The 60,948-nt window shown below is 41.6% G+C and overlaps 1 protein-coding gene and 1 pseudogene across 1 annotated transcript; one reads left to right on the forward strand and one right to left on the reverse strand.

The window, feature by feature from the left end:
- LOC133420882 (coronin-2A-like) overlaps positions 1–10,520 on the reverse strand; it is a 17,302-nt pseudogene extending 6,782 nt beyond the window's left edge.
- A 16,175-nt stretch (positions 10,521–26,695) lies between these two features.
- LOC133420883 (alpha-tectorin-like) lies at positions 26,696–58,108 on the forward strand. The gene is made up of 19 exons (XM_061710763.1): positions 26,696–26,779; positions 26,978–27,011; positions 27,274–27,349; positions 28,248–28,333; positions 29,857–30,072; positions 30,219–30,299; positions 30,547–30,649; positions 30,775–30,898; positions 31,242–31,479; positions 31,634–31,793; positions 31,890–31,968; positions 32,094–32,156; positions 32,298–32,497; positions 32,598–32,726; positions 32,816–33,000; positions 33,580–33,734; positions 33,826–34,071; positions 34,173–34,335; positions 57,752–58,108. The coding sequence occupies exons 3-19, from the start codon at positions 27,304–27,306 to the stop codon at positions 58,106–58,108; spliced, it is 2,631 nt and encodes an 876-aa protein (XP_061566747.1). The 5' UTR covers positions 26,696–26,779; positions 26,978–27,011; positions 27,274–27,303.
- Positions 58,109–60,948: the final 2,840 nt, after the last annotated feature.

The following is a 60,948-nucleotide window of genomic DNA, read 5'->3' on the forward strand; positions in this document are numbered from 1 at the left end:
TAAAAGAAACGCTGCAAATATAAAGAAACCCCACTGCAAATAAAATAAAAAAACGACGCAAATAAAAAAGCCACAACGGAAGTGAATTACCGGGGACTATTTTTGCAGATGCACCGGTGTTGCACATTAAAAATTACACGTAGCGACGTTGAACACTAACCTTTTCACTTATATTCTCGTTCGTTGTTCTTATTATTCCTCGCTCTTCTTATTTCTTCCTTTTCACTTACGTCCTCTTCTGGCTTTTTTATTTGCGTTGTTTTTGTTTTTTTTGCAGCAGCGTTTCTTTATATTTGCAGCAGCGTTTGTTTTAATTCGCAGCGTTTATTTTATTTGCAAAGCATTTATTTTATTTGCAGCTGCGTTTATTTTTATTTGCAGCGTTTCTTTAATTCTCAGCAATGGCGGGTCTCGGCCACCGTATATAACACCTTATTAACCAATTCCTGAATGGGTTATTAGCTATAACATGTGTGATTATAGACACATATACACACATATATAATATGTGTATATAATATATATAATATGTATATATATGTGTTTACGGTTGATGAAACTTTGTCCTCGTCAGACGTGGAAGGAGTAACGTTAGGCCAAGCTGTAACGTTACAATCTCCAGCTTTAGGCTTCGTTATTGTCACTAATTTATCCATCAGGTCCAACTAGCGTTAAATATGAAATAGACAAGTCAATTTTGCAACAAATTTTCTTTTCTTAAACAGCTAGCTAGCTAAATTTGACATTAGTCACATGACTCACGTCAGGGGAATCATTTATATAGAGTTGTAGACTAAATAGTTATTGTCAAAAGTAGATTATTATCGCCTGTTTTTTTTTTTTTTGTTTTTAACTCTCACAAATTATTTTGGTTAAAATTGCCTTTATTTCTTTTTAAAGGGGGGCTATGATAATGAGGCTCTGTGCTGATTGGCTGCCTGAATGACGTGTAGCAGGGGAGGGAACAAAGCCTCTCCGGCCAGAAGAGCAGCGGCTGCGTACACTATTAAACCGTGTCCTAACTGCATGCGATGCGGGCGAGCGTCAGCGACAAATTAATTCCATTGCTTTATTTTCTATTGGACTGTCCTAACTGGCCGCAAGTTTAATGGTTTCAGTGAGGACAGAGAGCGTCTGATGTCACGCAGTGCGACGCGATAGTCGGACGCTTGCATGCATTTATGACACGGTGTAAACGGCTCCCTGGGATCTTTAGTTCCCTGAAGAGGGGACCGGGTCACCTCGTCTTCGCACTAAAGGCGCTTTCACCTCTGTCCTGTTTGGAGCAGTTGTTCCGGAACAGGGAGCATTTCCCCCTAAAGATCGGAACGTTTGGTACATGTGAACACAGCAATCGCGCTCGGAAACGGCACAAAACAAGCGAGCCAAGATCCTAGGAGAGGTTAGGGTTAGGTTCTCCTAGCAGAGGTTAGGGTTAGGTTCTCCTAGGAGAGGTTAGGGTTAGGATCTCCTAGGAGAGGTTAGGGTTAGGATCTCCTAGGAGAGGTTTGGGTTAGGTTCTCCTAGGAGAGGTTAGGGTTAGGTTCTCCTAGGAGAGGTTAGGGTTAGGTTCTCCTAGGAGAGGTTAGGGTTAGGATCTCCTAGGAGAGGTTAGGGTTAGGTTCTCCTAGGAGAGGTTAGGGTTAAGTTCTCCTAGGAGAGGTTAGGGTTAGGATCTCCTAGGAGAGGTTAGGGTTAGGATCTCCTAGGAGAGGTTAGGGTTAGGATCTCCTAGGAGAGGTTAGGGTTAGGATCTCCTAGGAGAGGTTAGGTTCTCCTAGGAGAGGTTAGGGTTAGGTTCTCCTAGGAGAGGTTAGGTTCTCCTAGGAGAGGTTAGGGTTAGGATCTCCTAGGAGAGGTTAGGGTTAGGTTCTCCTAGGAGAGGTTAGGGTTAGGATCTCCTAGGAGAGGTTAGGGTTAGGTTCTCCTAGGAGAGGTTAGGTTCTCCTAGGAGAGGTTTGGGTTAGGTTCTCCTAGGAGAGGTTAGGGTTAGGTTCTCCTAGGAGAGGTTAGGGTTAGGTTCTCCTAGGAGAGGTTTGGGTTAGGTTCTCCTAGGAGAGGTTTGGGTTAGGTTCTCCTAGGAGAGGTTTGGGTTAGGTTCTCGGCTCGCTTCCATTCCAGACGTGAAGCGGTTCATTTTTTTTATTTGTAGTGAGAACATAATCCACACAGCAACCGACACAACTCCATTCATGTGTATGTGTGACCCGCGGTTCAAGGAGAAGAGTCGGTGCAGCCTCCACCAGCTTCTCTCCTATTGGATGTGCTGAGATGTCGTCTCAGCGTGGCATGGTGAAATTAAACAATGTTAAATTCAGACTGGGTTTGCGCAGCGCAAACGCCGCGGCGGCGCCCTCTCGCCCGCAGAGCGGTCCACTCTTGTGCCGGTAGCACATAAATGAATGGGAAAGCCGGCGGCGGTCTGCGCTTTGCACTCTCTTTGCACTCTGTATGTCAGGGCTCGGCAACAAGCGGCTCTAGAGCCTCTATAGCGCCGCCCTAGTGGCTCCTGGAGCTTTTTCAAACATGTTTGACCTTTTTTTTTCCTTTTTTTTCTCTTTTTTTCTTCTCTTTTCTTTTTTTTCTTCTTTTTTTCTTCTTTTTTTCCTTTTTTTCTGTTTTTCTTCCTTTTTCCTTTCTTTTTTAATCTCGACATTTCGACTTTTTTCTCAAAATTTTGACTTTTTTCGCGAAATTTCGACTTTTTTCTCGAGATTGTACTTCAACTTTAATCTCAACATTTCGACCTTTTTCTCTAAATTTTGACTTTTTTCGTGACATTTCGACTTTTTTCGTGACATTTCGACTTTTTTCTCAATATTTCAACTTTTTTCTTGACATTTTGCCTTTCACCATTTGCCTTTATTCTAATGCCTATACAAGACTTTTAATTTTTTGCGGCTTCAGACATATTTGTTTTTTGTGCTTTTGGTCCAATATGGCTCTAAAACATTCTGGCTTGCCGCCCCCTGCTCTCTGTGAAAGGGGCTTGTTGTTTATCTCGGGGTACGAAGAGGAAACTCCTCCCACGTTCATTTCTGACCAATGAGAGTACAGTTGGTTCATGGCATTTGTTAACGCCTTGTTTGCCTTGTGAACACAAACCCCACAAACGAGAAACGAGACAACTGTATCGATTTAGCCCGTGAATCAGAACAAAACAAAGGGGCCACAGGTTTGAAAGCAGCCTAATTCACACAATCTTTAATTGAATTCTAAACAGGTGCACCACAGTTCTTTACTCCGATTCCTCATCATTTCATTTCTTAGGTTACAAGACGAATGAATCAGGTTCTAAGTATGTTTTGCATCGAATGTATAAGTTGATTTCCCCAACACTTATATTTCCAAAATGTAATTTGAGTATATTGTAATAAATGTATATACCACGTGCTTGTGCTGTGTTAATACATTATATGTAAAAGGCAATCACAGCACACAGTCTTGTATTGACAAAGCTCAGGCTTATTGAATCAGCAGCTTAATCAAAGGAAATTAAGGGATGACTGCAAAGCCTGCAGGAATTTGGAGTTTATTGCCCTTCAGGGCAACCGACAACCTCCAGGGCATCTCCAAGTAAGAGGCTTGTTTCTGGGCAGAGTTAGTTTACAGCTGTTAGCGTGGATTGTGTTTGCTGTTGTTTTGTTTTTTCTTATTACTGTAGAATGCATACTGCAGTTAGACTGTTTAATGACACTATTTAGATGCCAAAGACACAGCATGACTGCTAATGAACATTGCATGATTGCCCTTAAATGAAATATTTTTAACTTTGAAATTGTATGTTTTAAAATTGTATGTAATTGTATGTTTTTTATTGGTTGCTGTAAAATTCTGCTTTTTTCAGTGGAGCCCTGGCTTTCACTGCAAGCTGGATTGAATAGAATCAAATCAAAAATCAAATCCAAAACCTATCGTAAGACAATTATTAATAACTCTAATAACTGAACCAGCGCTCCCTTTGTGGTACAAACCTAACAGTACATCTTAATAACAGAAGTTAGTTGAAATAACTTACTTCACTCATTGCCGTTAGTTAAAGGCGACATATTATGAAAAACACCTTTTTTCTTGTTTTAACATATATAAAGTGGTCTCCCCTCACCCTGCCAGCACAGGGGAGACAAAATACCATGAATTTCTGCAAGCTCTCTGACCCCCGCCTTACAGTATCCCCCAGTGTCACGTGATTTTTTTTGAGCCGATTAGAATCTGCGCCTAGGGTGACGTCACCCGAGGCGCAGATTCGTGCGGGGTCCGTCCCAGGTCGGATCAGCTTCACCCTCCGAGATTTTGAGCCAAATCTGTCGGTTTGATCCCCGGTAACCGACGATGCGCGCTGCTCCAGCCTACTTCCTGGTTCCCAAAGCGGGGTCCGTCCGACTAAATTGTCCAGGTTCCCGGCCGCTTTGGGAGCAGGGATTTCTGGGGTACGTCCCAGGCTGGACCAGCTTCACCCTCCGAGATATTCAGCGAAATCTGTTGGTTTGATCCCCGATAACGAGCGATGCGCCCCGGAGCCATGCGCCAGGCGCCCACCGTGGGGTTGCGGGGCCAGCGCGCAGTGACTAAAGGCTGATTTATGGTTCCGCGTTACACCAACGCAGAGCCTACGGCGTAGGGTACGCGGCGATTTAACGCAGAACCGTAAATCAGGCTCCGATCCGTTTACAGGGTGTAACTGAATGAGAGCATTCGACTATCGAGCTGCGTGACATCGGACGCTCTCTGTCCACACTGAAACTGTTAAACTCTCTCTGTCCACACTGAAACTGTTAAACTCTCTCTGTCCACACTGAAACTGTTAAACTCTCTCTGTCCACACTGAAACCATTAAACTCTCTCTGTCCACACTGAAACTGTTAAACTCTCTCTGTCCACACTGAAACTGTTAAACTCTCTCTGTCCACACTGAAACTGTTAAACTCTCTCTGTCCACACTGAAACTGTTAAACTCTCTCTGTCCACACTGAAACTGTTAAACTCTCTCTGTCCACACTGAAACTGTTAAACTCTCTCTGTCCACACTGAAACTGTTAAACTCGCGGCCAGTTAGGACAGTCCAATACAAAAAAAATAAAGCAATGGATTTTATTTTGTCGCAGAAGCTTCTCACATGGGACACAGTTTGTGTATGACGCAGCCGGCTGCTCTGGCCGGAGCGAGGTTTATTCTCCTCCCCTGCTACACGTCATTCAGGGAGCCAATCAGCACAGAGCCTCATTATCATAGCCCCCCCTTCCCTTAGAATGAAGCACAGAAAAAGAGGTTAGAAGCGGTAAAACTAGAGACAGGGCCCACAGGCTGGATTTCTGATTTATGTAGAAAAAACAAGCTTTAGATTGTTTTTAAGACATTCAAGGCCTGTTTAAAATATACATTAAATGCCATAATATGTCCCCTTTAAGATAACTCAAAAATGAATTAAATACATGTTTGAAGCTGGTATAAGATGTCTGTGTTTGTATTGTGTTAAAGCAACTTAAAGTTGAGTTATTTAAGTTATGACAACTAAAATGGTTTAAGGCAATCGGTTTCCTAAAATGAATTGAGGAGCTAGAAGTTGTGACCACTGGAATGTGATCATTTAATTTACAGGAATAAAACTGAGTAACTTGAACTTAAGTGCTAACATTTATGTAAAGAAGATTTAATTAAGTTAGTCTGGCATGATGGAAATTAATACAATCAACACTTTTTAAATAATATGAGTGTATATAATACGTATTAGTTATTAAGTTATTATTAAGTTCAGTTTACTGAATGAAATGGTACTATCACATTTATTTAACCTTAACACTTAACAATAAATATTTGACTTACTTGAACCTCAATGGAATATTTTTTTACACTTGTATTGTTTGAGTTCGACTAACTTCTCCGGTTTTACAGTGTATGAAAGCGGCGTGGCAGAGCTACTGACCGGTGAGGCTCCTGACCTTGTAGTCGTACGCGGCGCTAAGCAGCAGGTTCTTAGCGGTCGGATGCCACTCGATAACGGCCACCCTCCTGGAGTGAGCGAGCAGAGTCTTACTGGCCTTGACCAGGTTCTGTCGGACGCCAAAGACCGGAACATCCCACACCTTCACCTGGACACACACAGACACCTGAACGCATCGCCGTCTTCACCTGGACACACACAGACACCTGAACGCATCGCCGTCTTCACCTGGACACACACAGACACCTGAACGCATCGCCGTCTCACCTGGACACACACAGACACCTGAACGCATCGCCGTCAAACTTTAGTCCTGATTTAAAAAACAAACCTCCGCCTGACCAGAGGTGGTACGAACGACTTACATTTACTCCGTTAATGTTGGGAAATGTTGTACTTTTAGGAGTAGTTTTGAATCACTATACTTTTTACTTTTACTTGAGTAGATTTGTGAAGGAGAAACTGTTCCTCTTACTCCGCTACATTAGGCTACGTTGAGCTGTTACTTTTCTTTTATCCCTTTTATCCGCGTACGCGTCAATCTCATGACATCACTGGGTGATTCTTTGGGAAAAATTTTTGTTTTTGCATGTTTTGTCACATTTACACAGACTCAAACACACACAGAGTTTCTATGAGTTCATGTTTGTTCTAGTTCTGCTGGTTAAAAAAGAAAAGTACAAAGGCTTGACATTTGGTGCTACTTGTGCTTAATTTATTTTTTTATTCTGTTATTTTATTTATATTATTATTTATTAAAGTACTTGAATTTACTTTAAGATTATTCTAATTTAAGCTATTTTTTTATGAATTTTAATTAATTTTATTATTTTATTGATTTAATTTGCCTGAAGATGATTATTTTGTACTTTTGTCTGTTTGAATGGTTGTGTTAAAAATAAATCAGACGTTACTCAACAGTTACTCAGTACTTGAGTAGTTTTTTTTCACCAAGTACTTTTTTACTTTTACTCAAGTAATTATTTGGAGGACTACTTTTTACTTTTTACTTCTACTTGAGTCGTATTATTCTGAAGTAACAGTACTTTTACTTGAGTACAGTTTTTGGCTCCTCTACCCAGCTCTGCGCCTGACTTTAGCTCTAACCTTAAATCCATGTAACGTATTTTCCACACTATAAGGCGCACCTTCAATGAATGACGTATCTTAAAACGTTTCCATATATAAGGCGCACTAAATATCTGGTAAAATACCGTACTGTAGTGGCTAGGGTTGAGTTACGTATCTGCCTGATGGAGCTGCTACAGGAAATGCTACAAAATCCTACAGCAAATGCAAATAAAAAACAAGAAGAAAAGTACCGTATGTCGAACTTTATTAACAAAATAAAAACCAGCTTTGCTCCGTCTCGTCAAAGTCTCCATTATGCGAGTCAGCGTCGCTGCTGTTGTCCTGAACGTCTGTGACGATTCCTGACGTTTTTAGCGCCGTTACTTCGGCGACACCAACTACATTACCCACAATCCCCCTGACTACATTACCCACAATCCCCCTGACTACATTACCCACAATCCCCCTGACTACAGTAACAGACATTACCGTAATGATCATATATAAGGCATACTGCCGGTTTTTGCTTTTTCCTTCCTTCCTTCCTTCCTTCCTTCCTTCCTTCCTTCCTTCCTTCCTTCCTTCCTTCCTTCCTTCCTTCCTTCCTTCCTTCCTTCCTTCCTTCCTTCCTTCCTTCCTTCCTTTTTCCCTCCTTCCTTCTTTCCTCCTGCTCTCTCCTTCTTTCTTCCCTTCCTCTTTTCTCCCTTCCTTCCTTCCTTCCTCCCTTCTTTCCTCCTGCTCTCTCCTTCCTTCCTTCATTCCTTCCTTCCTTCCTTCCTTCCTTCCTTCCTTCCTTCCTTCCTTCCTTCCTTCCTTCCCTTTTCTCCCTTCCTTCCTTCCTTCCTTCCCTTTTCTCCCTTCCTTCCTTCCTTCCTTCCTTCCTTCCTTCCTTCCTTCCTTCCTTCCTTCCTTCCTTCCTTCCTTCCTTCCTTCCTTCCTTCCTTCCTTCCCTCCCTTTCTCTTTTCTCCCTTCCTTCCTTCCTTCCTTCCTTCCTTCCTTCCTTCCTTCCTTCCTTCCTTCCTTCCTTTTCCCCTCCTTCCTTCTTTCCTCCTGCTCTCTCCTTCTTTCTTCCCTTCCTCTTTTCTCCCTTCCTTCCTTCCTTCCTTCCTTCCTTCCTTCCTTCCTTTTCCCTTCCTCCCTTCTTTCCTCCTGCTCTCTCCTTCCTTCCTTCCTTCCTTCCTTCCTTCCTTCCTTCCTTCCTTCCTTCCTTCCTTCCTTCCTTCCTTCCTTCCTTCCTTCCTTCCTTCCTTCCTTCCTTCCTTCCCTTTCTCTTTTCTCCCTTCCTTCCTTCCTTCCTTCCCTCCCTTTCTCTTTTCTCCCTTCCTTCCTTCCTTCCTTCCTTCTTTCCTTCCTTCCTTCCTTCCTTCCTTCCTTCCTTCCTTCCTTCCTTCCTTCCTTCCTTCCTTCCTTCCTTCCTCCCTTCTTTCCTCCTGCTCTCTCCTTCCTTCCTTCCTTCCTTCCTTCCTTCCTTCCTTCCTTCCTTCCTTCCTTCCCTCCCTTTCTCTTTTCTCCCTTCCTTCCTTCCTTCCTTCCTTCCTTCCTTCCTTCCTTCCTTCCTTCCTTCCTTCCTTCCTTCCTTCCCTCCCTTTCTCTTTTCTCCCTTCCTTCCTTCCTTCCTTCCTTCCTTCCTTCCTTCCTTCCTTCCTTCCTTCCTTCCTTCCTTCCTTCCTTCCTTCCTTCCTTCCTTCCTTCGGACTCGTCAAAGTCTCCATTATGCGAGTCAGCGTCGCTGATGTTGTCTTGAACGTCTGTGACAATTCCTGACGTTTTTAGCGCCGTTACTTCAGCGACACCAACTACATTACCCACAATCCCCCTGACTACATTACCCACAATCCCCCTGACTACATTACCCACAATCCCCCTGACTACAGTAACATAAATTACCGTAATGATCATATATAAGGCGCACTGACAGTTTTTGAGAAAATTAAAGGCTTTTAGGTGCGACTTATAGTGCGGAAAATACGGTACAAGAAGTTGTACATGTGAGAGACACGGGGAGCGTACGGTGCAGTCCTCCGAGCAGGAGGCGATGCAGTAGTCGTCAAACGGGTTCCACTTCACGTCCAGGACTCTGCCGCTGTGGCCGCACACCCGCGGGTGCAGAGGGTCCACCCTGCCCGTCTGAGAGGAAGCAAAAATTATTACCCCTCAGATTGTTATTGGTTTTAACAAAAATGACGCTAAAAAGAAGAAAAACTATTCCCAAGACATTTTTCTTTGAATCCTAGAGGAGCAGTAAGGTGCTCGTTTAGAGGAAGAGTATCAGGGCCAGGCAGGAGAAAAATAAAACTAACATTTTAGAGGAGGAAGATGTTTTTTTCATTATGCACTTCGAGAAAAAAGTTGAAATGTCGAGATTAATGTTGAAGTACAATTTAAAGAAAAAAGTCGACATGTTGGCAAAAAAGTCGAAATGTTGACAAAAAAGTCAAAATGATGAGAAAAAAGTCGAAATGTCGAGATTAACGTTGATGTACCATTTTGAGAAAAAAGTTGAAATGTCGAGAAAAAAGTCAAAATGATGAAAAAAAAGTTGAAATGTTGAAATTAATGTTGAAGTACAATTTAAAGAAAAAAGTCGACATGTTGGCAAAAAAGTCGAAATGTTGACAAAAAAGTCGAAATGTCGACAAAAAAGTCAAAATGATGAGAAAAAAGTCGAAATGTCGAGATTAACGTTGATGTACCATTTTGAGAAAAAAGTTGAAATGTCGAGAAAAAATCTAAATGATGAGAAAAAAGTTGAAATGTCGAGATTAATGTTGAAGTACAATTTCGGGAAAAAAGTCGAAATGTCGAGAAAAAAGTCGAAATGTCGACAAAAAATCTAAATGATGAGAAAAAAGTCGAAATGTCGAGAAAAAAGTCGAAATGTCGACAAAAAATCAAAATGATGAGAAAAAAGTTGAAATGTTGAGATTAATGAAGTACAGTTTCGAGAAAAAAGTCGAAATGTCGAGGAAAAAATCAAAATTTTGTGAATAAAGGTGAAATGTTGAGAAAAAAGGTGAAATTTCGACTTTATTCACAAAATTTCAACTTTATTCTGGAAATTGTATTTCAACATTAATCTCGACATTTCAACTTTTTTCTCGACATTTCGACTTTTTTCTCAAAGTGCATAATAAAAAAAAATCTTCCCCTCTCAAATATTTTTTCTCCTGCCTGGCCCTCATACTCTTCTCGTTAGTATTGTCAACATGTTAACATTCATGGAGGAAATAGTGAAGTGAATTATATGTTGTTTTATTTCAGTAAAAGGACAATAGTAAAGCATTGAAATAACCAAGGCCTACGTACATGATAGATTGGCAGGACTACAAACGAGCCGCCCCCAGCGCACTCCGTCACCACGGCGATGAAGCAGGGATTGGCCGAGCAGTAGTGGTTGTCATGGACGCTCCACGTGATCGGGACTCCGTCGTAACTGTGCTCTTTGGTGGCCGGTTTCCCAAACACATTACGAAACTTTGAGAAGGATAACGATGGACGCCACGACATCTGGAGGACGGGAAACATCAAGCACAGGAAGCCGGGGCACGGGTTAGGTTTATGCTTTAGCAGCTAAGCAGGTAAGAAAGTTTAAATAAAAACTGATGCAACTAATGGCGCTTTTACACTAGTACTTACTCAGCACAACTCGTCTCATTTTTGTTTTTTAATTGCATTACAGTAAATAAAGAACTTTATCACAATATTCTAATTTTATGAGACAGTCCTGTAGGTCGCCAAGCTTTTTAAATAATCATAACTTTTATTTTTACGTTCCAACTTGTTCCAAAGTATTTTATAAATTATTATGACATCCAAACGCAAACAAAAAAGTATTTCATGGCAACAAAAACTTAAATAACATGGTCAAAAAAACTGTAGACAACCACCATCCTTGTAACCAAACTTTTAGGTTTTCCACGCCGCGCCGCACAATCACCTGACCCATCGATCCTCCTGACGCACACAACACGCCCTCCGGAGACATAAAAAACAAAAAACAATTAAAGTGATGAACGGTCCTCCACCCTTGTGCAGGTTCAGGCTGCAGTGGAAGCTTGTATGACTTGATGTAGATTCTTCAGAACTGGACATTTAGTGGATGACGACTCTCTATATCAAACCATTCAAAAGTTATGGCAGAAAGTAGGAACTATCACATATCGACCAATCAGAAGAAGGTGGGGGTGTTTTTTGGCGTCTATTGTCGCCACAGTAATGCTTTTGACTGAGAAAAGTAATGCGCGTTGTTGCAGGATGGAGACGAACATTTTGATGTATAACACACCTGGGTGCACGTTACGGTTCGGGCCGTAAAAAAATGAAAAAATGAAACGATTAATTCAAAATGGCCGACTTCCTGTTGGGTTTCGGCCATGGTGCCAAGAGACTTTTCTTTAAGTTGCGACATGATACAGGTGTGTATATTTTTCCTGCATGTACGTCCGACCGTATTGTGGGGCTTGAAGCACAAAGTTTTCTAGGGGGCGCTGTTGAGCCGTTAGGCCACGCCCATTAATGCAAACCATTAAATATCACATTTCTCGCCAGGCCTGGCTTCAGAAGAAAGAAAGAAAGAAAGAAAGAAAGAAAGAAAGAGAAAGAAAGAAAGAAAGAAAGAAAGAAAGAAAGAAAGAAAGAAAGAAAGAAAGAAAGAAAGAAAGAAAGAAAGAAAGAAAGAAAGAAAATTCCTACACATACAATAGGGCCTTCGTACTGTAAGTGCTCGGGCCCTAAAAATATTAAACATTCTTAACAAAATCATAAGCAGAATAAACACTACAAAACTAAGACTAAAACTAAGTTAACAAATATACAAAAGTAATAACTTCATCTTAACGGCTGCAACATACCGGCCCCTAATTTTAATACTCAATTACCAATTATCCAACAATTACCAGAAGCCGTTTTTACACAGTAACGAAACATTTCCTGTTTTTTTTTTTTTTTATTAAACATTTCATAGACATTCTCAGTCTAGTATAGACTTAATAGCAAAATTCTGTAAGGCTCAAAAAACTAGCAAGCCCAAAAGCTTACTAGCATAAAACATTTAAAAAAGAAACCAAACAAACAAAAACAAACATGTATATTCTAGCACCAGCATGGCAGCACCCGAGTCCAACTGGACTCTCAGCAGTCTGACCAGCACTGATGCAGCTGGACCTCCTCTGGGATTTATTGCTTGTGTTGTTCTCATATGTAAGTCGCTTTGGATAAAAGCGTCTACTAAATGACAGTAGTAGTAGTAGTAGAAGTAATTGCAAAAAGGATATGAGACAAAGCAAGAAAACACTATGTGGACAGACTCCTCTCTGTGCGACTCCACTCTTTAAATGATGAAGAACTTGTGAGTCAACTCGTCATATCAGTCTACGCACAAACATGTAACTGTGGTGAAGTCCGGTTCTGTGGATGCAGGGCGGCTGTGGTTCAGGAGGTGCAAATATCATCTTCCAACAAGAAAGTCTTGTCGTTTGATCCTTGGCTTTGACAGTCACATGTCACAGTCTATTTGGACTGTGACATGTGACGTAGAGAGGTGTCAAGTAACAAGTAACTTCGTTACCTTACTTAAGTAGAAATTTTGGTTATCTATACTTCACTGGAGTAATTATTTTTCAGACGACTTTTTACTTTTACTCCTTACATTTTCACACAATTATCTGTACTTTTTACTCTTTACATTTTAAAAACAGCCTCGTTACTCTATTTCATTTCGGCCTTTAAATAAAAACTTTCCAGTTAAATTGCTCCATCCGGATAGAGTGAATTTGGTTGTGGTTGTTTCAGATGTTCTTGTCCAGTTTTGTTCTTACATCCGTTCCCTCAGATTCCTGCAACTAAACTTGGATGTACATTCCAATAAAGGTTAGGATAAATGATAACATGCCTCTGAAGTTTGACTTTTTGCACCATTACAATACTTATAGGCAACTAGTCATCATATCTGCTGCTCTCTGAAACACATGTTAATGCTCAATAGTACACATATATGCTTCTTTAATATATTTGCATTATACTAAGATACATTCATTTTCAATGGCTTTTGTCCTTAATGGCTTTTTTCCCCCTTACATTAATTTACTTTTATACTTTAAGTAGTTTTGAAACCAGTACTTTTATACTTTTACTTGAGTAAAAAACTTGAGTTGATACTTCAACTTCTACAGGAGTATTTTTAAACTCTAGTATTTATACTTCTACCTGAGTAATGAATGTGAATACTGAAGACACCTCTGATGACGTAAGACGCTGAACCGGACGCTACCCTAGGGTTGTCACCTTTCAGAAATAGAAATAAGGGACGCCCTGATTTCAGCAGCGCAGGAGCCAAAAAAAAAGCCCCAAAACTTCTAAACTGAATAAAAATGTGTTTATTTTATATGAAAAAACTAAATGCTTTGATTTAAAGTTTAAAGTGCTTTAATAGCATTGAACTTGCATGACTGTACAGACAGACAACCATACTAGCAACTGAAATATCCTCCTATGCTACGTACGTCCACATCAGCCCAGATGTAGAATATAGATATAGGTGAAGAATATGGTGTAAAAGTGAATTTATTTCAATAATTCAACTAGAATATGGTGTAAAAGTTAATTTATTTCAATAATTCAACTAGAATACGGTGTAAAAGTGAATTTATTTCAATAATTCAACTAGAATATGGTGTAAAAGTTAATTTATTTCAATAATTCAACTAGAATATGGTGTAAAAGTTAACTTATTTCAATAATTCAACTAGAATATGGTGTAAAAGTTAATTTATTTCAATAATTCAACTAGAATATGGTGTAAAAGTTAATTTATTTCAATAATTCAACTAGACTATGGTGTAAAAGTTAATTTATTTCAATAATTCAACTAGAATATGGTGTAAAAGTTAATGAAAATACGGTACAAATCGCGTCCCGTATTAGTTCAATACGGGACGCAACATTTTTTTCTCAAATAAAGGACAATTCCGTATTTTACGGGACGGGTGGCAACCCTACGCTACCCCCAAATATGATCATGGCTGTGTATATGACGGTTCCTGCTCTACATAGAAATACATCTGTGGAGATCTCTAGGCTAAGACTTTGATAAAACCTTGTGGAAGGCCCAAATAGATGATCCACACCCTCCTTAACATCTCCTCTTTAATAACATTAGGAATTCTCTTATCCAAAAACATCTCGCAGGAAAATGGTTTAAAATATTCAAATATTCAATTCAATTCAATTCAATTTTATTTGTATAGCGTCTAATACAACAAAAGTTGTCTCTAGACGCTTTACAGAGATCCAGAACATGAACATAAACCCCCGGGCATTTATTACATAAACAATGGCAGGTAAAAACTCCCCTAGTGGGAGAAAAACCTTAAGCCAAACAGTGGCAAGAAAAACTCCCCTTTAGGAGGGAAGAAACCTGGACCAGGACCAGGATCATAAGGGGGGGCCCTCCTGCCGAAGGCCAGACTGGGGAGTCGGGGACGTCAGCAGCACAGCAGGCATGTGGAAGCAGCAGCGGGATGACCAGAGGTGGGGGGGGACAGCAGGCATGTGGAAGCAGCAGCGGGATGACCAGAGGTGGGGGGGGACAGCAGGCATGTGGAAGCAGCAGCGGGATGACCAGAGGTGGGGGGGGACAGCAGGCATGTGGAAGCAGCAGCGGGATGACCAGAGGTGGGGGGGGACAGCAGGCAGGTGGAAGCAGCAGCGGGATGACCAGAGGTGGGGGGGGGACAGCAGGCATGTGGAAGCAGCAGCGGGATGACCAGAGGTGGGGGGGGGGGGGCAGCAGGCATGTGGAAGCAGCAGCGGGATGACCAGAGGTGGGGGGGGGACAGCAGGCATGTGGAAGCAGCAGCGGGATGACCAGAGGTGGGGGGGGACAGCAGGCATGTGGAAGCAGCAGCGGGATGACCAGAGGTGGGGGGGGACAGCAGGCATGTGGAAGCAGCAGCGGGATGACCAGAGGTGGGGGGGGGACAGCAGGCATGTGGAAGCAGCAGCGGGATGACCAGAGGGGTGGGGTCATCATTCCAAATATTGCACCCTTCGGTAATGTACCTCTATCATTAAAATCTGTCCAACATTTACACCCAATCAAGACCATTATTGCGATGTCTAAACATGGGACAAACACAAGGATTTCAGCAAAAGCTGATCTAATACAAAACATTTGCAAACTACATTGACAGGGAGATAGATTACATCGCTTCCAGTGATGTATGGAGAATTCAATGTTGGGTGTCATTTCCAGCAATGCGCCTCCCGAAACAGTGGACTACTGAAAGCTTGTATTTGCTCTAACATAAGATGGTCTTACCTTGGGTTCATTCATGTGAGAGTCAGCGACACTTCTTCTCTTGAACTGACTTAAAGCTGATACAAGAATCCAGCTCTCCTGACTCTGCATCTGCTGACCTCTGATCACCTCCACCTCCTGGCTGCTCTCCGCTTTGTTCACGCATGTGATCCGTGACGTCTGGCTTCTGCTTCCACATTATGTGAGCCATTTATGCACGGCTGCTCGCACACAAACGCAATCTGATAGCAGGCGTGTACACACAAAAACAGCTCAGAGACAAACCCACTCGTGAGATGAGGCTGACCTACAAAGAGAAAAGTACGACGGAGTATTAGGGCCAAACTAAGACAAAAACCTTTTGGAAATTACGAGACTAAAGTCGTAATATTACGAGAATAAAGTGGTAATTTATGAGAACTCTAACAGGAACAGCTTCTTCTCCTTGTGTTAAAATGAGGAATATTGAGCATCTTGTGAAATTGTACTCTGGTATCGGTTTCACAAATAAGGAAATACTTAATCTTTTGGCACATCAACATCGAATTATTATCAGTACAAGGACTTTAAAACGATTGTGCAAACGACCACAGAGACTTGGAAGAAAATGCGTCTTTTGTGGAAGAGGAAAATCTTTCTGATCATCCTCATTGTTTCCTGAGAAACAACAAAACCTCTTTGAATGATTGATGGAACCAACGCTACTATACTATAGTATACTATACTATACTATACTATACCATACTATACTATACTATATTATAGTATAGTATAGTATGGTATGGTATAGAATACTATAGTATGGTATGGTATACTATACTATACTATATTATAGTATAGTATAGTATGGTATAGTATAGAATACTATAGTATGGTATAGTATAGTATTGTTTATTGTTTTATTGTTTTATTGTTTATTCGGATCCCCATTAGCTCTTGCCTTGGCAAGAGCTAGTCTTCCTGGGGTCCAGCAAGGACAAACATTCCAAAACATATTACTCTACAATCGTCCTTTAACCAAAAAACAATAATTAGAAATTAAGAAGCTAAAATAAATATAAAATAATATAAAATAAACAGCAGTAGAACTCAATACAATTACTTTGTAAAACTAAACCAAAATCACAACATCACATCACAACACTTTGCCTCTGAACAGTTTTGTTCAGCATGTTTTAGTACAGTAGTTCAGTTGCATTAGACTCAAAACCTTGCAAAATAGTACACTACATCAGATGTTCCTTTAGCTTTCTTTTAAAGGTGATTTTTGTTTGTATACTAGTTATGCTGTTAGGCAATGCGTTCCATCCCATTATCGCTCTATAACTAATAGAATTTTTAAAAATATTTGTTCTTGGTTTGAGGGAATACCTCCACTGGCTTGTCTAGTCCTATGGCTATGCACATCTCTTACATATCCTACCTGGTCAAAGAAATACTGGGTTTTTTTGTCAATTAAAACATTTCTGAAAAAAGAGAGAATACGAGAGTGTAATCTATTCTCAACAGTAAGCCATGATAAATTGCTGTGCATATCGTCAACATGTGTCCGATTAGAGCACTGGAGAGCTAACCTGGCAGCTTTGTTCTGTGCTGTTTGCAATTTCTGTATGTCCTTCTTGGTAGCTGATGACCAAATGACTGGGCAGTACTCAAGGTGTGCTAAGACTAGAGTTTGGGTTACTAACTTCAGAGTATTTAATGTTATATATTTGGAACATTTCCTAGTTATTGCAATGCTCCTCCCCATTCTAGTCACTATAGCATCAATTTGCTTCGTCCGATTTAGTTTAGGTTCTAGTATAACTCCAAGTAGTTTGACCTCTTTTACCTGTTCCACTGGCATCCCGGCCAGTGATAGGTTTAATTGAGGATCACCATCCAACATATGTCTAGATCCAAACACCATGCATTTAGTTTTTCCAATGTTCAGTACTAATTTGTTCATAGCTACCCAATCAGTTACTTCTTTAATTTCAGCATTTAAAATATCATTTAACTCGGCTACTGTAGATGCCGTGCTGTACATTGTCGAGTCATCTGCATACATAACTACACTAGATCTATTTAGCATATATGGTAAATCATTAGTGAATATTGAGAAAAGGAGGGGACCCAAGGAGCTTCCTTGAGGAACCCCACACTTCAGCTCCTTACTATCAGACAAGCTTCCATTGAAATACACCCTCTGTTTTCTTTTTGACACTACTATACTATATTATAGTATAGTATACTATATAGTTTAGTATATAGTATATATTATAGTATAGTATACTATACTATAGTATAGAATACAGGGCTCCAGACTGCGACCAAATGCTCGCATTTTGCGACCAAAATTTGAGTATGTGCGACTGAATTTCATGTCCACTCGCACACGTGCGACCATTAAATTTGCCAGTGTTTTTTTTTTTTTTTTTTTTTTTACACGTTAAACGTGGAAGGGGTGCGTCAATGAACCCGCATATTTGCAGGCTAATGAGTGTGAAAGGGAATGAGTCGGGGGATCTATTTATTTATTTATTTTTTTTTCGTTTAATTTCACCAGCTCAAAGCAGGTATTACGCCCGGACCACATTTAATGCGACACCGCCGCCGCGGCGCGCACATAGTTAGAAGAAAGAGGTGGCGGGTATGTTTGGTTTTAGTAACATCATGCTCAGGCAATGAGTCTGCAATGGCCCAGACGGGAGACACATGTAGCTCAGTGCTTAACTTTTATTTTTAATCCACTCTATATTCTTCTGGTTGTTCTCCGATACGTTCCCCGCCTGAATTATGGTTCCGCCTTAAATCGACGCGTAGGCTCTGCGTTGTTGTAACGCGGAACCATAAATCAGCCTTCACCCGGTAAAGAAAAAAAAAAAAAAAGAAAATGTGCTCCAATACAGCAGGTCTCATCATTTTATTTTGAACACTGCCAAAACTCTAACTTAAAACGTAACTAGAACTTAAAATTTGCTTGACACAAATGAAAGTTAAATTTTAACACGTGGGAAAAACACCTAACCTTTTAAGTGATGTGTGTTATCAGGTGTAATGGCATTTTTAGGTTAGAAATAAGAACATTTCTTGGTAAGATCCTTAGTTATTTGAGTGAAGGCAGTGAATTTGGTCAACTGGTGTAAGTTCAGGGTTTTAGTAAAGACACAAGTAGGGAAATGTTATTGGCCAGTACCCCCAATATTTGTACATTTGTTAAGTACTGTGTTTAACAGTTAAATTCATGGCTGAAAGGTTACTAAGCACTTTGTTACCAAGCACTTTTTTATCATGTGAATGTATGTTTTTTTTTTATATATAATGACAGCAATGGTGCTGTCAGTTTACTTTATGTTGCGGCATCTTTAAAAGTGCACAATAAAATGTAACACTGCATGTGAAACAGCACATTGTGGTAATTCATGAATCTATTATGAAATACGTATTACTAATACACTGAAATGTAGTAGAAATAAAAAAATGTGGTTAGCGTGTCGATAAACGATGTGCGCTCCTAAAATTTCTGATTGTGCCCCTAAAAATTTTCAGTTAGGGGCTACTGTGCTCCTAGTGAAAAAAGTTAGTCTGGAGCCCTGGAATACTATAGTATAGTATAGTATAGTATATACTATAGTATATTATAGTATAGTATAGTATACTATACTATATTATAGTATAGTATAGTATATAGTTTAGTATATAGTATATATTATAGTATAGTATACTATACTATAGTATAGAATACTATAGTATAGTATAGTATAAAATAGTATAGTATAGTATAGTATACTATACTATACTATAGTATAGTATACTATACTATACTATACTATAGTATACTATACTATACTATAGTATAGAATACTATAGTATAGTATAGTATAGAATACTATAGTATACTATATTATAGTATAGTATACTATACTATAGTATTCTATACTATAGTATAGTATACTATACTATAATATAGTATACTATACTATACTATAGTATAGTATACTATACTATACTATAGTATAGTATAGTATATAGTTTAGTATATAGTATATATTATAGTATAGTATACTATACTATAGTATAGAATACTATAGTATAGTATAGTATAGAATACTATAGTATAGTATAGTATACTATATTATAGTATAGTATACTATACTATAGTATAGAATACTATAGTATAGTATACTATAGTATAGTATAGTATAGTATACTATACTATAGTATAGTATAGTATACTATACTATAGTATAATATACTATACTATATTATAGTATATACTAAACTATATTCTACACTATACTATAGTATAGTATAGTATACTATACTATAATATATTCCACTATATAGTATAGTATACTATACTATAGTATTCTATACTATAGTATAGTATACTATACTATACTAAACTATACTATAGTATACTATACTATACTATACTATACTGTACTGTACTATACTATACTATACTATACTATACTATACTATACTGTACTGTACTGTACTGTACTGTACTATACTGTACTATACTATACTATACTATACTGTACTGTACTGTACTATACTATACTATACTGTACTATACTATACTATACTGTACTATACTATACTATACTATACTATACTGTACTATACTATACTATACTGTACTATACTATACTATACTATACTATACTATACTGTACTATACTATACTATACTATACTATACTATACTATACTATACTACAGGGGTTCTTAACCTTCCTGACCTTGGGGCCCAATTTTTTCAGTACAGAGTGGCCCGGGGCCCAATAAATATTAACACTGTATAGCAGGGGTATTCAACTAAAACTTTAAGAGGTCCATATAGAGAAAATGTACTATAATATATATATATATATATATATATATATATATATATATATATATATATATATATATATATATATATATATATATATATATATATATAAATATAATTTTAATGGGGGCGGTGCCCTGGCGCCCCCTATTGACAAGCCGCCACTGGGTTCAAGTAACTGAAATATCTATTGTTAAAGGAGCATGAGGCTCCTTTTAAAGGTTGAAATATGCTTCTGCGTCAAAATGGCGCCGTGCCTACGCCGCAGCCGTGATGCCGTCGTGAACCCTTCGGACTTCTCCGTCACTCCATTTCGTCGCGGTGCAGTACCCCCCGCGACCACTAGTTAGCGATCTTTTTCTGAATGGTTTATCCGACTTTTTCCGGTCACAGTAAATCAAAGAGATAAGGACAACTATTGTCTATTGACTATTGAAAGTTCACGACTGCTTCAAACCGGAAACCGGAAATGCTTTGCTTCCAAGCGAACCAATCACAGCGCTCTCCGTCTGCGTTTGGTCTGCGTCTCCTCGACGCGTAGTTACAATTTTCGGGAGGTGCACATCAGTGACGCCGCAGGTGACGGCGTGTGTTCTGCGTCGACCCAAACCACACGCCGTAGGCACGGCGCCATTTTGACGCAGAAGCATGATTCAGCCTTAAAAAATGAGACTCTCTAGCGCCACCCTTCGCCACGACGGCCGTCGGGGGTACTGCAGCCAACAGTGAAGCCGGCACGGGAGAACGGGGAGAACGTGCATGCAGCGTCATGTGACGTCACATCCGCAGGGCAGCGCGGGAAAAGTGGCCCCAGCCTTGCAGCACGTTTTGCAGCACACAGCCTGTTCAAGGCAAAGGAGAGATACACTAGAGGGCTCACTCTTTTTGGTTTGGAACGCTTCATCTGACATTATTACTAGAAAAATTAAAACGTATACAATTTTTTTTCATAAATCCAGCCTCAAGCTCCTTTAAGGTAACTTGGTTAAATAAATTAGATAGTACCATTTCATTCAGTAACCTGAACTTAAAACTAATACATATTATACACTCATATGTAGTATTTCCTTCAGACTTATTTAAAAAGTGTTGATTGTATTAATTTTCATCATGCCAGACTAACTTAATTGAATCTTCTTTACATAAATGTTAGCACTTAAGTTCAAGTTACTCAGTTTTATTCCTGTAAATTAAATGATCAAATTCCAGTGGTCACAACTTCTAGCTCCTCAATTCATTTTAGGAAACCGATTGCCTTAAACCATTTTAGTCGTCATAACTTAAATAACTCAACTTTAAGTTGCTTTAACACAATACAAACACAGACATCTTATACCAGCTTCAAACATTTATTTAATTCATTTTTGAGTTATTTTAACTGATGGCAATGAGTGACCACAACTTTTTTATATTAAGTTATTTCAACAAAATTCACACCGAGCATGGTTTTGGTCACGTTTAAATTTTCTCCGCTCTCGATATAGCTCACAGAGTTCTGACCCGACGTGCTCAAAGAGACACGTACCATCACAGCTGAGACACGCCCGCCAGCAGTTAAAGGCCTTTTCCACCAAAAGTCTGGCTCGGTGCTAGTGCCACACTGAGCACTAGCATGTACTTTGTACTGCATGTACAAAGTACATGAAGTACTTCATGTGCGTGGAAATCTGATCATCCTAATCTGAAAAATTAGGATGATCAAAACTGTGCGTACGCAGGAATCCATTCACTTTTCACATGAACATCACAACCAAGGTGAAATTGAACGTGGACACGGGAGCAGGACACCTGTCTCTTCCCTCCCAGACAGCCAGCTTATGGCCTCAGTCTCTGTTTTTAACTCACATTTTTAACAGCCTGGGGCCTCATTTAAAATGGAGTGCGTAGGATTCATACTAAAAGTGCACGTACGCCCAAAAGCCGAAAATGGCGGGCGCAAAAAAAAATCCGGATCTATAAAACCGCGTGCACGCAGACTTCCACAAAATGTTCCCTTTATGAATCACAGTCCACCTGGAAAGCTGCGCAGCTGACTCCGCCCCATATCCCGCCCTCAACACGCCCATAAATCCATATGGATGAGCCTACTGAGCATGCGCAGTGGCTTCCTGCAGCCTGTTAGGGATGAATCCGGATGAATGCGTCAGAATGAATGAACGTGTCGAGCCACCGTGCCACTGAATTTCGCTGAGATCTGAGATCTAGAAGTTGTGGATGATGTGGAGAGGGGACAGTGAAACGAGATTATTTGGTGGTCACAGTAAAAGTAGGAAAAGTATATAAATAGTATAAAATAAATCCAGTGAGTGGCAGCACATCGTTGCTGCCCGTTAGTGCCACGATCGCACGACGCAATTTCCACTGGGGACAGGGGGGACATGTCCCCCCCCACTTTTCCAAATGATGTATTTGTCCCCCCCACTTTTTACAGTTTAAAAACTAACGGTAGGCTCAGCAAATCATCAAGACACTCGGGACGGCGGCCCGGCAGCCCCCGCTCCCCCTCCTCCCTCCCGTCTCCCCTCAGAGCTGCTCTAGTCTGTTTTATGGTTCCGCGTTATACCAACGCAGAGCCCACGGCGTAGGGTACGCGGCGACGCGCACCTACGCCGGACCCTACGGCGTAGGCTCTGCGTTGGTGTGACGCAGAACCATAATTCCGGCTTAAAAGTAAACAACATGAGCGCACGTACCCGTGCATGACAGGCAGACACACACGGGGAGAAGAGACTATTTCTTTAATTTTTATTTTTTTTAAAACTTTCTTTTTTTAAACTTTTAAACTTTTAAACTTTTTTTAAAATCCTTATGAACGCAATTGTTATATAGTCCAACTTTCCTTATTTTAATCAGAACACTTTCTTTTTTCCTCTTCGGCGTGGAGTAGTGGGTTCGGAGCTAATTTCTGTTTTACTCAATAAACCTTAATGAACTATGATGCAAATAACTTAGACAACGTTCCAGTGCCAATATGCAAATCTGCCAAACAGGATTTACAAAAGACAAAAGCTGTCATTAAACCCATTCACCGTACATACATGGCCTGAGGCAACTCCTCCCACGTGGAGGAATGCGGGAGCAACACGGATATAACTTAAAACAGCATATAGACATGTTTAAGAAGCCTTTCTAGCAGCTGATCAAACATGGAAGGTCCTGCATCGACACGGTCCAGTCGTTGTGTCCAGTGTAGATCACAGGTTGGAGTAATTTACCAAAGGACTCTCTCACTGTTCGACATCTCCATTCCCTCAATCCTCTTTTCCTGTCCATCCCCTGATGCTATCCAATAAAGATACATATGGTACAAATAACTAGCCATCCTGAGCCCCCTGGCTCTGGACCTCCAGCCACCCTGTACCACCGAGCTCTGCTTCACCACTAATGCCTAGCAAAAGGCTTCTATCCCGGACTACAGACAGCCAACTTATGGCCTCAGTCTGTCTAGCTGCAGAAACATTTTTAACTCCAAGGAAGAGGCTCTTTTTCCTGGATAGAACCCCCAGTTCAGGGGGCCCTTGTTGGAAGCACTGACCAACCGGGTGAACCATCTGATCCGGCAGACCCACTCCAAGACCCACCACCAGAGGGAAAGAGCTAGTACTCAGGGCCAGACCGGCCGGAGCCCAGGTACCCTGATGGTTGTGGACTCTGCTACTTTCTGACATGCAGAGTCCCGGTACTCTCACCAGGGTGAACTCTGGGTGTCCTGCTACGATGTGCACATGCAGACAGTGTTAAGCCTGAACATGATTGTTATGGACAATCTGTGATGAGGACAGAAGTCCAAAAACAGAACATCACTGGGGTTCATATCAGAGAGTTGGTTCCTCCCAGTCACACCCTTACAGGTCTCACTGTCATTGTCCACGTTTGCAAATAAGTCCCCCAGCACAACGAGGGAGTCCCCAAAAGGGCCAGTGTCAAGCCACCATCCAAAGACTCCAAAAAGGGTGTCATTTCTGTTTTACTCAGTAAACTTTAAATAACTATGACCCAAGTGACTTACACAATGTTCCAGTGCCAATATGCAAATCTGCCAAACAGGATTTACAGAAGAAAAAAGCTGTCATTAAACCCGTTCATCGTACATACCTGGCCTGAGGCAACTCTTCCCGTGTGGAGGAATGCAGCTGAAACAAGGAAATAACTTAAAACAGTATTTAGACGTATTAAAAAAGCCTTTGTAGCAGCTGATCAAACATGGAAGGTCCTGCATCGACACGGTCCAGTCGGTGTGTCCAGTGTAAACCACAGGTTTGAGTAATTTACCAAACAAGGACTCTCTCACTGCTTGACATCCCCATTCTTTCAACCCTCTTTTCCTGTCCATCCCCTGATGCTATCCAATAAAGATACATATGGTACAAATAAGTAGCCATCCTGAGCCCCCTGGCTCTGGACCTCTAGCCACCCTGTACCACCGAGCTCTGCTTCACCACTAATGCCTAGCAAAGGCCTTCTATCCCGGCTACTGACAACCAACTTATGGCCTCAGTCTGTCTAGCTGCAGAAACATTTTTTAACTCCAAGGAAGAGGCTCCATATCCTGGATAGAACCCCCAGTTCAGGGGGCCCTTGTTGGAAGCACTGACCAACCGGGTGAACCATCCAATCCGGCAGACCCACTCCAAGACCCACCACCAGAGGGAAAGAGCTAGTACTCCGGGCCAGAATAGCCGGAGCCCAGGTACCCTGATGGTTGTGGACTCTGCTACTTTTCTGACATGCAGAGTCCCGGTACTCTCACCATGGTGAACTCTGGGTGTCCTGCTACGATGTGCACATGCAGACAGCGTTAAGCCTGAACATGATTGTTATGGACAATCAGTGATGAGGACAGACGTCCAAAAACAGAACATCACTGGGGTTCATATCAGAGAGTTGGTTCCTCCCAGTCACACCCTTACAGGTCTCACTGTCATTGTCCACGTTTGCAAATAAGTCCCCCAGCACAACAAGGGAGTACCCAAAAGGGTCAGTCTCAAGCCACCATCCAAAGACTCCAAACAGGGTGTAATTTCTGTTTTACTCAGTAAACTATAAATTACTATGAAGCAAATAACTTACACAGTGTTCCAGTGCCAATATGCAAATCTGCCAAACAGTATTTACAGAAGACAAAAGCTGTCATTAAACCCATTCACCGTACATACCTGGCCTGAGGCAACTCTTCCCATGTGGAGGAATGCAGCACAAACAAGGATATAACTTAAAACAACATATAGACATATTTAAGAAACCTTTCTACCAGCTGATCAAACATGGAAGGTCCTGCATCGACACGGTCCAGTCGTTGTGTCCAGTGTAGATCACAGGTTGGAGTCGTTTACCAAACAAGGACTTTCTCAATGTTTGACATCTCCACTCCCTCAGCCCTCTTTTCCTGTCCATCGCCTGTTGCTATCCAATAAAGATACATATGGTTCAAATAACTAGCCATCCTGAGCCACCTGGCCCTGGACCTCCAGCCACCCTGTACCACCGAGCTCTGCTTCACCACTAATGCCTAGCAAAAGGCTTCTATCCCGGCTACAGACAGCCAACTTATGGCCTCAGTCTGTCTAGCTGCAGAAACATTTTTAACTCCAAGGAAGAAGCTCAATTTCCTGGATAGAACCCCCAGTTCAGGGGGCCCTTGTTGGAAGCACTGACCAACCGGGTGAACCATCCGATCCGGCAGACCCACTCCAAGACCACCAGAGGGAAAGAGCTAGTACTCCGGGCCAGACCGGCCGGAGCCCAGGTACCCTGATGGTTGTGGACTCTGCTACCTTTCTGACATGCAGAGTCCCGGTACTCTCACCAGGGTGAACTCTGGGTGTCCTGCTACGATGTGCACATGCAGACAGTGTTAAGCCTGAACATGATTGTTATGGACAATCAGTGATGAGGACAGAAGTCCAAAAACAGAACATCACTGGGGTTCATATCAGAGAGTTGGTTCCTCCCAGTCACACCCTTACAGGTCTCACTGTCATTGTCCACGTTTGCAAATAAGTCCCCCAGCACAACGAGGGAGTCCCCAAAAGGGCCAGTCTCAAGCCACCATCCAAAGACTCCAAAAAGGGTGTCATTTCTGTTTTACTCAGTAGCCTAAACTATAAATAACTATTACCCCAATGACTTACACAATGTTCCAGTGCCAATATGCAAATCTGCCAAACAGTAATTGCAGAAAACAAAAGCTGTCATCAAAACCATTCACCGTACATACCTGGCCTGAGGCAATTCCTCCCGTGTGGAGGAATGTAGCAGGAACAAGGAAATAACTTAAAACAGTATTTAGACGTATTAAAAAAAGCCTTTGTAGCAGCTGATCAAACATGGAAGGTCCTGCATGGACACGGTCCAGTCGGTGTGCCCTGTAGATATTGTGGAGGTTTTTAATAATGACCACCAGTTGGACATCTTATCTCCTTCAGCTTTGGTTACGAGATACTGGTGGCACATTCATCAGCAGAGGGCGGTTCCCACCAGGCGACTTCGCAGTGCACTCAACTTCCTCGTCACTTCTTTAGGGCGTGGAAAGGAGCGCTGACCGACATAAAAACAGACAGGCAGAGACGGAGAGGCAGAGCGGCATCCTCCATCAAGACCAGCGGGAACAACGGCTGCAAAATCATCATCTTCATCAGAGCTGCAGAAGGTGAGGCAGCTGAAAGTTGACTTAAACAAGTTAGTGGGTTAGACTTCTTTACCAGCAGCTTACTGGACCAAGAAATCATTTTCTAACCAGGATCAGAGTGTAGAAAGGTTAAATATGTCCCACAGGGCTAATTTTTGTCCGATGTGGTTTTTATGAAGTGCTGCAATTAACTAATGTCGGTGTTCTTATTTCCTGCAGAAACAAGAGGTTCACACCTTCATTGGGAACACAGGTTTGTTTCACACCAACATTAATGTGTTTTACAGTTTCTGAGTTCAGAAAGTCAGTTCTTCACTGCTCTAACTGTCGTCCGTCTACAAATGATTTGCCAAAAGCAGTTTAAGATGTCTGAGTGTGACGTTCAGATCAAAACTGTGCAGCTGCGATTGATCGTATTTGTTCTGGCTGCTGAACAATTCAGTATCTGACCATCACTGACCTTCACTCTCCATCTGACAGAAAGATGCAGTGAGTTGGTTTTTTTCTTCCAACAGCTCTCTGTCGGCTGATCCGCCCCCTCCAACATGCTCCTTCCCCTGTTCTACCTGAGCTGGCTCCTGGCCCTGACAGGTAAGTCAGACACTCGCCTACTGCTGGAGACAGAAATGTTCAACACTTCCCTTCAGTAAAAGTCCTACAAGTCCTCCGGTAAAGCAACTATTCTTACATTGAGAAAGTCAACTTCTGCTAAAGTTTGTCAGCATCCCACAGTAAATGTAGCTACTTCATATATTATCTATCATTGGTCCAGCGTTCTTAAAAGAGCCGGATGTGACTGTTGCAGCCAGATGTTTGTGATGTAGACGCATCAAACCTCTGAATCCACTAGGGGGCGATACAGATACAAGACCAACCTCTATGTGCAGCTTTTGGAGAAGAAATAAAATGACTGTTCATTTCATGATATTTGAGCATAAAGTCTTTCACTGTGGAGATTTTAAACTTTTACTCAGATATATAACATCTGTCTTGTGATCCAAGAGTCTTTCTTTCAATTTATGTTAATAAAAATAGAAAAATCTGAGTTATTGTAATACATAAATATTCAGGGTTTGTTCAACATTTGCAAAGTTATGGCAATACATTTTAGTTTTTCACAGGAATGTTCAAACATTTTAAAGACATTTTTATTATAACAGACTTAAGAAAGTCTAAAAAATTGTATTTCCGTTTCCTTCAAAAGGTTTTCCATTTCTAAAGTCAGATATTGAGGTTTTTCTTGTACCTTTGTGTTTGGTGTTAGTTAATAAATGTCTTCTTTCCTTCCTGCAGTTCCACTTCATCTAACATCAACAGAATAAACGTGAAGGTTTACTCTGTTAGCTAGAGTTTAACTTTATTTTCTCACATTTAACTTGTTTCCATCTCATCCATCTGCATGTCCTCGGATCATCTCAGTTTTGTTTCTGCAGCTTTACTTGTTTACTCAGACTCAGACCCATTCCTGTTTGTGTCTCCGTCTGTGAAGGTTCTGAGACTTCTCCTCTGCCATATACGTACAACATGATGTTATGTCCCATCACCTACTATGGGAAGAAATACGACGCTCTCTACGTGAGTAGGATGAAAATTAACTTGGCACTTTTTAATCCTCCACCTGTTGGCGTCCAGATTTAACAAGCAGATAACAGTGGGAATGTAAAGATCGTAACTGTTGCTAAGGAAACTAGTTCAAGTTACATCAGAACAATAAAAGTAGTTGTAGCACTTGTACTTAGAAAACTGCAAAAGAGTATAGGCTACTAAGACCTGGCTTCTCAGGAGCAAAAAATAATATGGTTATAGTAAACAACTGACAATTTTATTACCGTAACAAAACACACAAAATATAGTATATATATATTATCACAATTACAGTGACTGGAAAAATACAACCCAAAATAAAATAGAGCTCTTTTCTTCAGAGATAAAATAAAATAAAGAATAATTCCGTTCTAACACTTGTTCAGTTCTTATTGTACTGGTAATTGTTCTTTTGTGGTTCCTTGTGCTGTTCCGTGTCTCATGTACACTACCCGGGTAGGTGTAAGTGTAGGTGTATTTTCTTAGCTGGGAAATCCTGAGATCAAGACGATCTCCCTGCCAATCCTGCAGCAGCTGGCCAGTCTACTGACTACTGGCTCGCCATCAGATCCCAACACGTCTCTCATACAAATGAACGCTCTCAAAAAAGCCATTCTACACATGTCGTTCAGACAAAACAAATAAAAATTACTTAAATCACTTAAGTGCATCTCAAATCATCAAAAATTAAATGTCAGGTTCAACTGTTGCATCAAGTTTACATTTTTAAACTTATATACAGATAATCTCCATATGAAATTATTTAAAACGTTTTTTTAGACATGAATTTTCTCAAGTCTTAACTCGTCATAAAATGACAGCGGGGAATGTAAAGATCGTAACTGTTGCTAAGGAAACGAGTTCAAGTTACATCAGAAAAATAAAAATAGTTCATACAGTAAACGCTGATTCATCCATTCTTTTGTAACATCGGGGATTCAGAGTTGAAACCACGTCTCATTAGAGATTAAAGATGCTCAAACTGCCGCATGCACATATTTCCACCCATGAAGGTCCTACGATCACCACACATCTACAGGACTGTCTCAGAAAATTTGAATATGGTGATTTTCTGTAATGCAATTACAAAAACAAAAATGTCATACATTCTGGATTCATTACAAATCAACTGAAATATTGCAAGCCTTTTATTATTTTAATATTGCTGATTATGGTTTACAGCTTAAGAAAACTCAAATATCCTATCTCGAAAAATTACAATATTCTGGGAATCTTAATCTTAAACTGTTTGTTTTTTTAATTGCATTACAGAAAATAAAGAGCTTTATCACAATATTCAAATTTTCTGAGACAGTCCTGTATTCAACTCCACAAAACTACAACCAACTCCCCTCACATCAGCCGGAGGCGTGTCCTTCAGTTATCAACATGTTTGAAAGTAAATCTCTCACTTGCAGGACTGTTCAGTTTTGTGCAGCAGACATGAATCAAATTAGTCTCTGCAGGAAACTTTAAGACGAAACTTCTTGATTTGTGTTTTTGATTTTCAACAGTTAAGCAAGGACACGGACAACATTAATCTCTGTTTCAACGGTTACGACGACGACGACTGTATTACAGCTCCTCTAAGTTCTGGAGATGTTACTTCAGAAACTTCAAGACTACTGATGGATCTTGGGACCGAAGTAGTGAGAAATAAAATACCTATTACAGGAGAAGGAATGAAGTGCCATGTGAAAATTAGTTATCATTCCAATAATAGGGAACCGGTGAGTATTGTTGTTTGGTTAAAACTTTTATCACACTTATTAAATATTTTTAGTTTCCACTGTTTAATATTTACACAAAGCTAAAAAGAAGAAACTGTGACCTGCTTCCTGAAACACAGATCAAACTCTCTCTTCACTCGTTTCAGATAATTGTGTTTCTTGTGCAATACGAGACCCGAACAGTTCTGGGACTTCAGATCGATGCCACCAACACATATAATTCTTATGTGAGTTGTGTGAATAAACAGTTTCACAGTCTTTTAAAATGATGCATGAAGAACATGTGAATAATAAGGTCTAATCTAAAGTTGACCCTTTAGATTAGACTCTTTAGATTTATTTGGTCTTCTTTCCACTGCAGTTAACAGTAGATTATAACAAATTACTTTCTGAATGAAAGTTGAAACTTTTGTCTCAAATCTGTTGATTCAGCTTCACGGTTGTGATTAATTGATTGTGTTTGTTCCCGTTTAGTCCCTTAAGTTTAAAGTCAACAATAACGAATTAGACAGCATTGGAGTTTCTTCTACCTCCTTAATCAACTTCAAAGACATCAGTGGATGCAGAGCCGATTCAGGTTGGTAAATGTTGGCTCAAAATAACATGTACGGTTCTGTGAGTCAGATATTTAATTGTTGGTTAGTTTGTGTTTTCGTCCGGGGAGCTTTTTTAAATTAATGCAAACATCCCTTTTCTCCTCAGGTGATTTTATCAGCGCCGGAGAGGGGGAGGCCGTTCTTAGTAAATGCCACTTTTGCAGTTCTGTCAGCGTCTTGACGACTGAAGATTGTGCTGAAAATCAATATTGTGATGTTGATGATGGCAAGTAAGTATTCTGACTGTGAAAAAAAATCAAATGTTATTGAGCAGAGATTCAGTGAGCATCGTAGTCTCTTTAGAAGACACTGTTGTGGTGAAGCAGCAGCAGATGGAGGTGTTGGTTGATCTCATCAGTGAGTTCCACCTCTGAAGAAATGGAGATCAGTACACAGAGAAGATAAATGATTCCCACAAGTACCTTCAATAAATACTCGTATGAATTAGGAACAAATAAAGTACTTACTGCTCATATAAAGCTGCTGATGGTCCCTGTTTTCAGGGAGATAGAACCTCCTGGTGGACACGTTCCTCAACAGCAGCTCATGATGTTTGTGCTCCTTCTCCATCAGGTGCCAACCGAACATCTGCACTTTGACCGGACCCACTGTGATCGACCTCCACGGCGACGTCACCTCTGTGAAGGATCGCTGCACGTACTCTCTGATGTCAGATAAAGAATCCTACGAAGATTTTGAAGTCCTGGCCAGCTACAAGGACCGGCGTCGCACCGATGTGAGCTTTCTGGACAGTGTGACACTGAAAGACACTGATATTACGGTTCTCCTGGAACAAGGTGGGAGAGTCAAGGTGAGCCGTCTACGAGCACAGTCCTGCATCCAGACCGGGGTTTTATCAGAAATCCTCCTCATGTTCTCTGCTCTCATCGTTCCACACGGTCACATTAGAACCACATTTGTGAACTCATTTGTGTCCTTCACCTTTCACCTCCACTGTGATGCAGGTGGGCGGTGAAGTGGTGGAGCTCACCAGCTCAGTTAAGATCATTGAGAATGTTGAACTCTCCAAGACCGAAGCTGGAGTCACTGCCAAACTGTTTCTGAGCTGGGGCAAATACTTTACTCTGTTCTTTGATGGAAACACTGCGCAGCTGCATCCTACAGGTATCAAGTTAAAGCTGTCACTCAGGACATATGGTTTACTTTAGTGAGTCTGAATGTTCGTGCTCTTCTGACACGTTCTTTCTTGTACTATTTCAGGAATAAATAATTATATACCAGGTGGTTTGTGTGGAGGCGAAGACAAAGCAACTTCAAGCAACCAGACCGAGTCCGGCAGGTACCATGTCCCTCTGAGCGACTCTGACGCTGTCTGATCAATGATTTGCAGAAATACAGTGTGTGTGGTATGGAAACAACCAGAGCTGAGGCGCTCCTGATTTCCTGGTGTTTGTCGCCCCCTAGCTGTCAGAATATGCCCCCAGAAACCAGTGACCTGACAGACAACTGTGACGAGATGAGGAGACGGTGAGCACATTTTTCCAGGCAGCGGGACATTCGGTCTATGTGAAGATCTGATCTACATTTCCTATTAATCTCCTGTTGGGTCATGTGACATCAGATGGAAGATAAACCTCACATTCTCTCTCATCTTCTCTGTTGGAGCAGCTGCAACATCCTGATGGATGAAACTTTTATCACATGTCACGCCGCCGTCACCCCAGAGCCCTACATAACTGCCTGCAAGGACACCATGTGTAACTATCCTGATGAGGACGCCCTCATGTGTCAGTTCCTGGAGGCCTACGCCAGAGCCTGCAGCCTGATGAACATCCAACTGGGGGAATGGAGGTCCAACGAGCAGTGCTGTAAGACTCAGCCATCTGCATCAAAACTCATATGCGTCTTTTCCCTTTTATTCATGTTATAATTAGTAACGTGATTGAACTAACATTGTGCCCCCTGCAGCTACGCCTCAGATCGTTTGTGAAGACAGTCCCTGCAGTGATCATGAGTTCTGCGGACTGGTCATCGGTAGCCCCACCTGCCTCTGTAGAGCCATTTTTGCCTCCAGTTACAGAGAGTCAGGCGCTCTGGGTAATGCAGCTTTTATAACAACCAAACAGGAGCGAGGGATTGGAGAACAACATTGAACTGTTCTTTTAACACAATATTCTCATGTTCAGGTGATCCGACGGTCTGCACAGGTGACTCTGCTTCAGTCTCTCTGGTGAATTGCCTCCTGGAGGAGAAAGGTTTCAGCTACTCCACCTTACACCTCAACGACGATATGTGCAAGGGTGAGATGGACGAGGACAGCCACATGGTGACCTTCAACTTCGACAACAACAACTGCGGGACGGAGTTGGAGGTGGGTTCCCTCTCCACAGTCTCCTTCAGCCACAGCTGGGCTTCTTCTCTGGCTCCTCCACTTTAGGATCTACAGATGTTTGCAGTCATGTTGGTTGTCACATTTAGGGACCTGTACAACTTTAACATTCAAGCTGAGCTACAAAAATAAACCCAGATACAGTAACTGACATAAATCCTGCTGACGCTAGCTACGCTAGCACAACAATGTACGAAGGCCTTTTGAAATAAAAACAAAGTGTGGTTGAAAAATTCTGGATTCATAATCAAGAAAACACTCTTAGATCCCAAACAGACGACACATCTGAGGAATAATTTAGGTATTTCAAAGTGCAGTTCTCTAATGTTTGCATTTAGGTGTCTACAAATAAACCAGGTTCTTTATTTAGCTAAATACTGAATATGTAAATGAAAGGGGAGCTCCGGGGCCCTCTAGTGGCTGCAGGTGGCTTCTACATCTGGGTCGTCACATACAGGTAGAAGCGGCTCCAAGTTCATTACAGACTAGATGAATTCAACATGACGGAGGTGGAAACATAACTGATCCCCTTCACTCAAACATCTGAATGTGATCCTGCAGGAAGCCAACGGCCAAGTGGTGTACAAGAACACCATCAAAACCCCGACCAGCCTCTCCTCCGATGTCGTCACTCACCACAGCCAGTTGAAGATGGACGTCTCCTGCGTCCACACTCGTCCAGGAATCGGGACCGTGGGCTTCAGAATCAGGGACAGGTGTGTCCCGGCTGCTGGTTCGGTTCTATTTCTGTTGTCGGCTGGTTTGTGAGGCCGACGGGCTGACGTTGTGCTTGTGTTTGCTCTGCAGCTACATCTCCCAAGTGGTCAGATCTGAGGCTTTTAGTTACACGGTGATGATGAAAGCCTACACGGACGCCCAACGCACAAAAGCCGTGGACTCCACCACCGATGTGATGCTGGACCAGAGGATCTGGGTGGAGCTGACGAGCGACGGGCTGGATGAAAACTTGGTCGCCATGGTGACCGACTCCTGCTGGGCCACCGGCCAGCAAATGTCCAATAGCGTTCCGAGAAACAACCTGATCCAGGACGGGTAAGTCGTGTTCTGCGACTCCCTCGGGCGGATTCATGGACGATCGTTCTGCTCACTGTTGGCCACTGCTGACCAAAGGGTGTTTTCTTGTTTTTGGACAGCTGTGCAAACAACGATGACTCAACGGTGCAGGTGGAGGGAAACGGAGAAGGAACTTCCAACTATTTCTCTTTCCGCATGTTTGAGTTCACGGACAGCTCTAGTGGGCTCTACCTGCACTGCAAACTCCACCTGTGCCTCCAAGGCAGCAACACCTGCATGCCGGTAAGCCTTGCTGCAGGCTTCTAAACTTGGTGGTTTAATTCTGCTTAAATGACAGACTGAACCAGACTGTGTCTTGAAACGTTGAATAATGCTCCAACTACGGTCATCTGAGGGGTTTTCTACAGACGGGGGAGCTGGATCCCCTTTCAGATGATTACTGGAGATATATCACTCTGTTACAGATTACAGACTTTTCAAATCAAACATTTCAAGCTGACAGCAGCACAAAAGTATCAAATCTGCCCAGAAATCAGTTTCACGTCCTGCAGAAGATGATTCCGATTCATAGGTGGAGGATCTGACTCTTTCCTCACAATTCCCCACAGAGTCTTTTCATTTACTCTAACCTTCATCTTATTTCAGACGTTTTTAAAACAAACCCTTTTATACTAAGTTCACTTATATGAACTTTGTCTCCATTTATTTTTCTCCTGATCTCACATGTGAGACTTTTAATTCATTCCCCATCACTGCTGATTGGTTTTGTTCCTACTATTAATTTAAATGACTTCATTGCGTTCACCTTTAAAGTTGTAGTGAAGGCATCACTGAACACACAAGGCGCTCAGCTGCAACAGATAAAGTCAGACGACCTTCATTCTCCCCAAATCCTGTTTAGTGTATAAGTGAGTCTTGATATCACTTAATTATCAAGATTCAGAAAATAATAAAAGTTAATCTAAAGGACACAAAAGGCCAAGTTTTGCTGTAAGCAACTTCACTCCAAATAAAATAATCAATGTTTGTCGTCTAAAGTCTCTCCATCTCTAACTTCCAGGATTGTTCTGGGGGAGTCCCTGTGCCGGGACCGGTTAGAAAGCGCAGATCTGCCTTGTCCAAATACAGATATGGCAGGTCAACTCGCAGAGCTGTGGCTCCCGCCTTCATCAGCATGGCATGGATTAAATAGGTGAGTCTCTGCTGGTGGTGACATCGTTGTGCAACTTGTAAGGACATTTATTCGTTTTGTGTGCTGACTTTCAGTGGTGTTTGTATGCTTCAAGAAGACCAGACTGACCTGAGCTGTAAAATCAGACAAAAGCATGCGTGGTTCAGATAAGATGATTATAATCATTATTGCAGCCTGACAGTCACAGATCAGGGACAACAATGGGTTTATAGTCACAGAAAAGGAGGATGAGTGATTGAAAAGAAGCCAGAGAGATTTGAAGAAGACTGGAGGGTTTGTATTGTCACATTTTCATCTGACTGTCTTCACAGGTGGTTACCACGGTGATACGGACTGACTGACAGGCTACCGACCCCCGACTGGATCCCCGACTCGTGTCTGGTCCTGATCCTGATCACGGACGTGTGAAAGGAAGAGCTCAGATCCTGCTGCTGCCATGACGTTTTGTTAACTCGTAAAGCAACAAAAAGCAGCAACGAAAGATACAGAATTATGATAACAGGACCAAACTGTCATCAGACACATGTCACAGACCCTCTTTTATCTCTTTTAGTCGTAATTGGTGAAGGGAAGTGTGTGTGTTACATTTGATTTAAACCAAATCTACATTCTAACATCCAGGTAGAATCAGATATTAATCAGATATTAGATTGATTATCATGTCCTATTAATCAATACCTTCATATTAATCAGCTTTTACGAAGGTGGTGTTCAGGGTGAAACTATTAAAAAGGGTAGTAATACAAGTTCTTCTAAGTTTTCGGACACTTTATGGTAAACACAGACCAGTTCATTATAGTCCAATTAAGAATCAGATATTAATCAGATATGAGATTGATTGTCCTTTTAATCAATACCTTCATATTAATCAGCTTTTATGAAGGTGGTGTTCAGGGTGAAACTATAAAAAAGGGTAGTAATACAAGTTCTTGTCACTTTTAGGACACTTTACGGTAAACACAGACCAATTCATTATAGTCTTATTAAGAATCAGATATTAATCAGATATGAGATTGATTATCATGTCCAATTAATCAATACCTTCATATTAATCAGCTTTTAGAAACGTGGTTTTCAGGGTGAAACTATTAAAAAGGGTAGTAATAAAAGTTTTTCTTAGTTTTAGGACACTTTACAGTAAACACAGACCAGTTCATTATAGTCTAATTAAGTACAGATCAATTCAGTCCAACAGACTGAACCACAAACTGTAGAGCTGAGTGTTTTGATGTCCAGGGACAGAGATACTCGCTGCATGAACCGCAAAACTGTCAGCTTCTTAAGGTGGACAGACTTTTAGACCGGAAAGATTTAGTGGGGTGTCGTCTGCATAAAATGACATTTATCATTTATTACATACATTCCCTGCTCAGCAAGACTTTAATCTGCAGTCGTGCAACGATCATTGAATGATTCATCTGGAACACAAGTTCAGTCCTTCTTCTCAGAAAGGTTCTCAGAGAAACTTCCAGGTGCTTTTTTTAGCAGTAGTTTACCTTTTCTGGTGTTTTGAAACAGGAGTGTCTGTTACAGTTCAGTTGAAGCTGAAACATGTCACTGTTTATTCACGCTTTTACTTTTCTTTATCATTTTTATTGTTTGTTCTGTATCCAAAGACCAAAAAAAGAAATAAAAAGGTGGTGGTAAAATTCAAAGAGTTTTGCTCCTTCTTGTGTTGCCTCTCACATGTTTTCTGTTTTTGTTTTTACATTTTATAAATGTTTTATGGAAACGAATCACTCCAGAGCCATATATATAAAAAGTCCCACCTGACAAAATCAAAAGCCTTTTCCGCATCTAATCCCAATATTATTACTTCTAACCGTTTTCTGGTGGTATTTTACAAGATATGTTATGTCCGCCTAATGTTGTTGTGTGTCTGTCTCTGTTTAATGAATCCAGTCTGATCCTGATGAATTATATCCGGTAGAAGAGAAGTGGAAATGGAGGAGCATGTGAAAGTTGTCGGTTCAGTGAACGGGGGATTTACATTTCTAATGGCGCTTTTCCACTATTACCTATTCAGCCCGACTTGCCTCAGGACGGCTCGTCACGCATCGTCCCGGCTCCACCCACTTTGTCCCCGTTTGTTTTTCCACAGCCAGGTGAGAAGTGGGCGGGTTGTGGTGAAGCTGCTGTGACGTACTCGATTGTGCAACCCCTTTGTTCGTGTCGGCGCTGATCAGAAAATCATCTGGAGCCGCGAGCAGCTGAGAAGAAAACAGAGCTCCTGGTGGATCTGATCGTTCCTTATCAACCTTATCAACTTATCTACATCTCTTTTTTAATTCGCTCGTCAGCCACCAGGTTTATGAACATCTGCACCTCAGAGTTGGATCACCAAACAGACGTTTGCGCTGTATAATAAAATCGCCGCGAGTCGCTCTCGCGCTGACTCCCGCTTCCTGATTCAAACGTCTGACGGCCCCGCCCCCGACCAATCGGTGGCGTGTAGAGTGATGACGTCAGATGCAGGGCCGGCTCAGCCGGCTTAGAACCTCGGCAGAATGGTTACAGAAAAAGTATCTGCTTGGCACGGCTCCACCCGTCTTGGCCCGTAGTGGAAAAGCGCAAGACGGGGGCGTGGCGAGTAGAAGCGCTGAGTAGATACTAGTGGAAAAGTGCCATAAAACGCCCCGACGGCAGCATTGGTGAAGGCAGACTGATATAAGTTCTTTGTGGAAATCAGAACCAGAATCAGAAAGAAATTCATTGCCAAGTAGTTTAACACACAAGGAATTTGTTGTGCTGATTGGTGCAATACAAAAGAACAAATAATATTAAAAGAAAAAATGTACAACATGTTGGTTTTAAAGTGCCGGAGTAATGAGTCTGTAGGACTCATTACTAAGGACTTTGCTTCCCAACGAAGCAGCTCAAGTTTAGCTACATAAATGGAGAGCACCTGGTTGGTAGCACCATAGACATCTATCAATATCCTTCCATGGAGCTGCTGCAGGGGATTCTGGGTAAAACCATAGACATGTCTCCTCCTCCTTCCATGGAGCTGCTGCAGGGGATTCTGGGTAAAACCATAGACATTGTTGAATAAAATAATTCAAAACCACACTGAATGTGTAAACTGCATGTGCTGATGAACTGAATGTGTGTATGTGCTGAGCTTATTGTGAGTTTACTCTGACTTTTCCCTGAAAGGACCATTCTGTACCAGGCACGAGATAAGGGGGGTCACCAAGCAATAAAACCTGAGGTCATCCTCCCCCTTTGAAAAGCAATAAAACCAGTCTCACAGAACAGAGAACTCAGAACTCAGCGGAGTAGGCTGACTTCTCCCTCTGCAGAGGCTTCTTAAACGCTATCTCGGTCTTGTGTCCTTTTTAACTTTTCCAGCTCGATCAACAAACCCGAGGTGATAAGGTTCGATCACAACAACATGTATCCTCCTCCTCCCATGGAGCTGCTGCGACACTTCAACGTCGCCGCCATATTGGATGTGGCAAGACTGCGCTGTAAATTAATATAGGTAAATGGACTTAATTTCATAAAGCGCCTTTCTACAAAGAAATGTACATTTTACGTCTCATTTATTCATTCACACACTTATATTTAATTTTCTCAGATGGTAAAAATAAGAACTTTATATATCAAGCAAAGTCGAAATTATGAGATAGAAAGTCTTAATTATGAGATCAAAAGTTGAAATTATGACTTTTTATGTCATAATTTTGATTTACCGTCGGGATATTTTTATTTTTAAGGCTAAGATTTCATCTTATTTTTTTCTTTTACTGGCGGAAATGGGCTTCCATAGACATCACTGGATGTCATTTGATTTTTATCTCCAGTTTGATACTTATGTCTTAAAGTCTGCATTAGGCTTATAATTAGGTTTGACATAATGACTGGTAAATCCATGGTGCTAGAACCTCATGTGAATGGTTCTGACCGTGTCGCCTGCGTGCTGTGGTTGTGTGTCAGAGGGCCTGATCTGTGGGATTTTTTTTAGCGACTATGTTTTAACGGAGATGTTTAGGCCACAAGGGCCCATCTAGAATGCTTCGCCCCCCCTAGGCTGGGACCTCTGCTCCGCCCCTGGCTCCAGGGTTTGTTTTATTTTATTTTCCACCTGGGGTGCAGCTCTTTGCTTTTAGACTGCTACCAACTTGTGTGTTTTAGCAATTCAGCAGTTAGTTAGGGACCCTCCTTGTATTTGAATACACTAGTTACAGTACAGCAACCAAATTAAACTGTATCAAGTCAACTGGCAGTGTGAATAAATAAAAATGGCCTGTGTAAAAGCGTTTTCAAATGAAAAAAAATTATCTTGTGAAATATTTGTGACCTGTTGACCTGCACCTCAAAGAATCGGAATCGAGAATCGTTCAGAACAGGAATCGAAATTGAGAATCGGAATCGGAATCATTAAAATCCAAACGATGCCCAACCCTAATGTAAATGCAGTAATTAATATGTCAATTAGAGGGCAAATAAATGCATTTAAATGCAGTAATCTTTGTGTCCACTAGAGGGCAAATAAATTCATGTATATGCAGTAACTTATATGTCCACTAGAGGGCAAATAAATGCATTTAGATGCAGTAATTTATGTGTCCACTAGATGGCAAATAAATGCATTTAAATGCATTAATTTATGTGTCAACTAGAGGGCAAATACATGCATCTACATGCAGTAATATTTGTGTCCACCAGTGGGCAAATAAATGCATTTAAATGCAGTAATTTATATGTCCACTAGAGGGCAAATAAATGCATTTAAATGCAGTAACTTATGTGTCCACTAGATGGCAAATAAATGCATGTAAATGCAGTAAATTATGCGTCCACTAGAGGGCAAATAAATGCATGTAAATGCATGTAAATGCATGTAAATCAGTAAATTATGCGTCCACTAGAGAATTAGTAATATTAATGCAGTAATTGATGTGCCCACTATAATAATAATAATGACTTGCACTTACATAGCGCCTTTCACAAAACCCAAGGTCACTTTACAGAAAACCAGGAAAGAACAAACAAAACAAAAACAGAAACACAACCGGGACAAAACCACAGAGGGAGTGGGCACTAATGGGGAAAGGCCAGGGTGAAAAGGTGGGTTTTGAGTTGTGCTTTGAAACTGTCCAGAGAAGGGGAGTCACGGATTACGGCAGGGAGAGAGTTCCAGAGGGTGGGGGCCGCAACACTGAAGGCTCTGTCCCCAAAGGTCTTCAGTCTGGTCCGGGGGATGGAGAGCAGAACAGCGTTTGAAGACCGCAGGTTCCGGGAGGGAGTGTGGTGATGAAGGAGGTCAGACAGGTACTGGGGGGCAAGCGTGTGTAATGGAAAATTTTGGTATAACACTGTCTGTTGCCTGTTTTCATTCCTATGCGAGGTCATGTTCCTTTGACACAGTGGCCTGGCATGGTTGCCAGGGTGATGGGTGATGTTTTGTCTTTTCCAGCTCCCGAGTATAAAATAACCTGTCTATAATCTTCTTCAGCGCACTCAGGACTGTCGGTTCATGTGACCGGTTGGACTGTGTGGCTCCGTTCAATTGAATGTTTGTCCTCTTTTCATTAAATCTTCGAAAGACAGCTGAGGTGTCCTGACATTCTTTTTGAACAACAATTTTTGCCACCACACGTGTGAAGGGCAAATAAGAAATTTTAATGCAGTAATTTATGTCTCCAGTAGAGGGCAAAAACATGCATTTAAATGCAGTAACTTATGTGTCCACTAGAGGGCAAATAAATGCACTTAAATGCAGTAATTTATATGTCCACTAGAGGGAAAATAAATGCATTTAAATGCAGTAACTTATGTGTCCACTAGAGGGCAAATACATTTATTTAAATGCATTAAATTATATGTCTACTAGAGGGAAAATAAATGCAGTGCACTAATTTATGTTTCCACTAGATGGCAAATAAATGCACTTGAATGCAGTATGTCCACTAGAGGGCAAATAAATGTATTTAAATGCAGTAACTTATGTGTCAACGAGAGGGCAAATCAATCCATTTAAATGCAGTAATTCATATTTCCACAAGAGGGCAAATAAATCATTTTAATGCAGTAACTTATGTGTCCACTAGATGGCAAATAAATGCATTTAAATGCAGTAATTTAAATGTCCACTAGAGGGCAAATAAATGCATTTAAATGCATTCACTTATATGGCTACTAGAGGGAAAATAAGTAATTTTAATGAGGTAATGTAAATGTCTACTAGAGGGCAAATAAAATGATTTGAATGCAGTATTTTACATGTCCACTAGAGGGCAAATAAGTAATTTTAATGCACTAATTTATATGTTCATTAGATGGCAAATAAATGCATGTAAATGCAGTAATTAATATGTCCACTAGAGGGGAAATAAATGCATTTAAATGCACTAATTTATGTGTTCACTACAGGGCAAATAAATATTTTTAATGCAGTAAACTATATGACCACTAGTGGGAAAATAAGACATTTTAATTCAGTAATTTATGTGTCCCTTAGAGGGCAAATAAATGCATTTAAATGCAGTAATTTATATATCCACTAGAGGACAAATAAATGCATTTAAATGCAGAAACTTATACAGATGGTGCTAAATTAACATGGCTGTTTCACTCACGGGATACAAGATTCACGCAATTATAATAATAATTCTGGCTCCCTGCTGCTGTGGGCTGAGCGGTGTCTTCCTGCTCACAGATGCCCCTGGTGGGTGTTTGGCTACACTGCAGCCTCTGGTGACCCCCCCTCCTCCCCCCTCGAACAAGAGACGGGATTCTCACATGAGATCTCGTGAGAATCATGCGTGAGTGGCATCGCATGGAACTGGAACCATCTGTATGTCCACTAGAGAGAAAATAAGTGTTTTTAATGCAGTAATTTATGTGTCCACTAGAGGGCAAATAAATGCATTTACTGTAATCACAACTTGATGATTTTAATCACAAAACTGAAATGGAGTCTTCCTTCAACATCTGGGTAGCTGCTCGTGTAAGTGGCCGTGTGTTGTGTTAATTGAGCACTGTCGCTTTAAATTTCCCGTGCCTTGTAACTCCCGCGTGCACGCTTCAGGTCAAGCCCAGAGAAAGACGAGACCTCGAAAAAGATAGAAGCAAGAAAGAAAGCTTATAATAATTTATCTTTAACATCTTCTCTCCACTGTTAATGAGTGTTTAATTTTGTTTCACCCGACTCATTTTTGGTTAACAGTGTTATTGTGTGCCTTTTTGTGCCGTTTTTTGAGATAGAATTATCGGCAATTTTAATTTAAAAGAAGACTGTTTTTTGTTTGTGAAGCCAGCAAAGTTAATGGCTAACTAGCTTTTTGCAACAGTATTGGTGGCAGCTTTCCAAGGATTCCCCTTAGTACCCTTGATCAGCGGAGCGAGCTACGATTCATTTGTATATTGTATTGATTTGTGTAGTATTTCATATATTCTGTAATTTGTATTGCCTGCTAATATGCAGTTGTTGTTTATAGAGTGTGCCTGTTGTGGGCTAATTTACCTGTGTCATTTTGTGTCACGGTTTTCACGGTGTTCAACGTTTTTGGTGCTATGCACAAATCTTCAAATAAACTACACCCGTCTGGAAACACTCCAAGCCTGTTCCTTCAAAATCTTGGGTTGCTACAGCTCGAGTCTGCTTCTTCACCGTTTTACTTAAAATCAGTCATCACTTTCAGATGTCTTTACTCTAAACCGGGTCGGCAACCCGCGGCTTTTGTTTTAATATGGTTTCTGAGGGAAAACATGACACAAACATTCTGAATGTTATTCAATGCTGTAAAAATGTGTACAATAAAAATTACATTTCAACATTTCTGTTAACGAAGATTTGTACGGAAGAGAATTAGGGCCATGCAGGAGAAAAAATATTTGAGAGGAAGAAGATTTTTTTTTATTGTGCACTTCGAGAAAAAAGGCGAAATGTCGAGAAAAAAGTCGAAATTAATGTTGAAGTACAATTTCAAGAATAAAGTCGAAACTTTTTCTCAACATTTCAACTTTTACTTGACATTTGTACTTTTTTCTTGACATTTCCACTTTTTCATAACATTTCAACTTTTTCTCGAAGTTTTTACTTTTTCTCGACATTTTTACTTTTTTCTTGACATTTTTACTTTTTTCTTGACATTTCGACTTTCCTCAATGTTTCGACTTTTTTTCTCGACATTTCGACTTTCTTCTCAAAGTGCATAATGAAAAAATAAATCTCCCCCCAGTTCTAACTAATATAGAAACATGCAGCATGTGTTGTTTTCATTCTAAGGCTGATACAAGACTTTTCATTTTTTGTGGCTCCAGACATATTTGTTTTTTGTGTTTTTGGTCCAATATGGCTCTAAAACATTCTGGGTTGCAGACCCCTGTTCTAAACTCTCTGTTGTCATGGATACTAAAGTACCAGAATATCAATATAATATCAGAATATAACAGTATCCATGTCAGCAGGAATAAATGTTGCTTCCTGTAGTTCCTGCTTGGGACCTCAAATGAGGAGGACAGTGAATCGTATTCCTGTTTCCTGATGTGTTTAATATACTTTGTTGTTTTATATTTTTCTGTATTGTTGTTGCTATGACAACTCAGTTTCCATCTGGGATTATGAATATTTTACTTAGAATACTGTATAACAGTTTTTTTCTCTTGTTTTAACCTTTTATAAATACAGCATTACAATAAGAAACACACGTTCACATGTTTTATTAAAACACAAATACACAAAATTAATCAGTTGTAAATAAACCCTGATTACAAAAACATTGTTACTCTGTGTACAATGTAAATTTAAAAGTCTAATTATCATCACATCATTCTGTTTCCTGTTTGCGTGAAAACATGTTAATAGTTGTAGTTCTTCCAGACGTCCAGCAGATGGCGGAGTTTTAATCTTCCCTAGGGATTGGGACACCACTTGCTACGTCACTGCGTGGTTTACGTTCGGGTACGTAAGCGACTGCGTAGTTACGTTTGCACATACGTCACAACATATCAGGAAGCCCAGAGCTAAATGCTGTTCTAATTTCCGCTGTAGCGCTGTTAATATGCTACTTTATCAACTTTTAATATTTTTTCAGGTGTAAAAGTAACCGTTAAGATCCCCAACCTGGGCTCAGTTTATCCAAAGAAGCCTGTTAAGAAATTTGACCCGATGTTTTCGGGGATGAGAAGAGCCGCCGGTGATTTATGGTTCTGCTTTAAATTGACTCAGCGCCTACGGCGTAGGGTACGCGGAACCATAAATAAGCTTTTATTCTGGCAAGATCTGAAAAAACTTCGCAACAACGGGCAAGTGAGTGATTATGTACATTCACTGAGTGAATATTATGAAAGTAAAATATATATTTCTCACTAGAAATGTAATCAAAATGCATTTTTATGCAGAAACTAACTCAAAATATTGATTTTATTCACTAAAAAGGAGAAATGTCCGCCATGTTTTTTTGTTTGATTCAGTCTGCAAATGATGACGTAAAGCATTCTGGGAGATTTTCTCTGGCCCTTGGTCAGCGAGTCAATATCTGAAATCCCTCGTTGTGAAGGGCTAGATTCATACACACTAACCCTCGTTATGTCCACTAGCCCTACATGCAAAGAGGAATTGGGACACCACTACCCTCACGGGAACGCGCAAAATTTAGGGGTAGTGCTGAAAAGTAGGACTAGGGGGGGATTGGGACTGGCCCATAATTCCGTTTTATCCAACTGTGATGTGGAAGTGTGTCCTTCGATGGACACGTGACCTGTCCAGGTGTGTCGCTGACTTTCCCCCAAAGAGACCCGGATGAAGTCCAGCAGATCCTTGTGGTCCTGAATTGAAATGGATGGATGAGGAAAGTTAAACTGCTGGACTCTTAACTCCCACCAAGAATACGACCGTTGTACGTCTCTGTTTCCCACTTGTTATTTGTCAAAACAAAACCAAAAGCGCTGCAGTGCAGGATACAAAAACCAGAGCATGAACGTGACCAAGAAAAACTACAAAAAAGACGTGGAGAACAGGGAGGAACAAACAGTACGGACCAGCAGGGAACAAGGGAAAAGACAAGACCAGATATACACAAGGGTTAACGAGACACAGGTGCAGACGATCCTGTAAAGAATGAAGTAAAATATTGGGTATAACAATATGTAAAGATAAAAATAAAAGAGAACAAATCAACATAGAAAAGAAAATAGATAACATAAAAAAATCTCCAAATCACTGGCTTATAAGAGATCTGTCTATTCTAGAGTCCTATTGACCAAAGCAGAGGGAATATCCAAATTAGTTTATCTGTGTCAATCCATGTACTTTTCTCCTTAAAAAATCAAAACAGCAAACTCAGTGATCTTTAATTTCATATGTAGAAACAAATCCCACTATTTAAAAAGATCTCACCTTATTAAAAACTACGACCTTGGTGGTCTCCATCTATGAATGGAACTTTCAAACTGAACTGGATTAAAAATACTTTGCAAAGCCTGATTCTTTATGGTTCCACAGACCAAGGAGCTGATTACAGAAAGTTGGAGGGATAGAATTGTTGATGAGTTGTGACTTTGAAATCTGTAAATTTCCTATAAAGTTATCAAATTTCCATAAACAAATTTTGCATTACTGGAAAATGATATTTACACACAATTTCAAACCACATGCCACCACTTTGTGGAATAACAGGACCATTACAATCAATAGGAAAACCTTATTTAAACAACAATGGTGTCAGAAAAAAGATTGTATTGTTTATTTGTTTGGCCAATTCATTTAGTTTCATTCATTTATTGAGAAGTATAATATAAATTTCTCTTCCAGAGAATTCCATCGTATTCTAAAAGCCATCCCACTTCCTTTAATACACCTGATACAGAATACGTTCATATACTCAAATGTTTCAGTTAAAATTCCAGAACTAAACTTAATGAATTACACATTAGTGACCAGAAATGTAATAACAAGGTTATTGAAAAAGTTCTAAAATGCAAATTATTTTTTGATTTTAACTCACCAGCCAAATTAAAAATTGGAACTGACAAAATACTAACTAATAAATTCTGTAAATGTATCAAATTACCAATAGCCCCAAAAATAAAAGAGATGCAATTTAAAGTTTTGAACAACATATACCCAGCTGCTGAATTTCTGCACAAAAGATTTAACTTTGTAGTAAAACCCTGTGGGTTTTGCCTAGAAGAGCCGGAAACGGTTGAGCATTTGTTCTACTCTTTAATCTCATTACAATCCTGGCAGGAACCTACAGCTGGTTAAACACTGGGTATGACAACCATCTTTTGACGGATAATCTTCCAATAAATATATCGAACATGGTCAATCTAGTTATTTTACTAGGTAAAATATCACATACAAAATGCAAATGGAATAACAGCAAACCCTCCATTATACATCAGAAAAATGAATGTAAACTTTACTTAGCGTCTCTAAAACTGATGTGTGAAGAAAACGATATTGCCAAAAGCTTATATGAAACTGTCTCTGTTTCTTAATTTTTATTAATACACTTCCCATTGCTTGTCAGTAAGTGTATCTTTTATTTTAAATTTTATTTTTTTTATGCTCTCAACCACCCCAAATGTTGAATATCTGTAGATAATTGATTGTTTTGTGAAGAAAAAAAAAAAGTGTATCAAAAATCACTGAGCGACCAACGAGTAAGCGGCGTTTACGTACACTGTATGTGTATGTTGATGTAACGGAGTTAATGATTCCACTTGCCACTACTAGCTGTCTGGCTATGATTATCGAATGTTGTCTGAGATGAATTCATCAGCAGTCACCTTCTAGTAGTGTAATTATGTTATTTACCGTTTGATTTCGTTACTTTTACTGTAATATAAATTGTGTGATGTGTGTACTTGAACGCCTCACTCGCCCATCCCGATCCCTACGTAGAAACAACCAGCCCTCTGATTGGCTGAGACATAACCAGGTTTATACCGTACTGTAGGGGTTGGATTAAAGGAGCCGTCTGTAAGAACTGGCCAAAACTGGTACTGCAGTCACTTTCAAAATATTGTTGAGCGGCGTGTACCCTCCCCCTCCTCCCCCCGACCAGAGGTTGCCAGGTAGGCTGCAGAATGCAGCACGAACGTAGGCTGCCATGGCTGCCATAATTAGAGCCCAGCTGGCAACCCGGATGCCGAAACAATACTGACTTGGTGATTGGGAGATAGGTGGAGGGTGGAGCATCAGAAACAATACTGACTTGGTGATTGGGAGATAGGTGGAGGGTGGAGCTTCAGAAACAATACTGACTTGGTTATTGGGAGATAGGTGGAGGGTGGAGCTTCAGAAACAATACTGACTTGGTGATTGGGAGATAGGTGGAGGGTGGAGCTTCAGAAACAATACTGACTTGGTGATTGGGAGATAGGTGGAGGGTGGAGCTTCAGAAACAATACTGACTTGGTGATTGGGAGATAGGTGGAGGGTGGAGCTTCAGAAACAATACTGACTTGGTGATTGGGAGATAGGTGGAGGGTGGAGCTTCAGAAACAATACTGACTTGGTGATTGGGAGATAGGTGGAGGGTGGAGCTTCAGAAACAATACTGACTTGGTGATTGGGAGATAGGAGGAGGGTGGAGCTTCAGAAACAATACTGACTTGGTGATTGGGAGATAGGTGGAGGGTGGAGCTTCAGAAACAATACTGACTTGGTGATTGGGAGATAGGTGGAGGGTGGAGCTTCAACATAAACATCAGTTGAGGGCTGCAACTCCTCTTTTTAAACTGGAATATCCTGGCTTGAGTGCTGTTGTCAGTGACATAAGTATTTGAAATTAACATGATTTTTAAATGTCTGTTGACATATCGGGGTCATTTTATGATTCGTTTTATTATTGCTCTTACATACAGCTCCTTTAACTTCACACAACAGCCTAAACCTGGAATTTACGGAGTTACTTGAATTAAAGTTGTAATAGTTAAACAATGAAGTGCAATAAGGGCTATGTTAAGCTGCTCTGTACAGTACTGGAGTTGTAAAAACAATCAGGGGGGGTGGTGGATTTTATCATATGGGGACAGATAATTTGTGCTGATTACAAATAATATAATATATTACAAATAATAGCAGTGACCAAAACAGCTGCAGAAATACTGCAGGAATGACATAGCAGCAGTTAAATGCAGCCTTCTGTAAGCTTTAAATATCCATTGGGCTTACATTAAATACATCAAAACACAACAATAAAAAACACTTTTCTGAACTTATCAATATGACTCTGTCCTTCACAGGATAAGTAACATGGATCACTGCAAAAACTCACAATCTTAACAAGAATATTTGTCTTATTTCTAGTTAAAGTGTCTCATTTTAGTAAAGAAATCTCATTACACTTAAAACAAGACTCATCACTGGAAAAAACAACAATTTTCACCTGTTTCAAGTAGATTTTCACTTGAAATATCTTGTCCCACTGGCAGATTTTCCTACTTATTTCAAGTGAAAATCTACTTGAAACAGGTGAAAATTGTCAAGTAAGTTATTTTTCTGGTGATGACTCTAAATGTTGAAATAGCAGTAAAACCACATTCATTGATGAAATGACATAAGGGATGGAAAGGAGGGATGGCAGTTTTACAGGGGGGATGATTGGACCGTTTTTATTTCAGGGGGGGATGATTTGGACCGTTTTTATTTCAGAGGGGGATGATTTGGACCGTTTTTATTTCAGAGGGGGATGATTTGGACCGTTTTTATTTCAGGGGGGGATGATTTGGACCGTTTTTATTTCAGAGGGGGATGATTTGGACCGTTTTTATTTCAGGGGGGATGATTTGGACCGTTTTTATTTCAGAGGGGGATGATTTGGACCGTTTTTATTTCAGGGGGGATGATTTGGACCGTTTTTATTTCAGGGGGGGATGATTTGGACCGTTTTTATTTCGGGGGGGATGATTTGGACCGTTTTTATTTCAGGGGGGGATGATTTGGACCGTTTTTATTTCGGGGGGGATGATTTGGACCATTTTTATTCCAGAGGGGGATGCCACCCCCCCTCGCCCCCCTCAACTCGAGTACTGGTTATGTAACAAAGGGGAGATGTTATGGGATCGTGTTATAGTGGGAGTTCCCACCCCCCCTAGTGTTTCCATGGAAATGGTTTGGCCCGACTGAGAAGCAGGAAGTGCTGTTGGTGTCTGAGACAAAACCATGGATCTGTAACTGAATCCAGCTGAAGTGGTAGAAACGCTCCACGTCTGCTCTCCAGTTATTACACAAACACCAGTGTCTGGACGGGAACAGTTCAGCTGGTGAGGGAAGTTCTGATCGCTCTCTCTTTTCATTGTTTCTCCCTCCTTTCTGTTCTCTGGCTGAACTTGCTGCATGTGATGGACCAGGACCAGATCCAGGACCAGGACCAGATCCAGGACCAGGACCAGATCCAGGATCAGGACCAGGACCAGGACCAGGAGTCCAGCAGCAGGACCAAAGCGGACTCTTCCTCCGCTGGTCTGCAGGTCAGTGTTCAGGTCCACGTTCCCGCTCCTCCTCGCTCTTTCTGTTGCTGCTGATCATCCAAACACTTTAGTTCATTGTCAGCAGCTTTTTCTTTCTTTTCTTTTTGTAACAAAACTTTATTGAAAATATACAAACTCTCAAAGAGGATAATGGACAAATATCAATTTAAATGCAATATGAAAAGAAAGGAAAATAAAAAATGTGGATTATTGTAAGGAATACAAAAAAAAAAACAAGGCGCTCTAAGAATTAAAAGGTGCATATGAATAACAAAATATATTAAGCATTTAAATTCACATAATGGAGCATAAAAAAGGAGAGGAATTATTAAATTAGAATAACAAATAACGAGCAATGTCTAGACTTGTTTTACTTGTATTTTTGTTTTCTACTCTTTTGAGACATGTGAAAAAAATCTTAAAATCGTTAATAAAACCCCAAAAGGGTTTACAATTTCTCCATTTGGCACAATGAGTATGCTACTTACCCAGTAACAAAATTATATTAATAATATCAGAAACAGAAAATTCCAAATCACCCATGAAGAAAATAATATGGCTTAATTCAAAAGGTGGAACATTATTAATTTGAAGAGAAATCCAATTGTGTGTGTCTGTCCAGAAACAATGAGACAAAGGACATTGATAAACCAAATGATCCAGTGTTCATCCTTTTTGCAGAAGGAACATTGATCTACCTCAAATTTAAAGCTTTTTTAAGAAATTCTGCCACAGAATAGACCTAATTCATAATTTTAAAATGTACTTATTTAACTGTAAGCAAAATAGGCCATTTAATACATTGGAAATGCGCTTTGTTTCATGTGTTTATATTTACCATGCAAGAATCCTGTGGAATTATCCTTCTGCAAAGATCATGGAACAATCTGGATTTAAAAACATTACAAATAAACTTGTTACCACACTTTTTATCAGTCCATCCTTCCATCAATAGATTTGGTAATACATTTGAAGCTGTATTATACACCAAAACGTTTTGAATTAGGTAAATTAATTGTAGAGGAATAACGCTACATATTTTGTTGAATTCTCTATAAGAACAATTTAAATTATATATTTTTTGGAAATCTGTCTAACTTAAAAGAATCCCTTTACTATCCATTAAGTCAGATACATATATAATGACTTTATCAAACCAATTACTTTTAAATACGGATTTTCTACTAATTGTAATTGTTCCATAAAGTTGACTTATGAGGAGAGAAGTTGTGGACAAATACCATTTTCCAAAGACTAAGTATTGGTTTGTGAAAATTAGATAACTTAAAGGAGCTGTATGTAAGAGCAATAATAAAACAAATCATAAAATGACCCCGATATGTCAACAGACATTTAAAAATCATGTTCACTTCAAATACTTATGTCACTGCCAACAGCACTCAAGCCAGGATATTCCAGTTTAAAAAGAGGAGTTGCAGCCCTCAACTGATGTTTATGTTGAAGCTCCACCCTCCACCTATCTCCCAATCACCAAGTCAGTATTGTTTCTGAAGCTCCACCCTCCACCTATCTCCCAATCACCAAGTCAGTAATGTTTCTGAAGCTCCACCCTCCACCTATCTCCCAATCACCAAGTCAGTATTGTTTCTGAAGCTCCACCCTCCACCTATCTCCCAATCACCAAGTCAGTATTGTTTCTGAAGCTCCACCCTCCACCTATCTCCCAATCACCAAGTCAGTATTGTTTCTGAAGCTCCACCCTCCACCTATCTCCCAATCACCAAGTCAGTATTGTTTCTGAAGCTCCACCCTCCACCTATCTCCCAATCACCAAGTCAGTATTGTTTCAGCATCCGGGTTGCCAGCTCAGCTCTAATTATGGCAGCCATGGCAGCCTACGTTCCTGCTGCATTCTGCAGCCTACCTGGCAACCTCTGGTCGGGGGGAGGAGGGGGAGGGTACACGCCGCTCAACAGTATTTTGAAAGTGACTGCAGTACCAGTTTTGGACATTTCTTACAGACGGCTCCTTTAATGGGGATCCTGTTCACATCAAAATCACATTTCAAAACAAAACCAGACATCCTATCTTCTTAAAGGGGACCTATTATGCCATTTAATGTATATTTTAAACAGGCCAAGCTTTTGGTTGTTTTTTCTACATAAATGAGAAATTCAACCTCTGAGCCATTTCTCTATTTTTACCGTTTCTAACCTCCTTCTCTATGAGGGATTCCAAGGGGGCGGGGCTATGATAATGAGGCTCTGTGCTGATTGGCTGCCTGAATGACGTGTAGAAGGGGAGGGCACAAAGCCTTGCTCCGGGGAGAAGAGCAGCGGCTCCGTACACTATTAAAGCGTCTCCCATTCGAGGGACAAAGTAACAGTGACAAAATAAATGCCATTGCTTTATTTTTTTTGTATTGGACTGTCCTAACTGGCAGCGAGTTTAACGGTTTCAGTGTGGACAGAGAGAGTTTAACGGTTTCAGTGTGGACAGAGAGCGTCCGATGTCACGCAGCTCGTCGCGATAGTCGGACGCTCGCATGCAGTTACACGGTGTAAACAGATCTTTTTTTTTTTTCTTTCTTTTTTTAAAACCATAACTTCCAGAGATTCAATTCACCCAGTGCTCCTACCTAGACAGTCCTGGACATTGCTCCCCTCTGCCAACCCAGGGAGGGCCCTACACTGAGCTCAGGTCTCCTTCTTATCCTGAGGAGTGATGGACCGCATCTTTTCACCAGACAGGGTGAGGATTCTCCGGCCGGACGTAGCGCGTGGAAGGATCACGTTATTCCGGCCAGATCCTCCCCACCCCATCTGGCGCCCTGGCCGGCCAGAGGGGACATGTATAGCCCAGGACTTTTGCATGTTTTTGTGAGGGTAGCTCCCATTAGCTACCCAGGGGAACACGGGGAGAACATGCAAACTCCACACAGAAAGATCCTTTCTCCAACCCCACCCAGGGTGTGGGCGCTGAAGTCATGGGGGAACTTAACACACACTTCAGCGCCCACAGCGTCCCCGGCGGGAATCGAACCCAGGACCTTCTTGCTGTGAGACGGCTGCACTACCTGCTGCGCCACCGTGCGCCCGTAAACGGATCTTAAAGCCTGAATTACGGTTCTGCTTTAAATCGAACCGTACAGCGAACAGCCTTTATTTCCCTGAAAAGGGAACGGGTCACCTCGTCTTCACACTAATTCACACAGGAAGATTTAAGTGAATTCTAAACAGGTACACCCAAGTTATTTGGGGTGACATCCACTGTCAATCCAGGAAGCAGGAACACACGGAGGCACACGTCAAGCACTGGAAATCTGCAACTAAAAACCACAAACAAAACACAAAACCAACAAAACCAATACAGAGCCGACCAAAACTACAAGCAGCAATCAACCCAAATCACAGTCTGAGCTAAGCTACCGCTAACTAACCCCAAAAACTACAGAGCGAGCATGCAGGTGAACAAGCCAGTATGTATGTCTATGTGTGTGTGTGTGTGTGTATGTATATGATCATGCGTGTGTGTGTGTGTGTGTGTGTGTGTGTGTGTGTGTGTGTGTGTGTGTGTGTGAGAGTATGCGTGCGTGTGTGTACATGTCTTTGTGGTTATGTGTGTGTATGTGTGTATGTGTATGTATACGTGTGTGACTGAGTGGCTATATATGTGTGAGTGTGTGTGTGTGTGTATGAGAGTGTATATGTGTGGCTAAATGTAACTGTGTGTGTGTATGCATACGTGTGGCTATGTCTGTGTGTGTGTGTGTGTGTATGTGTGCATGCATGAATGTATGAATATGTATACGTGTACGTGAGTGTGTATATGTCTATGTGGCTATGTGTATGTATGTGGGTATGTGTATGTGTGTGTGTGTGTGTGTGTGTGTATGTGTGTGTGTATGTGTGTGTGTGTGTGTGTGTGTGTGTGTGTGTGTGTGTATGTGTGTGTAATAAACCAAACAAAGCTCCACCTGAAGTGTATCTATAGTGGGGGAGGGGGGGGAGCAACCCCGCCACCCGCGAGACCAGGGGCCGACCAGGAAGAACCCGGAACACAGGCCACCAGCAACCCCACAGAGGGGAGAGGTAGGAAGGAGGCAACCCACCGCCAGCGAAGCCCCCCCCCTCCCCGGCGGCGGCCGAAGGGGCCTGCGGACGGGGCCCCCACGACACGGGAAGAAGCAGCCGTGACCCAGACAATCCCCGGCCACCCGGTCCGGGCCGGACATGCGGCCAGGAGGCCCTCACCCTCCAGGCCAACGACCCCCACCCGGCGAGGGGCCAGCCTGCCCGGAGAGACAGAGCCGCCCCGGCCGCCGACGCGGGCAGGAGCACCCACCCCCACGAAAGTGGCCTTCCAAGACCAGAGGGGCACCCCGCCGCGGAGGCAGCGGGGGGGACCGGAGACGGGCCCGGAGACGGGCCCGGAGAGAGGGAACCCCCCAACAGGGCGACACCCGCGCGGGCCCGACAACGGAGGGCCCGACAACGGAGGGCCTTAGACCCAGGCATCCCATTCATTCATCCATTCACCTATCTGATATCTATACTAATAATAATATGATATACTATCACAATAATAATAATAATAATAGTAGTAGTAGTAATATAATAATAATAATAATAATAATAATAATAATAATAATAATAATAATAATAATAATAATAATAATAATAATAATAATAATAACCATCTTTGTATAACATAATATTAATAAATTATTACATTTTGTTGTCCTGCCAATGGAGGCCCAAATCCTCCATGGCAGGACCCTTCCATACCGCATTCTCACCGACACAGACGCACATTCACGCACCGTTTCCAGCACCGGGGTCCAGCACAGCCAGAAGGCACCCCAGGCTGCATGGCGAGCCCCGCCAGGCCCGGGCGTCGCGACCCACCTGTCCCAGGCCGGCGAGGGAGCGCGGGTGATGTGGGACCCCCTCCCGCCCCTGGTGTTGAGTGCATGTGATTAATGCCATAAAAACAGGGAGGGTAGGACAAGGTATTAATTTGACACCGAACCCCCCTCCCGAACGAAATGTCCTTGTCAAATGTATTTAATAAGTGTTGAATGTGCAGTGTCTACAGTGCTGTTAAAACCGTGAGGCGGGCCACGCGGGACAATGCCCCCCACGACCCGGACCCTCCGCCCCCTCTCCTATGTGCGTATGAATCGTGTAAGGGGGGGAAGGAGGGGGAGCAGAGGCCGAAGCCAGGAGGCAGGACCAGCAGAGCCGGCCCTGAAAAGACGCCCACGCTCCCCCACCGGCCATCCAGTTGATGGGGGCCGGCCCTCCGAGCCGGGCCAGGGCCCCACCGTACCTCCACGGGCGCCCCTGGCGCCCCCGGAGCCCCCAGACGGAGGGGGAACCGGTCCAACATCCCCCCATTCATACTGACAACATAAGACATAGACACCTGGGAATGGTGCCACCCCGCCGCTGCGCACACACACACACACACACACACACCTGAAATGTATTTAATATATTGAACATATGTGCTACACAATTGTCCATCTCTGTAAAAATATATTTTCAACCTGACCAGCTCACAGAGTTTGAAACAACAACAATACAAACAACGGCCAAAATCTGAACATTTGCTCTACAAAAATTACACCTTCAATCCCTGCATCCTTTCAGTGGAATTTCTATGAACAATTTATGATTTTGCTCTGAAGGTGGGTAGCTTTAGCCCTTCACACGTTTGTTTTGACATATTGAGATGTTTTATGTGAATGTTTCTGGCTGTCAAGAGCCATTGATAACAGAACATGCTTAACATAGCACTCAGACATAAAACTCTTCATTGTTTCACTGCACACATGACAGACAGCACTTGACATGAACTGAAAAAGGTTTGTCAGTTCAGCCAACAACAGGATCTAAGTCTTTTTCTCTTTCCTTACAGAAACATAAAGCCAAAGAGAGAAAAAATAGGAGGGATAAAGTCCTCACCACTACACCAGGTCTGAAGGTCCGAAAGATGATTCATACTGAAGACAAGCTGTACAGCTGTGATCAGTGTGGGCAAGCTTTTACCACATCAACTATTTTAAGGCGTCACCAGCATATCCACACTGGAGAAAAGCCGTACAAATGTGATCAGTGTGGGGCAGCTTTTACCCAACAAGGTAGTCTAAGGCGTCATCAGCGTATTCACACTGGGGATAAGCCTTACAGATGTGATCAGTGTGGTGCAACTTTTACCCAACAAGGTACTCTAAGGCGTCATCAGCGTATTCACACTGGATTTAAGGCTCACAGATGTGATCAGTGTGGGACAGCTTTTACCGAACAAGGTAGTCTAAGGAGTCATCAGCGTATTCACACTGGAGAAAAGCCTTACAGATGTGATCAGTGTGGGGCAGCTTTTACCCAACAAGGTCATCTAAGGAGTCATCAGCGTATTCACACTGGAGATAAGCCTTACAGATGTGATCAGTGTGGGGCAGCTTTTACCGAACAAGGTAGTCTAAGGAATCATCAGCGTATTCACACTGGAGAAAAGCCTTACAGATGTGATCAGTGTGGGGCAGCTTTTACCCAACAAAGTAGTCTAAGGAGTCATCAGCGTATTCACACTGGAGATAAGCCTTACAGATGTGATCAGTGTGGGGCAGTTTTTACCGAACAAGGTAGTCTAAGGGGTCATCAGCGTATTCACACTGGAGATAAGCCTTACAGATGTGATCAGTGTGGGGCAGCTTTTACCCAACAAGGTCATTTAAGGCGTCATCAGCGTATTCACACTGGATTTAAGGCTTACAGATGTGATCAGTGTGGGGCAGCTTTTACCCAACAAGGTCATCTAAGGCGTCATCAGCATATTCACACTGGATAAAAAATTGTCTGTGATCAGTGTGGGACAGCTTTTACTTGGAGAGCTCAGTTAAAGGTACTGATTTAGACATGTTATGTTCTGTGGAAAAATAAATCTGGAGTTTTGTTTTCAGTTTCAACTGAAAAATTTGTTTAAATTAGATTTTTCACCAGTTTATGTTCCATTGTTCCATCATTTAAATAAAAATGTTCTTTGTTTGCCTGCTGGATTTCAGTTTCCTGCTCACTGCAAAATCACAACAAGACATCAGTGTCAGAATATTAGACTATAGTCACACAGTAGTGCGTTTTTCATGTGGTTTTTATCACCATATGTACTATTCGTGCTGGATTTAAATTACCTCTGTTGTGCAACGGGTAGCCTAGCTGTCCGGTTATCAGAAGGTTATTAATAATTTTATTCACAATTATTAATAAAGTCAACTATTTATCAAATTGAATGATCAAAATGATATAATTCTCGTAGGGGCACCACCTGGGCCTTAACCAGGAAAATGATAACTCTTAACAGCAGAAATCAGTCTCAGAGTTAAGGATTATTCTGCAGAATAGCAAATCTTACTATTATCACTTACAGAATAACAATTGAAGGTGTGCAGTTCGGCACTGACTCTGTCAAACAGCCATTGTGACCAAAATTGTATGAAACACAAACAACTTCTCATTAAAATCAATCAGAATTTATTTACGGGTACTAATGCAGCTGTAAAACAATACCCCAAATAAATCCTGTTGGCACACTACATTAACATAAAATCATCAACTAACAAGAAAAACAACAACAATAAAATCAAACTTAAATGCATGGATTGTTAGAGGAATCAAACGCAATAATAAACATGATATCAATGAACATCTACGGTTTAAAACATCGTGGCTGCACAAAGATGGCTGCAGTGTTTAAAGACGGCAGGACTCTGTGGTATTTTAAAGATGGACGCGCCCTCGCCACGTGCAATCAGACCGGATGGCAAACGCGGGCGTTTCAAACGTGAAGTACTGGCAGAAAATGGCAACTACATAATAACGTACACAATAATGCTGATAATGATGATGATGTATACAGTAATCTCAGCTCTGAACACAGATGTAGACTGAAATGCTCTAAATTAAACTACTACACTCAGGACTCAGAACCTCACGCCTCCTCTGGGTCTCTGGGTGCTGATTAGGGGTTTCTGCCGGGTTCTTTCGGTCGGAGGTCACAGTCCAAGCGATCTCCCGTCTCTTTCTCTTCTTCTTCCGACTCTGAAATAACAAGGGGACGGTGGTGCAGCGTTGTAGCAGCCGGCGGTCCCCCTCTCGGTCACGGAGCCTAGTCACGTCGTCTCGGTGCGCGCGGGGCCGGTCCACTTCGTCAGACGTGCGGGCTCCCATCTGGGCTGATGAGCGCGTGGGCCTCCTGGACGTCGGGCGGCGGGACGCGTCTCGGTCTGAGCGGGGCAGGCTGACCGGAGAGTCCTTCCAAGAGAAACTCAGAGCGGAGAGAGAAGTTAGAAAAGAGGAAGATCAGGAGCGCAGTGCGCTCCTGATCACGGGTCTCACGCTCCGCCAGGCCCTCCGAGCTTCGAAGCGACTCCCCCCCTTTTCAGCTCTCAGGGACTTGGGAGATGTGTGAGGTGAGAGCCGGAGCCGCGCTCCGTATCTGCAGCTTCAGCGTGCGCTGATCCCCAGGCCAGACCGACCGGCACGTGGTCTTCAGCGCGGAGCCCAGAGCTGGCCAGCTGCTCGGATGAAAGGTTGAGGGGAAAAGAGAGAAGAGTGGCAGCAGCGGAGTTTTGTCCTCCGCGCGCTGCGGTGACGTCACCAGCGCCTCGCTTGTGATTGGATGCGCGCCGCTTTTAGGCGCCGCCCCCCACGCAAGGCACGCTGGGCTTGTTGTTTTCAACAAGGCGGCCATTTTAGGAGGCTGGTCGGGGTTGAAACCGACTTTAAAGTTGAAACACACATTCACAAAATGTTCACAAACATTTATAAGTTCAGAGTTCACATGATCGCATGGGCGTGGCACAACACCTCTGGACCTGCAATGATTCTAAAATGACACCAAGACATCTGTTTTTCGTTCAGCTTATAAGTGAAGTCTGTGTCGTTCTATTGAACAATTCCCTTTATTTAACACTATATTTTAATATTGAGTCAAAAGCAACTGAGCAGACACTTAAGAATTAGATTTCAGTGACTACCATGTCACATTCTAAAAAGGGACCAAAGTAAGAAAAACGCGTTATTGGCATACAGTATGTTTTAAAGGAGACATATTATGGCATTTAATGTATATTTTAAACAGGCCTTGAATGTCTTGAAAACAATCTAAAGCTTGTTTTTTCTACATAAATCAGAAATTCATTCTGTGGGCCCTGTCTCTAGTTTTACCCCTTTTCACCTCATTTTCTGTGCTTCATTCTAAGGGAAGGGGAGGCTATGATAATGAGGCTCTGTGCTGATTGGCTCCCTGAATGACGTGTAGCAGGGGAGGAGAATAAACCTCGCTCCGGCCAGAGCAGCTGGCTGCGTCGTACACAAACTGTGTCCCATGTGAGAAGCTTCTGCGACAAAATAAAATCCATTGCTTTATTTTTTTTGTATTGGACTGTCCTAACTGGCCGCGAGTTTAACAGTTTCAGTGTGGACAGAGAGAGTTTAACAGTTTCAGTGTGGACAGAGAGCGTCCGATGTCACGCAGCTCGATAGTCGGATGCTCTCATTCAGTTACACCCTGTAAACGGATCGGAGCCTGATTTACGGTTCTGCGTTAAATCGACGCGTACCCTACGCCGTAGGCTCTGCGTTGGTGTAACGCGGAACCATAAATCAGCCTTTAGTCACTGCGCGCTGGCCCCGCAACCCCACGGTGGGCGCCCAGCATGGCTTCGGGGCGCATCGCCCGTTACCGGGGATCAAACCGACAGATTTCGCTGAAAATCTCGGAGGGTGAAGCTGATCCAGCCTGGGACGTACCCCAGAAATACCTGCTCCCAAAGCGGCAGGGAACCTGGACAATGTAGTCGGACGGGATGGGAACCAGGAAGTAGGCTGGAGCAGTGCGCATCGCCCGTTACCGGTGATCAGACCGACAGATTTGGCTGAAAATCTCGGAGGGTGAAGCTGATCCGACCTGGGACAGACCCCCGAGGACCCAGCTCCCAAACCACCCAGGAACCTGGATGATTTAACCCGGATCCGCTCCGCCGCGGCGCCGCGTCCGACTGGCTCAAGGAAGGACCGCTCCAGCAGCGGAGAGAGCTGGTTGTGGGCGTGGTTTCAGCAGCGGAGGCCGAACCTCTGCGCCTAGGGTGACGTCACCCTAGGCGCAGATTTCAATCGGCTCAAAAAAAATCACGTGACACTGGGGGACTCTGTAAGGCGGGGGTCACAGACCATGCAGAAATTCATGGTATTTTGTCTCCCCTGTGCTGGCAGGGTGAGGGGAGACCACTTTATATATGTTAAAACAAGAAAAAATGTGTTTTTCATAATATGTCCCCTTTAAGTTGCTATGCTAACGGTAAACTTAATGGTAAATGTAATCAGAGCTTCCGTTGAAGCCCTATACGTTTTGCGCTGTTTTGACTTTGAAGAAAGATAAAAATGCTGTTGTTTTTTTTGTGGGTTTTTTTTTCCTGCATGATGCGGCCACATGTGTCCTCTCGTTATTCTGCTGATGTGGATTTCTTCAAAGACCCCGTGTGAAGCTTGATGTTGGTTAATTTCTGTATGATTATCATCTAAAAATATCAGGTCACTACACTATATGGGGTGCATATAGGCTAATGTGGTGTTCATCTGACATGTACATAACATATGAAGATATGTGAAAGATGTATGCAGATATGAGTATGTAGGGGTGTAACGGTATTTGTATTTGTATTCGTCCCGTCCCGTCACGGTACGGGCGTCACGGTTCGGTGCACGCAGTCATCAGCGAATACGTCTGACTGAGGAAAAAAAAATTTTTTTAATTTTTTTTCTATATCCTGATGAGGCTCTGATTTTTTCTTTTTCTGTTTTTCTGTTATTATTATTGTCCATTCCAGAATGTAAAGCATTACGATGATGACTGTACTTACTTTTTGGCATAATTGCATATGCTTTTTTTTATCTTTTCTTTTTTTTGGCTTTCAAAGTACAACAACTACTTTGCTGAAGTACATCATTATAAAGTGGACTTTATAGTATTTTTGAGAAATATCAAAGAAAATGTTCAAGAGCAAACATGATGACTGTAAACAGCCTTCATCACTTGTGTTTAAAATGTGTTTAAAATCTTTTCACTGGTGAATATTTTACTCTTATTTGATTTTTCATAATGTGAAAGAAAATCTCTAAATGTACGTGGGTACTTAATCATCAGAAGTAAATAACCAGTTAGTGTTCATCTTTACTTGTGTGTAAAGTGACTAATAAAGGTTTATGCTTTCAGTCTAACTTGTGTTTTGTGTCGTCATTAAAAATAAA

Source organism: Cololabis saira, chromosome 20 (genome assembly GCF_033807715.1).
Source record: "Cololabis saira isolate AMF1-May2022 chromosome 20, fColSai1.1, whole genome shotgun sequence".
Taxonomy (NCBI): domain Eukaryota; kingdom Metazoa; phylum Chordata; class Actinopteri; order Beloniformes; family Belonidae; genus Cololabis; species Cololabis saira.

What these genes read in the sequence shown, in the direction of transcription:
- LOC133420883 (XM_061710763.1), top strand. Translation starts at nt 27,304, where the DNA reads ATGCTCCTTCCCCTGTTCTACCTGAGCTGGCTCCTGGCCCTGACAG. An exon ending in CTGGCTCCTGGCCCTGACAG is followed by an intron (nt 27,350 to 28,247) that starts GTAAGTCAGACA and finishes CCGTCTGTGAAG; the next exon opens with GTTCTGAGACTTCTCCTCTG. An exon ending in TGGATGCAGAGCCGATTCAG is followed by an intron (nt 30,650 to 30,774) that starts GTTGGTAAATGT and finishes TTTTCTCCTCAG; the next exon opens with GTGATTTTATCAGCGCCGGA.